The 72,089-nt window shown below is 37.1% G+C and overlaps 1 protein-coding gene and 1 pseudogene across 2 annotated transcripts; one reads left to right on the forward strand and one right to left on the reverse strand.

Moving 5' to 3' along the window:
* Window positions 1–12,353: 12,353 nt before the first annotated feature.
* Window positions 12,354–52,211, reverse strand: ETNK1 (ethanolamine kinase 1; the record flags this gene model as incomplete). Its single annotated transcript, XM_084255817.1, has 8 exons — window positions 12,354–12,426; window positions 12,754–12,827; window positions 17,921–18,081; window positions 21,006–21,089; window positions 30,149–30,291; window positions 33,343–33,483; window positions 39,695–39,954; window positions 52,056–52,211. 8 exons carry the CDS (start codon window positions 52,209–52,211, stop codon window positions 12,354–12,356), a joined length of 1,092 nt encoding a protein of 363 aa, XP_084111943.1.
* An 11,609-nt stretch (window positions 52,212–63,820) lies between these two features.
* Window positions 63,821–66,962, forward strand: LOC311185379 (ras suppressor protein 1-like; annotated as a pseudogene). Its single transcript has 3 exons — window positions 63,821–63,914; window positions 65,876–66,351; window positions 66,821–66,962. The product of its transcript is annotated as a ras suppressor protein 1-like (transcript).
* Window positions 66,963–72,089: the final 5,127 nt, after the last annotated feature.

Below are 72,089 nucleotides of genomic sequence, written 5' to 3' on the forward strand. Positions count from 1 at the left end.
ACACACTAAAACCCTGAGTGATGGAAGAGGAAACTGAAGGTCAGGGTGTTTAGTTTTGTGTGTCAAGATGACTGGGTCCAGGGATGCCAGATAGTTGGTTAAACATTATTACTGGAAGGGTGTTTCGAAGAGATTAACATTTGAATTGGAGTGAGTAAAGCAGATAAGCCTACCCAGTGTGGGTGGGCATCATCCGGTCTCCTTGGGGCTGAATAGAAAGCAAGGCAGGCAAGATTTGCTCTCTGCCTGACTGCTGGAGCTGAACCATAGATTGTCTGCTCTTGGTGCTCCTGGTTGTCAGTCCAGGCTGCAATCTTCATCATTGACTGTCCTGGGACCCCAGATTGCCAACAGTAGGTCTTAAGACTTTGCAACCTTCATAATCATGTGAATTACTATCTTTTATATGTATGTAGAGAGAGAGAGATATAGAAAGGGAGCTAGAGATAGATAGATATATTGACTCTGTTTCTCTGGAGAACTCTAATACTAAAGTGAAGAACTGGAAATAGCAAGAGACACTGACTTTTCCAGAATTTTGGCTACAAAATTAGAGAAAGGTGCAGGTGAAGAAGTTGAGTCTTCTTTTCTTTGTTATAAAGGTAAGATGAAACTTTACTATTCTTAGGAGGAAAGCTGTTAAAGGGGAAACATTAAACAGAAAGAACACACAGGAGGCAGGCACTGGTGTTGCGTAAAATAAAGTGCCCCAGACGGAGTCTACTTCTGGAGTTGCAGACCAGTAGATGATGAGGATGCATAACATTTTGGTAGTTTGGAAGATATCATGTGGTGAGCTTTTCATTCAATTCTTTGTGAAATGTGAGGGAAGATCAGCTAGGGGGTGTGTAGAAGGGTGAAATAGTGGTTTTAGGAGCTTGACCTAGTTCTTGAAAAGCCACAGCCCATAATGTCTTCTTGGAAAAGATGCATAGTCCAAGGTACTGTTCTCTGGGACCAAGACATGGAGACAGAGTTGGGAGAACGAAGGATCATTGCCAACTGTGCTAGTCTCTGTTGTTGGCTGATTTGACATTCAGAGGCAGCAGATCCTACTTGGTACAGTTACACCCCAACTTAGTCTCTACCACTGCTCATGTGCTCTAACTTCCTTCATGTGTGCTAGAGCAGCTAGTGATAAACCCTCGCTAGTGTCAACAGCCTATTTTGTTTAGTGCCTCTTCCCTGATAAGAGTCTCTCTGGGGCGTGTTCACATAGGATAGAAAGAGCTTTACACTCTAGCCCTCTCCATATATCCATCCACAGGTCTCTGTCTCAGACCTGTCACCAATCTTGCAGTCCTTTTTCTTTCCATCTCTGACCAGCCTTATCTGGTGTGGTACAGTGTAGCGGCCTTCCACATGAAGTGAATGTGCTGTGGACCACCAAGAGCTCTGTCCCCCAGAAATACTTTCCTTTAGCACTGTCTTTCAAAACCACACTGAGGGGAGCAGTAATCCAGTCGCTGTCCATATCCAGCTATCTTCCAGACCAAGAACGGACCTGATTAAAGTCTCTGCCAGATCAATGGGGTGCTCCAAGGTAAAGGCACCCTCTGGAGGAGAACCATATAGGAAGTTGCTAAGTCCTTGACCCATCATGGGATGGGGGCTACCCTGAATGGAGTGTGGTGTCAGTTTGAATGATGAGGCACAGCTTGAGGGAGCTGTCAGTTTATCACACTGCACAAAAGCAACTTCTTTCTTGAAGGGAGATCTGAGCAGCACTTTTGCAAATCTGCCACAGATACTGATTAAGTTCAAATACTTACCTTGTCAGGATAAATAAAAATGAGCATGGTTTGTAAATTAAGGTCACACACAATAAGAAAACAGACTATATAACTTTTAACTCAGCAACAGCAGATTTTATATATACAAATGAAAGTGAAACTAAAATTAGAAAGTAAAAAGAAATAATACAATAGATAATATGAAATACTGAGAGAACTTAAATATTTAAAATTGAAAGTAAATGCTTTAACTCACCAACAAAAAGACAAGAGACTCAGAATTAAAGGGTACACAATATGTTTAAGAACATTTGTCAGAGCTAAGAAATAGAAAAAAATAGAACATAAGCTATGGGAAAAAAAGATTTATCAGCATATAGGATTATGAAACAAAATAAAACTAGGAAAACTGTAGTAACAGACTGACACAATATATGTTTTCTTTATGAGACAGGTGGTGATAGATACAGCTGTACAGATGTTACTCATTGATAAAAGGAACAATAAGACAATCCAGAGAGCAATATGACACTTCTTGGTCCAAATCAATATATACTCTATGACCAACAAGTCTTTTCTTTGGACATATCCCCGTGAATTGTTTCTCACGTCCATTAGCAGATATATTATGAGAAGTTTCATCTTGTTGCTGGTGGCAGAGTTGCAGGGAGCCCATGTCCATCACTAAGAGATAGGGCAGGTGAAAAGTGCTGTGTCCTATGAAGTATTTACGCAACGATGGAAACACTATCTTAAAGGTACATATTCATACAGCAACAGAAATTAATCTATTTTTTAAGATTTTTTATTTATTTATACAAGAACTGGGGTACAGGCCAGAGGCGCGGGGTGTGTATGTGTGTGAGAGAGAGGATTCATCAGTGACAGGGCAGGGAGCAGAACAGGTAGACTGACTGAAATACACTTCTGAGGGGAGCAGTGGGCAAGGAGAGGTCTGCCACGCCATGTGGGTTTCTCCCTGACCAGCCGGGAATCGAACCCGCGCTGCAGAGGCTGCGGACAGCTTCACAGCGTGGCGCTCAACCCCAGAAATTAGTCTTTATAATACTTGTGGGGGGGGGGGATGTGAGAATAAGGATGACACCAATACAGTATTAGTCATCTTAAGTAAAAATAAATGGCCAGAAATCTATTCATATTGTAAATCTACAAATAAAAAGGTTCACAATAAAAGGAGCAAGTGACTAGGAGTGGAAGATGTAGATAAAAAAGGGAATCAGCAAATGAAAGACCAAACTAAAGGGGCTTTTCTAGGACCAACGGTGACGCCATTGCTGCAACACATCAGTGTGATTAATTAAACCCTCTGCTCTGGAAGCCAACTGCTCTTGAAGCAGACTACCTCGGAGGCTTTGAAGGTACATCAACTAGCAAAGTCATGTCACCCAGCAGGGCCACCCAGGGGCAAGAGTGGATGAGGTGCATAGTTGGATCTTCCCAAGCCTAAGAACTGACTGGCCCTTACTGGGAGGAAAACGGAGGGGCTCAGCTATTGAAGCTCCTTGGCCGGAGGGTTGGAGGAGTCTGAGGAGTCGAGGCTAGTTAATAATGACAGGCCACGGGAGGAATGTGTGGACAGAAAAGTGTAGCCGAGGACTGGCATAACAAAGTTCTCAGGTGATGAACTGGCACAGACCATGACTATGCAGATAGGATGTTGACAGGAAATGGCAAGGAAGAGCATGAACTTTGAATGTCCAGCCTGACGTTCTTTGCACAGTCCGTTCTTAAGCACAGTCAAGTTGTCTGTGGTGAGAGCAGAAGTGGGATGAAGATGATGATCGCATGTGTGTTGGATACTGAAGACTTTCATGAGTAAGGAGACGTAACTAGGATAAGAAGAAATGACATTAAGGACAAGCTGGGGGTGGCCCAGGCGTGTTTTGTGAACCTCACGGAAGGCAAGTGTGTATTGGAAAGCAGTACCCCTGGGGAGCTAAAATAGCCACAGTGCCCTAAGCCCTGCACACAGGCGTGAAGGAAAGAGCAGCCTTTGCTCTAGGGACTAAGTGTTATTCTCAAGAGAAAGCTGTTCTCAGTTAAGGTGAGGAAGAAAAGTACCTTGTAAAAATAGTTAATGTTTGTGTGAGCTCATTCCTTAAACCTCACCCAACACACACACACACACACACACACACACACACACATCCTAAGATAGTCCACAGTCCTACCATCTTAGCCTGGCCTGTCTTAACAAAATAGTAGATTGGGTGACATAATAGAAAAAAATTTTTTTCACCATTTTGGCGCCTAGAAGTCTATGACCCAGGTAACAGTTAGGCTTCCATGAGAATTCTTCCTGGCTTGTGCTCACGTGGCCTTTCCTCTGTGTCCGTGTGCCCAAAGAGTGCAAATGAGCCCTCTGGTGTCTCTTTTTATAAAGACATTAATCCTGTGGGATCAAGGTCCCATCTTTACGAATTCATTTAACCTTGAATACTTCCTTGGAGGGCTATCTCCAAATCTAAATAGCCATACTAGAGGACAGGACTTCAACTATGACTTCTGGGGATAACACACTCAGTCCATAACACACTCAGTCCATAACACCAGACAAAAACTAGATGGCTATGGCCCCTACTTTGGAATAGTTCAGATATAAAAGACTAGGAAAAGTAAACTCAATCTGAACGCTCAAAGACAAAGTGCCTCCCTGTGGAAATCACTGTTCAGATGAGATGTAGCTGTACAGGAGGTACCGCTAATGTGCCTTCTGGGGAATTTTAAATAGGGAGGTCAGGACAACAAAGGAAAAGAAGTGGTGTGCCAGAGTGACAATAAAATCAGAGTCCCAAATTTCATATGAAATATTTTCAAGTGTATGGTTACTATAATCCAGCATTTTAGATCTAAAAGAGACTATAGTCTTTAAGAATATTCTTTATTCTTTAAGCTGAGCATTTTAAAAATGAGCATATGAAGTCCACAACACCCACAGTCACTGAGTGGGAGTTCTTGCCACCCAGCTGGGGGTCTCTCAACAACAGGACACTTTACTTCTAAGTTTCTGGCTATATCCACAGATCCTGAGTTGACAAGGAACAAGAACAGAAACTAAACTCCATTCAATCTTTACAGAGACTGGTACCATTAGCAAGTAACCCCCACTTGGCTTAAATTTTTTTATTGCAAAAGAAAAATGAGCTGATGTCAATACAGTATCAGGTGGCAAAGATAATGTGCTCCTCCAACCAAGGGAAGAATCTCCCTGGCAAATGTGGCCAAGTGGTTACATTTTCCTGTTAATTTTCCTTTTTAAAATGTTTCAAAGCTGGAAATCAAAACTCTTTTTTAGCAGGATTGCTTTAGGTTCTTGTTAAGGATGTCACCAAGACAGCCATTTACAAGGCACCTACACAGCCTTCTGCTTCCATGTAATGAAGAAAAAAAAAAAAAACTTGCAAGAAGCACAATGAAATTTTACATTTTTCCCCAAGTGTTACAAAACTGGGGGGAAAAAAGAACGGTTTGAGTTAGATTCTTAAAATGTGGTGAAATTAAAATGGCAATCCTTTATTTTTTTTTTTAAAGATTTATTTATTTATTCATACAAGCAGTGGGTATAGTCAGAAGCGCGGGTGGGCGAGAGAACTCACCAGAGCCAGAGCGGGGAGCAGAACAGGCAGAAGGACCGAAGTACACTGCTGAGGGGAGCAGCGGGCGGCAGGAGAGGTCTGCACGCCATGTGGGACCCTCTCCGTTGGCCGGGGATCTAACCGGCGCTGGAGAGGCTGCGGGCAGCTTCGCAACCCAGCGCTCAACCGCTGCGCCACCAGGGGAGGCCCGGCAATCCTTTATTAACTAATTACTAAATAGTGTTTTTATGAGACTACTTTTTCAACTACTAAGATTCACAATATAGGGGCCTCCCTGGTGGCACAAGGGGTTGACGCAACCTATGAAGCTATCGGCAGCTACCGCAGCACAAGTTCCATCCCCAGCCAGGAAGGTGACCCACATGGCGCAGCAGACCTCTCCTGACCCACCCGCTGCTCCCCTCAGCAGTGTATTTCATAGAGTCTGCCTGTTAGGTTCCCCACACCTGGTCAATCTTTTCACCCCGCCCCCCACACCTCTGGCCTGTTGTACCCCAGTTCTTGTATGCATAAATAAATAAATCTTTTTAAAAAAAGATTCACAATATAAACAGTTTAGAAAACCAGCTAGAAACTGCAGTTAGGGACTAGAATATTTGATTCATGATTTTGGTTGAATATATATAGTAAAAATACTTGGCATGTCAAAGAATAGTTTTAGATTGATTCCTCTTTTGTGACATTCTGGTTGGATTAAGGAGGTCAGAGGAGATAGTCTAATGCAAATGCCAAATCTTTAGAAAAAACTAGATCGTTACCTATATAATGAATTATTGATGGCCACTTTAAAACCTAAAGTTCTGATATGTTAATAATGCTTGGCTTGGGTTTCACTGCCATGTAGACAATATAATAAGAAAAACAATTACAAATTTCCATTGAAATTCATCCACAGAGAAAAAAAACCTTTTACTACTTGTGTCAATGTCATGGCCACAACGTTTTTGAAATAGTCTGAGTGGGGCTTGAAAAGCTGCTGTGAGGCTAGATGATACTAAAACCACTGAATTTTGGTCACCTCTAAAAAGTCAATGTCATTTAACAAAGCCATCTAAGTTAATAAGTTAATTTGGGCTCAACTAAATACTTTAAAAATAAACCCCACATGAGAATATAACCAAAAAAACAAAACAAAACAAAAAAGAGTGAAGTTCACCTTCTCCAAAGGTAACCCTCCCGTATCCGATTCTCTCAAAAAAGTTGGGATAGTCATTTCCCAGGTTTAGCTCTTTCCAAGATCAAATATTGTCTTTTTATTTTATTTGCCTGATTATAGCCATTTTCTAACTATTCAGATATAGAGTGAAGTCCCACTACTTACTGCTACTCTGTAAGGTATTTATAATGATGTAAGGTATTTGTAATTATGAAACCACTTTGAAAAGTTTTGTTTTCTACAAAAGAAAAACTACACAAAATGAGTTGAAGTAACAAGATTCATGAATACACGGCAGTTAGAACCCGACTTTATTGTTACAGCCAATTTTTATTTACAGAATATAAATCTCTTCAAAAAGATACATTCCTTCATTTAATCAATGGTGAAAGGCCTTATTAAACAGAAATACAGCCTAAACATCACACATTTAAACAGAAATATAAACAGCATCATTAAATTTATGAACATATAAGCAAAAATGTATTTTTACTTAAGCAGTTACATGAATGAGGCTGTTTTCAATTTTCTTCACTGGCAACCCCATTCTACCCACTAAGCAATTTTTACTTAAATTAACAGTAGTAAAATGTAGAAATTATAAACATGAAAATATGCAAGAAAAACAGGAAGTATCTTCATTACCAAACAGATTAACAAGTTCTCAGACACTCAGATACTTTCTGAGGCCTATCAAAACACCTACATCAAAGATGCATTCATCTGAGAGGTATCAATACATTTTCAGTGCTGAGACAGTGTGTAGCACTTACAGTATATACAAGAGCAGCATAATACTCTGTTTCACATTTGATAAACACAAATTTAAGCTTTATGCCACAATTTTCCAATTCAACATACAGTTAACGCAATGACAAATACTCATTTTGCTTTTTTCTCCAGAAACTGAATAAGAAAATTGTTTAAGAACATGGAGCAATGCCATGTCTTCTTCCTTATATTAATAGTATATTGTGAAATGCAAATACTTCATATCATGGAAACTTGCCCATCTGTACAAAGGCTCCTAAATACAGTACAGTTAGTTTCCTTTGCCGAATCGACCAATTTATAGTAATTTTAGAGTTTACATAAGTAAAAGGAAATTTCTTCAGATTATTGGACAATTATGTGTGTCACTACCTAAATGGAAGTAGCAAACACCACAATCATGGCAAATAAATGTTCTCATCTCCTCCAATGCTGTTGGGGGGTTCTTTTCCAGATCGTTAGAATGAGTTTATGTGGATGTCACTGGGTCTCAAACTTCATTTTGAGTTCCTTTATTAAAGTTCCTTTATTAAGAGTTTTGAAATTTAATAGGACAATTTAAATCAGTCAGCTAGTCCAAATCCAGTATGTATTGTTTTCTTATAAATACCTATTAAGTGTTTTTGTTATGATTAATGATACCTATATATCATTAATGGAGAAGATATAAATAAAAATGTCTGTTTAGTGACTAAGAACATTTTACAGAGCAAGTTTTTCATAACTTGTTATGCTATAGAATTCATACTGAACACAGATTTTATTTTAACCTGCTATTTGATAACATCAGTAGCATAGTAAGTGAATTCAGTATAGAAAAAAAGTGAAAGCAGATTTCAGGACAGAAACCTACCTAAAAACTTGAATTTAAGATGCATCAAATACAAAAAGGTATTTTCTATAAGCACTATCATTTTTCTCCATTCAAGTAGTTGAAATGTTCTGTGCATTTCAAATAATGATCCAAAAATGAACATTTTTAGGTTAAGAACTGTGTTCAGAAAAAACCTAATTATATAATTTCAGTTTTCTACTAATGCAAACCCAAGCATTTTCTTTCAGATCAACACATTTACAGACGAAGTTTCAAAGATGGGAAAAAATTTATTTAAAGTAACTGATACACTTTCCTATCCAAAGACATCAAACCCAACACAAAACTAACCACACAAGTGGTATGTAAGAGAGAGAAAAAAAGGTGGCTCAATACAACATCTTTCTTTTAAAAAAGATTGCCTTAATATGCAACTAACTTTCCAAAGGACATTCTAAAATCTAATGAACTAAAGAAAAATCAGAGCAAATCAATTTTGAAATAAAGATAAAGCGGCTTTACCACATTTTTATAATATTCCTTTATGCATAATAATTACTACCACTTGCCTTTTGTATAAAGTAGTGCAAGTTGCTGCCAATAACAAAACTCTCCTTCTAGCATAAAGCACTGTTGACTTTGTCTATCAATTGAATGAGTGATTAATAAAGAGCTTAAGTCTATATCACTTTGGAATGCAGTATAAAATGCTTATTAGAAGCAATTTAAAGCAGAAATGCAAACTGACAGTATTCTCATTATGAAAGAATTAAGAAATGGTACAGTAGGCTTTGTGTAATATTAAAAAAAAAGTCTATATAATTGTAAAAGTAGAGGTATTTAACGACTTGAGCTTTTTAGGGAGAACTTTTTCTTTAAATTTGAAGCCTTAACATTTATTAAGTTAAAGTAAATATTTTTAGTTCAGTAAAAATGGAAATACGAGTCATTAAAAGATTACTTATGCTTTTTGTCTTTTACAATCCCATAGTGAACAACTTTAGGGAAACCTACTGAGATATGCTTAAGTTACAAGCATATCTAAGTATAAGCTAAAAGCTATTATTTTTCATATTCTTTGAAAATATGAGACTTAGATTCACATTGAGGTCTATAAAATTTCAAGGGTTATTTTTGTAGAAAAAGGTTTAACAACCTTGAAAATAGCAAAGGATTAATACTTCAGAAGTTTGTGATCAGTGTATTTTTCATTTGCTTTAGCTGGGAATAATGACTCAAGAAACGGAGCTCTAACAGTGTATTAATTTACTGCTTGCAAGAAATACCTTCACAAAAACTAATGACCAACGAAAGAATGGAGAAAAGTCATATTAGGCACTGAGAGGCTAAATAAATTAGTGACATTAACAAAACCAGATAAGCCCTATTTCCAGTTCCTCTTGTTATCCCACTGTGCAGCCAGGTATGTTGGCTATTTCCAGTCTAAAGCCAAAGAGCTGGATTGCTTTATTACAGAAAAAGTTCTACAAAAGGGAACAGAATGCAAACAATACACGATCTCATATGCAAGATACATTTCACACTAATTTACAAATTTTTATTTACACTGTTTTATATACATTCCAGGCAGACCTAGTTGATGAGTTTTGTGCTCATAATGATCTCAAATGATCATGTGAACAATATAAATTACTACCACATCTCTTTGACTTCCAGAAAATGGTGGTAGCATGGGTAAGAGGGGGGTAAATCAAATGTTACTGGCAGGTAAGATCATACATGAGTAAGGAATAAAGAGAAAAAAAAAAAGTTATGGGATTTTGCTTGTTAAAGCATCCAGGCCACTATGGTCTATTGACTAACAGTGAGTACACATGAATGCCACTTCTCTAACAACCATTTTCATATTTACAAAATGAGTTTACTCCCAACCAGTTGAGTTATTAGGTAAGGCATTCAATTTCCTTAGCTTAACATAAAAGGCGACAGACAGCAAGCCACAGCACTATTTTAGAGGGATGTTTTTCCTTCAGAATCCCTTAAATGGTCAATTAAAAAGGAAGCATCAGTCTGCAGCGTGATCCCAAAAACCTACACAGGAAGCAGAGCATCGCAGCCTCCAACATCTAGCCAAAGAGTGGGAGAAATATCTTAAATTTCTTATTTTGTTCCCAAGATCCACTGCATCCTCCTACGGCTGAGAGAAAGCCTTTACTAACCCTTTTACATGCCCCTTTACCTGAATCTCTCTAATCTCTCTGGAACTCTTACAACTGTATCACAGCTAGCAGCAAGCAGTCTACCAGCAATGGCTCAGTGAATTGCTATTCAAAATAGTTTGAATAGGGAGTAAAGTAGAAAAATGATCTTTTCTCCTCTCTAGTTCTCCACGATATACACTGTTTCACTTTAGAAGTCAGAGAGCAAAACAAAAAAGAAAGGAAAAGAAGAAGGAATATTACATTTCTTCATCGCTCTAAGAAAATTTTCCAAACACAGACGAAAATTCCACTAAGACCAGTTTTTTCAAGTTCACTCTAACATTATATAAAAAGTTATAATGTTTAATTGGTTCCATTCATTTAGGCAATAATGTAAAATCCTACTGCTCTACAGTACTATGGTTTATAAAGACAGAAATGAGTATCTGTAACACTGGGGAGGTAGAACACAAATCCCAGTCTTAGTCTAACACTATTACAGACACAGACAGATTTTAATATTTATGTAACTAGAATTTACCATTTAAAATGGCCTTTAAGTGTTTCTACCTACTTTATTAGCTTTAAACATCTTGAAATAATCCAAGTATTTTAAAGCACTTATCTGAGAATTAAGTCATTTGGAATAATACATCAGGCTCCCCAGAAGAGTTCAGAGGATAAATTTGTAGTTGCATATTTGGAATATGCAGATCCATTAAGCCAACTTTGTACATGGGCACTTATGTGACCAAAGTGCAAAGCTTGTCAGACTAATTTTCTAAGTAAAGTTCACCATCACTGCTCAGCTCCATATAGCAGTTTTCAAAATTTGAAGCCTACTTATCTATCCCAAAGATCTAAACTCCCTTCCATATAATTGCCCCACACTCACACCTAAATAAAATTAAAATTCAAGGTAAGGCAAAATCAAAAGAAACCAAAACAGAAGCCCTCCTACATATTTCTGCTTAATTCACATTTTTTGTATCAGATTTTAAATGTACAAGATCAATGCCCTAAATGTTCCTTATTTCTTTTAACCACATCAACATATTTCTCTGACTCTACGTGTGTCAAGTAATCAGTTGTTATTCTAAAGATATGAAACCTAACTAAACCATGAAACCAAAACAAAAGGAATGAATCTGGAGAGGTAAGGAATTTGTCTAAATGACATTCTCTTGTTCCCAAGTATGATAAACATCTTTGCTTCAAAAATCAGCAATTTATCTACTAGCTACCATTTAATAACACATGAAACACAGAAAATCTCAACAAATGAAACAAAATTTTTAGTTAGGAACAATTTGATGTAATGAAAATTTTAAATCAAACTAGTAACTTAAAGGACCATATTTAGTATATGAAAATATTATTTAATGCAAATGTTGGTAACATGAAATCATATCTATTCCAGGATTATATGGTAAATATTAATATTTATATGCCAGACTATGTAGGGAGGGGGATTTTAATTCTAAGTATATTCCCTAAAAAGAAACCTTTTCAATACTCAGTTCAAAAAGATGTACCACTAGCATAAATGGTGAACGTATTTCACCCTCCTAAACAGGTATTTTTCTATGAATATCCTAAGTTATCTATACCAGTGCCTGGCATTTCAAGAGTAAATGATTCATTTTACTTACAGTGCATGAAAATAAAAAGGTTACACTGTATCTAGAATTTTACTAAAATTAATCTTATTAAAGTGAAACAAACTTTCTCTGCAATATTCTCATTGTTTACACTCAACAGACTAATGAAAACAGATGAACGCATTCACAGGAACATGTTAAATTCATAATAAATAATTCACATATAACACAGATTAAATTATCAAAGAAAGGATTAAACTGGCATCCTTATACCTTTTTGCAGATTTAACAAATTTCTAATCCACCACATACTGATAGCTGTAGGTATATTCTTGACATCATTCAGCCTATTTAAAAAATAGATTGTTTAGAGGCATAATTCGTAAAGCAAGATAACCAAATTAAATAACAGAATTTTAACAAATATTGGCTTTTTGGATTTCTTAAGAAAAGATTTACAAGCATTGTTCAGCTACTTGAGAATAATTAAATCTCTTCTTTACTCAGGCACTTTTAATGCAGTAACCTCAGGCTTCATTTTAAAGTATTGGTTAAAACGAACAATTGCATACCTAGTGAGAAAGAGAGTAACAACAGAATTAGTCAAAGCTGAAAAACTTAATCCTTCATTTATTTCCACTCACCCTCTAAGCTGAATTTTTTTAAGTTTAAGGTTTCAAAGGACATATTTTTAGTTTATTGCACCACCTACTGGACACTTTTCTAACACTTAGAGCTTTTAACAGATTATATCAAATTTCTTCACAGACCAATTAGTAAATGTATCCAACTTTTATTATATTTGACTGAAAATAGTAACTTCAGTGTCCCCTGAGTTCTAAATCTTAACCCAAAGAAAGTACAGACAAATGTAACAAATAAGGTAAAATTAAACTTACCCAAGGAAATCAAACTCAATAGTGGAGTATTTGGCTTGAATCAAAGCCCACAATCCCCAAAAGAAATGAGAAGCCTAAGAAGGGAAGAACAATCAAGAATTATGATAGCGCATGACTTTATAAAACAAATATCGAATTGTACATATTTATTTCCTTTTTCATTAATTCCATGCACTGCACTTGATGCTTTTATTAATATATCTGAAGAGGGCCTCCTTTCACACAGGGGTGTTTAACACAGACTTTAACACAGGGGTGAAAGTCTCAGCGCTATCAAGCCATTGCCAGCCACTGCCCAGCCAGGGAGCTAACCCACATGGCACAGCAGACCTCTCCTGTCTCACCAGCCGCTCCCCTCAGCAGTGTATTTCAGTCAGTCTGCCTGTTCTGCTCCCCACTCTGTCTCTGATGAATCCTCTTACCCCCCATACGTCTGACCTACACCCCAGTTCTTATATGCATAAAGAAGTAAAAATAAATCTTAAATAAAAAATCTGAAGATACATGTAGTTATACTTACTGTAACTGAAGTTAGTTATGATCTAAATGACTATAGATCACACCAAAAGAGTTAATAAATGCTAACTGCTTATAAAGTAGAGCAATTCCTGAAACCTGTTTTGTGCAGGCAGAGTTCAGCAACATTGATAAATTTTGGTTTTGTATTTTTAATAATCAAAGCCGTCACAGGCTTTCCTACATATTATCAACATCCTGTTTCTTGATATAAAAATATAGGCAAGAAGGAAAATCCAAATCTTAAAAAAGGTAAAAAATGCTCAAGTAGTGACAAACCTCTGAAAACCATTTTTGTGGACCCAATTCTGTAACAGGACTTTCTTATGTCCGAGAAAAAATGGGTCTTAACGACTTAAAGGGATAAAGATGAATGTTAGGAGCTGCAAAAGAATTGTGTGTCTGCACATGATAATCTATTTTCAGTTACACATATAATGTTTTGAGATTTAGATCCATTAATAAGACTTTACTTCCCAAGCAAACGTTTAACAAGAAATATTATAACTAGGAAAAATATCTTAGTATCTTCAAGACAAGGCTTTTGGGTCAACTCAATTTACCATAATGACAACAACAAAAGGTCTCTAAAAAAAAAAAAAAAATGACTCGCCCCCTGCAGCTTCTGCTGCGCTGGTTCAATCCCCAGCTGCTCCCCGGCCACCAGAGGAGGGTCCCACATGGCGCACAGACCTCTCCTGCGGCCCGCTGCTCCCCTCAGCAGTGTACTTCGGTCCTTCTGCCTGCTCTGCTCCCCGCTCTGGCTCTGGTGAATTCTCTCACCCTCCCGCACTTCTCACCTTCCAAGTGCTTATATAAATAAAATATAAATAAATAAATCTTTAAAAAAAAAAAAAAAGACTCAACTTCTGTGATCTTGGGTTAAAAAAAAAAAAAATGCTAGGTAAACCAAAACAGTATACAAGAATTTCTTATCTGAATTAGGAGTTTTGGGAGTTCAAGTATGGGCTATGCCACTAATTCCCTTCACATCTTTTAATGACTCACTTTTTTTAGTGTTATACACTTAAAAGATGAGACTAGTCACCAAAATACCTTGATAATATATGTGTGGGCTGTCTTCTTCATACAAGTGACCACAGAAGTGCCACAGAAGAAAACTGTATTTAAGACATGTGCATAAGAAACAAGAGGAGAAACTACCAGAGGATGTACGCAAAAAGGTGTTAACAGGCAGAAAGGAGTAACCTGTGCAAAACAGGCTGACACTTGGAGTGCACAGAAAACAATATGATCTGCTGGAGCAGAAGTGAGAAATAAGACAGAATTTATAGACACTATCATTTGCATTTCATTCTGCAGGTCACAGGGCGCCATAAAGTAGGAAAGTGACACAACCAGATTCACAAATTAGATTCCAGTTATTACAGAGATCATTTTTAAAATGTATGAATTAAAGACATTAAAAATCTGGCAGCAGAGACCAGGAAAGGTGAGAGATTAAGGTCTTAATCAAAGAGTCATAAAATTAAGGAGTAGAGGTTGGAATTAAAAGAATTTTAGGAACCAAGAGTAAGAGAATTTAAAAATAGGAAATAAACATGAGAATGAAGAAGGGGAACACAGAAAATTCTGGTTTCAAAATATACCAACAAAATGCATAGTGCTTTAATCAAATCAATACAACAGGATAAAAAATAAATTATGTGATAATTGGCAGGATGCACAAAATAAAATTCAAGTTTGGACATAATGTGATCAAAGACTAATGGGATCCCAGAGTCAGTACTGATCTGGGGCTCAACACAGAGAAGAAACTCAACTTGAAATCTTTAACAGAAAAATACCAGGTAAACTTATAAGCTAAAAAGAAACTATAAAAAGTCTTAAAAGTAAGGTACATCAGGAGTGGTTGGTAATGTTAGTGACTAGGACTGGTGAAGCCAAGTGTGAGAGTTCAGCTAAATGTATTCCATCCTTTCTTATGAAGATAGCAATAACGTAAGAAAGTAACCCACACCTCAGAAGAAAAAGGACAAGAAAAATACAAAACAGACATGAGCAGAATTTAGATAAAGTAAAAGGAATTCAAGTCCAACTTAGCCTGATAATATAGTCTAATAGTTTCTAATGTAATAGTATCAGAATCTTAAAGTATAAAAAACTTAACATTTAGTAATAATGTGAAAATGAATTTGTAAATTCTGAGGGACATAATAAGTGAGGAAAAAGTTACTTCCAAGTTTTATGTCTATTCTTTATCCTTTTTCTGTATGCTGTCCATTTCACTGCTATTTTAATCAAGTTAAATATCTTTCTTTTACAGATCAGGTTAGTAAGTTTCCTCCTAATTCTAATTTGCTAAAAAATTTAAACAGGATGGCTGTTAAATTTCATTATAGTTATTTTGTACACTTTATTTGCCCTCCTAAACTGTACTTTGAAGAAATGTACTATGTTTAATTCCAGCTTGAATTCTCCAATCTAACTGACTAGTGTAACACTAAGTTTCTGATATCTCATTAATATTTTTAAACAATTTGGTGATCAAGTCACAATTGTGTTTTTCAATACATATACAACCACAGTATCCCAAAACAAAGGTATTAAACAGCAAAAATTTTCTAGGGAGCCCAAGTTAGCTCTTGAATAGTAAATAATGGGATTGTTGTCTAAGAATTTATAAGCTAAGTGAACATTATGTGGAAACTAATCAATTCAATGCATTGAAAATAATTTAATTTCTTAAATGGGTATATGGAAAACTCACAAACTCGCAAATTGAAACAACCATAATATTCCTCACATTAATGCAGGAGTTGGCTAAACAGAAGCATTAGGTTGATTCTGAACTTTATTAATGACCTCATGGGGAAAAATACCTCCATTCTCTGCTTAAAGATTATGCTTAAGAAGAATAAATAGAAACAGCAGGCATCTTAGGACCAGCTGGAGAGCATGCCACTAATTTAACCAACAGTTCTACTGAAAATAGGTATCAGAACAGCAGGTTAAGTCACATTTTAGCCTACCCTCCTACTTGAGATGTGCTCTGAATGGCCCTGGAGAAATAATGCTCTTAAGATTATGGAAAAAGTATACCTATCAGCCACTAATGCAGTCTTTTTGTCAGGACTGTATAGCAAATATTACTCATGTCCACTGAATTACAGAATTAAAACTAAAAAGAAATAGTTAAAATAACTTCAACCTGGCATTTAACCTTAGCTGAAAGCTTATTTTCAAGAGGTAAATTCAATGCATTTTAAAAAATTAATAAATAAATGAACCTAGAGTAAATAGGTCTTAAAAATGAGGTATTGAAAGGTCAGAGACACTGAAAGTAACTTTATCAAAAGAAGGTTAAGAAGACAAAATACTGGGCCTTCCTCCTGGTGCAAGGTTAAGTCTTAGCACTATGAAGGTATAGTCAGCCACTGCAGCACAAGTTCGATACCTGGCCAGGGAGTTAACACACACAGAGAAGCAAACCTCGCCTGTCTTGTCTGCTGCTCCCCTCAGCAGTGTATTTCAGTCAATCCACCTGTTCTGCTCCTCACTCTGTCTCTGGTGAATTCTCTCAGCCACCCATCCCTACCCCCATACCTTTGGTCTACATCCCAGCTCTTGTATGCATAAATAAATAAATCTTTTAAAAAAAAAAGACAAAAATACTGGGTAATCATGAAAACATAATTCTAGTGATTCTTCCAATGTATTTTTAACGGGTTAACATTAAGATCTGGTGATTAGGGCCTCCCTGGTGGCAAAGGGGTTAAGACACAACCTATGAAGCTTCCTGCAGCCACTGCAGCACGAGTTAGATCGCTGGCCAGGGAATAACCCACATGGCACAGCAGACCTCTCCTGACTCTCCCGCTGCTCCCCTCAGCAGTGTATTTCAGTAGATCCACCTATTCTGTTCCCTAATCTGTCTCTGGTGAATCCTCTCAAACCCCCACACCCCCCCACACACACACCTCTGGCCTGCATCCCTGTTCTTGTATGCATAAATAAATCTTTTTTTAAACAAAAAAGATCTGGCGATTAAATCTTGTGGAAAATCTCATTTCCAATAAATCTGTCACTGATTATATTTTTCTTAATGTAAAGACAACAGATATTAAAAACAACTGCTTCACACATTAATCCTAACTTGAATTAGAATCCATTCACTGAACAATTACTGAACACCATGTGGCCATCACTGTTGTGGAGATTGGGGATGGAATAATCAATGAAACAAAACCTTTGTACTCAAAAGTATAATAATATAATAGGGGAATTACAGAGCCTCCCTGGTGGCACAAGGGGTTAAGACGCAACCTATGAAGCTATCTGCAGCCACTGCAGCACAAGTTTGATCCCCGGCCAGGGAGCTACCCACATGGTGTAGCAGACCTCTCCTGTCTCGCCCACTGCTCCCCTCAGCAGTGTATTTCAGTCAATCTGCCTGTTCTGCTCCCCACTCTGTCTCTGGTGAATCCTCTCACCCCTCTGGCCTATACCCCAGCTCTTGTACACATAAATAAATAAATCTTTAAAGGAAAAAAAATAGGGGATTTATAAACAATCATGTTTTTTCATTATCTTGAAAAAGAATTCACAAAATTCAAAACGGGAAAGTTTTAAAAGATGATGAAAATTTAGAAACTTGTAAAATTATATTAAAGATTTACTATCAACTTACCAATGCAAACTGGTTGACTTGAATGAAGAGTACTTCTACCTCCTTTTCAGAAACTTCATTTCCAAAGCCCTTATATTCTTTGTAAGCTTCAAGGTAAGAACGCAGCCACTGGCCCTGTAGCACTCTATCTGGATAGAGACTGTAGTCTACATCACTCACACCTAGAGTGGGAAAATGCATCAAAGATTTAAAAAACACACACTCTTCTGCCAACTTTAATACAGCTTACCACCTACCTATTTTTTCAAAAAAAAAATAAATAAATAAAATAAAATGTTTCTATTTTGGGCTGAAATACTGGATGTTAAGTAAATAACATTTATTAAACCAATAAACCAATCATAATATATTCCAACTTAAAAACTACTCTAAAATACTGCTGATAACCATAATCAATTTTCATTGCTTCAATTTAAATGTGACGCTTGAGCCATCACCATCAGAAGTTCCAAATCTTCTTTTTAATAAGCATCTAGGAGTTTCTGACACACTGATGTATAGAGCATTTCCTAGAACTGTGGCTCTAAAGCTTTTCTGACACTATTCAATGGCATGCAGTGTATTTTATGCCGAAACCTCATACACAGAATTGGTAATAAGTCTCACAAAATAATCTTTACCCCCAATACACCTTCCAACTCTGATAAATTCTTTTTCATTCCTTGCTTTAAAATAATTACCCAATAAACTTGATTTAATAGCATACAGCTTGAGAATTTAACCCAAAGGATAAGTTTATATTATTTTGCCCACCATTTAGGGTTCTTCACAAGTTGACACAAGCCTATTTCTCTGGTGTTATAAACCTCTATCCTACATAAATTTTATACCCTGCAAAAAGAAGTATACTCACCTTGAAGTTTTCTTACCCCATCCTGCAGTGCCCTCCCTTCTCTTTAATCTGCACATCTAAATTCTACCTGACTTAAGTTTTAGCTCAATTTTTTCTCCACAAAGTCAAATTAAGATCACTGGAGCTTCTGGGCCTCCCCGGTGGTGCAGCGGTTGAGCGCTGGGTTGCGAAGCTGCCCACGGCCTCTGCAGCGCTGGTTCAATCCCCGGCTGCTCCCTGGCCACCGGAGGAGGGTCCCACATGGCGCGCAGACCTCTCCTGCCGCCCGCTGCTCCCCTCAGCAGTGTACTTCGGTCCTTCTGCCTGCTCTGCTCCCTGCTCTGGCTCTGGTGAATTCTCTCACCCTCCCGTGCTTCTGACTGTACCCAGTGCTTGTATAAATAAATAAAAATAAATCTTTAAAAAAAAAAAAAAAAAGATCACTGGAGCTTCTTCCTCTTTCATACCAAAAGCAGTGACAATCCAGGGTGCCTCCCTGGTGGTGCAGGGGTTAAAGACACAGTGCTATCAAACTATCACCAGTCACTGCAGCATGAGTTCAATCCCCTATTATAAGCCAGGGAGCTAACCCACATGGTGCAGCAGACCTCTCCTATCTCGCCCACTGCTTCCCTCAGCAGGGTATTTCTGTAGATCTGCCTGTTCTCTGTTCCCCAGTCTCTGGTGAATCCCCTCACACCCCCACCCCCCGACCCCACACCTCTGACTTACATCTCAGTTCTTGCATGCATGCATAAATAAATCTTTGGGGGAAAAAAGCAGTTAACAATCCAGATTACTACTATGGTAATAACTCATTACATGTTTAGCTGCTTTCCCTTCCTAGTAATATGTGAAAATCTGTATAGCACATATATGGGGACATGGTATGTTTATGATAAATTTTGTGAAGGGAAATAACCGGAAATACATAAATTAAAATCTTTCCTAAGTTTTTCCCCCCAAATCTAGTAATCCAAAATATTTAAAAATGCATGAATCTATACAAATACAAATTCAGCAATGAAAAATTCCTACTAGGTATAACTCATCCAGAGAATTTCTAACCTTTACTTTAGAGCATATCATGTTTCTAAATATAATCAACAGATGGATTTTTAATTTAATTCTACTTATGTTATATAAAACTAAAACTTTTATAATTTGATAGTGATATTAGATTCATTTTCAAGGACAAAAGTAACCAGCTTTTCTTTCCTTTTTTTTTTTAAATGGACCATCTTTTTTTTTTTTTAAAAAAAGACTTATTTATTTATACAAAAACCGGGGTACAGGCCAGATGTGCGGGAGGGTGTGAGGATTCACCAGAGACAGAGCAGGGAGTAGAACAGGCAGATCTACCAAAATACACTTCTGAGGGGAGCAGTGGGCGAGACAGGAGAGGTCTGCTGCGCCATGTGGGATTCTCACTCACCGGCTGGGATCGAACCCGCGCTGCAGAGGCTGCAGACAGCTTTACAGTGAGGCGCTCAACTGCCTGCGCCACCAGGGAGGCCCCTAAGCTTTTCAATTATTAATAGCCAAAGGGAGAGTGGGGGAATTCTTGAATTTTTCTAATTTAACTCAAAGCCCAAGTTACACAATGGAAACAGCAAAGGCTTTTAAATAATAACAAATGGTTTCAAATCTTAGTTCTCTTTAGTTTTCTGGGTCCTTTGTGAGCTACTGTCCTCCTCTGTAAAATGGAAATATGACCTGCCCTACATCACAGTTATAGGGGAAGAAAATGAATTAAGATTTATAAACTACCTAGTACTGTGTCAAGTCTTAATAGAAGCTACAATCATTATTTTGCCTTAAGAAACTAAGAATAAAGTCATCTCTTTCCTACAGTAATTTTTTTAAAGTTTAAAAAAAAAACTTCAAATGGTTAAGTTTTAAAATAATGAGCCCAGCGGTTGAGCGCTGGACTACGAAGCTGCCCACAGCCTCTGCAGTGCCAGTTCGATCCCCGGCCGCCGGCAAGGGTACCACATGGCACGCAGACCTCTTCTGTCTTGCCCACTGCTCCCCTCAGCAGTGTATTTCGTTGGTCTGCCTGTTCTGTCCCCCGCTCTGTCTCTGGTGAATACTGTCACCCTCCTGCACTTCTGACTGTACCCAGTGCTTGTATAAATAAATAAATAAATCTTTAAAAAATAATAAAAATAAAAATAATGATCTTTTTTAAAGAAAAAAGCAATTCTAAAAGTATTTCAAAGTCATATATGCTATTCTGCCCCTACATCTTACCTGCAAATTCATTGAAATGATTTCCAATATCATATGCCAGGTAGTTGTATCCAGAATATTCATAATCAATGAACTGTACATCACCTATGTGAGACACAAAAACAAAGACATAAGAAATCATATATAAGATTAGAAAATCCCTATGCTATTTGTAAATAGCTTCCAATATTTCGTCTCATTGTACGTGCTTGGTTACATGCACTTCTGAGACAATGCAGGGTAAGGCTGTGAATTTTATGGCAATGAGCTTTACAAAATTCAAATTATGTATCTTGGTCAACAGCTTCTTTGTGAACACTAATGTCAACTATATTAAAAGTCAAAAAATAGTCATTCTCCAACTTCAAACAAAAATAAAATATGTTTTTCACCACATGGGGGCATCAGTTACTTAAAATTTCAAGTTTAATTAGAAGTGAAAACTCACCCTTGGAAACTGTTAACAAAAAATTAATCTATGATACTTCAACAAAGAACTGACAACCTAATCTACATATGGAAATCAAACGTAAACTTTGAAAGCCTTTAATTCTGTGAACTCTACAGTTATCTGTAACAATATATGCCCATCAACTTAATAATACCCCTAATTTAAGAGTCTGCTACACTTCCCTGGCATGCTATGCCACTAAAGTTTCCAGTAGCAGACCTAAGCAGCACTTAGGCAGTGGTTTTATCTTTTAAAAAGAGCAAGGTATATTTATTTTTAAGCATTTGAAATTTTTTTATATAAGCTATTCTAAACTACTGTTAATATATATATACATGTTTCAGTACAATTCTCTGAAGACAATGCTGTTCAAGGGACATACTACTGTTAGGAACTCTTCATTTTTGAATACTGAGTATTAGAGTGCATTTGGCTCCACAAAGAGAGCTCCTAGTACTTTAAAAAGAGAAAAGAGAGAAAGAAAGATGAGACAGTTAGAAATGTTTTAAAAAAATTTTAAGTGGGTCACTGTCAACACCAGGGATCACAAACTCAAAGGCTTACAGAGGCAAGCAGTAAAATGGATACAAAGCAGAGATGGCTGTAAGAATTGCTTCTAAGCTGCTTATATTGAGAAAATGCATAGCATATGCTTAATTACATCATGTTTTAAACATGAAGCTGAGGTAAAAAAACAAACTCCTGGTCTATACACATGGCATTTCCTAAATAAAAGAGCTTTTGGACTATAATGTCTTGATATAGATTACATGTTTAATTTGGGGATGGATGTAGACCATATTCAAACTGAGAAAAAAATGCAGTATGTAACAAATGCAATGATGTGATGGCAAATGGAGTATTTTACATAAAAGCAAAAAAATTTTAATGAACTTTCACTTAATAATTGTTCTAAACTTCTATAAAAATATTCAAGTCTAGAGTAAAATAAAAATCATCAAAACCCAGTTATCAAAATCTGTATGCATGTTGACATAATAAATGTAAGGTTTTAAAATACTGCTACTATAATTAAAATTACAATTCAACCACCACACCACAAGTATTATATACTCAAATTCACAAAAATCTATCCCACAGAAAGTCTAAAGTTAACCCCAAATCACATTATTAAACTGTAGAGTGGGAAGACAAAATACATTTCAACCAAATTATTAAAGCACAGAATGGGAAATCAGACATGTTTTAAATAAAATGTTTTTTCTACGTACTGTTTGAAGTGAGAGTGAAGACCACCTCATGATAAACACTTTGCAGTCATGAAAACAAAATTTCATTCCCAAAAAGTGTTTAATGACCAGGGAAATTGTGTTATATGAAAAAAGACACAAAATAATAAATACAGTGATCCAATTTAACATATTTTCAGAGGGTGAAAAAATATATATATACATATATAACACATGGGGAAGGGGGGAAAGATGAGTAGAAATAAACTAAAACAAAATGTTTCAATTGGTTTCATTACAGGTGATAGACAAGTGCCCTTTTTTCCTTATATTCTTATATAAGGAATATAGCCTTAGATTTTTAAAATTCTTTACAATAAATATTACTTTTAGGAGGAAAAAAAGAGTTAAAAAGATGAATCCTCTAAATACAACTGTCAAGAGATAAGAGACTAATAAGCATGATGATGTGGGACATACCTATCCACCTGGCCTTCCTTTAAGAAATCAGGATTCAGACGTCTTACCAAACTGCACAACTGAGCCAACCAAACAATTTTAATATATTATTTTAAAAATTGCAGCTGTTGATTGCTATAGCTCTTTAAGCACAAATTCTTGTAGAGCTCATATTAACTGTTACATGCCAATAAAAATACACAGCCCAGTCCTGAAGCGTACTTTTGCCACATTAACAAAAGCTTCGATTCCAATTTTCAAAATTATATTTAGAATTTGGCAAATATAGTTAAAATGGCAGGTAAAACATGCCTGCTTGCATAATAAACACAATTTAAATAAAGCATAGGTTATTTTAACAAAAGTTAAAATGTTTCAGTATAAAAATTTTAGCAAGGCTTTTTGTAGTAGCATTAATTCATTAAAACTAGCCTTTATCTTTAAATGCTATGTTGAGTTTATAAATAATGAAATTTAAAAAAACAAGAAAATGAAGCTAACAAGATACAGATGAGGCTGTTACCAGGCTCCGTGCATGTGAACAAGTGATGCGATAAACCTCCAGTCAGTGCGTTTAAGAAGCACGGGGTGCGCCGCCACATGGCAGCAACAATGGCATACCTAATCTGTAGCAGATGAAGAAAATTTGGCAAACTCACATTTTACAAGACACAAAGCTTAAAAGGAAAAAATTAAAAAAAAAATCTGCATTAACTATTCTTTGTCAAAACTATTGCAAACAAAGTGGAACTCAACCTTAAATTTAATCTTTTGCAACAAAGTAAAATTAAAGAGGCCTACTCTTAATCAGGTGCCAGAAAAATCAAATTACTGTAAATGTTTTCCTACCAACAGAAAATATACTGACCTTTTTTACTTCTACAAATTTAATTTCTGATTTCTAAAATTCCCAATTATTGGGGAGGAACAAACACATTACCTACCATTAATAATCAATAGTTCACATAAGCATGACTCTGTCATAAATTCTTTAAGACATAAGTTTCTAATTGGAGTTTCATGAGTGGGAAGAGAGTAAGAATAATTCCTAAAATTTCCTAAGGAGAGTACTCTAAATTTTCTAGATCATCAAGGGATCTCTGACCTCTAAAAAAGTAGAAGAAACACTGCTTTAAGAGCTAAGACTCCATATTATTAATCTTTAGGTAATTAGCACTATGACATAAGGGTAAGTCATAAGATTAATGAATAAGACTATAATTTGAATTTTCAAAAGCTAATTTTTATTACTATATTTCTTGCATACCTTCACAATAATGGAATCCACACTTCACTAACAAAAAAAAAAATGTTCAAATCTGAACTGAAAATAGTCTTTGAATTTTTTAAGTACTTTATTAAATTAATAATTTTTATTATTGCTTTATTGTAACTAAGGGTGTATAATACACATGACATTTTTATTTGGATTCCTTTATTTTGTTGTTGTTGAGAAAGGGATAAAAATAAAAAGCAATATAACTAATATGACAATCTAAAAATCTCTCCAACTCTCTCTACTTGTTTCATAGTGTTAAGGCAGAAAGAGAAGAGACAGAAAATGTATCCATGACTACATTAATGTTAGCAAATACTTTCTCTTATACAGAAAAAGGGTACATTCTGCTCTGGGAAACTTTCCCTTCATCCCTCTCTCAGCATCCACCTTCACCACAGTACTACTCATCATTCTAGGCACATCTGCTTGTAAATCTTTCTCCTCCACTACATGGCGTATAGCTTTCTGGAAGGGCAATAGGACACTTTATCTCATCGTGCAGTCCACAGAGAAATCCCTGCCATGCAGCAAGTCTTCAAAGCTGACAGAATAAATGGAATTTCTGTACAGAATATTGATATACAATGATAACTCCTATGTCTGGGGCAGGGGTGTGTGAAATGCTAAAGAAAAAGTGGCATTTCTGACATTCATAGCCACATATATGAACATAGAATAGGACTGAATGTATGAGTTAGAAAAACGAAAAACTAAATTACTATTTTAAGTAACTGTTCCTGGCAGTTCAGGTTTTTACAGTACAACGTAAGGTTTTTATTAACTGAGGGATATTTTATGTTAGATTATCCTTCATAAAAACATCCTGGAAAATACATGTACAATACAAAAATTTGTATTTTCTTACATTTAAAAAAAAAAAACCAAAAGACTCTTAAATAATTAGAATATCAGTAAAACAACCACAATTTCAATAATGCCTTTTCATGGATAGAGTGGGTAAGATTTAAAGCCAATTATTTATATTATTTAAAGAAAAATTTGATTTATTCTAGAATTCCCAGAAAAAGCACTCTCAAATACCACTCATTTATATTTTCCTAATAGCTGTAAATCATGTAGTATGTATTAATAGCTGTAAAACAGTTTACTGAATTATGCTGACAGAGAAAATAACGATTGCCATTACTGAAATTTAATATTATATATCAGATCTTTATATGAAACTTTATGAAGAAATGGGGGCAAGGGAGAGAAACAAAACAGCCACTAATAAACATCTGGACAGCATCAAGACATAAAACAACAAACTCAAAAGCTTTAGCAATTACTGTTAATATGTCAGCAGTAAAAGAACTAGTTGAATTTAAAATACTAGATTTGAAGTCAGTCAATAAGCAATAGTACAATTTGTTCTTTATTATTAATTTAAAAGATGACTGGCAATTCTTATTACAGTTGTGGAACAAAAGCCACGGCTTTGATTTCCTTATTATATAACAAAGTCTATCATATCATTAAGCATTCTTTTCTTACCTTTTTAAGATGTCATTTCACTGAAGGCAAGGAATGGGCCGCTGTTTACCAACCACCTAATTCCTGGCACTGACTAACTTTTCAAAAATCTTGACAGCTACCATCAACTTCAGAAAGGAAGCTCACTCTTCTGCCATATTCCTGAGGCCTGTCAACTGACATGGTGAGAACAGGTAGAAGCAGTATTTCTTCCTGCAATGCCTACCAGTTCCTGTAGCAGTCACATAAAGCCCATAAACTACAAGGAATTCATAGTTTTCATGTGTATGTGTGTATGGATATATATACACACATCCACATATATATATCCATACACACACACATATACACAAATACATTTTTATATTTCTAGTTAAAGTAGAATATGTTAAGCTGCATTTAAAGACAAAGTGAACTGTCAAACCTATGAGCCATGATTCCTCTAGTTATAGGACAGTTACTCTGCTGACTTACAGCAACCATCTTCAGAATTAGATAAATTTGGAAAAAAATGCATCCTATAAACATAATACAGGTGTTGGCAAACCATTTACCCTCAGGACAAATGCAGCCCCATTGTCTGTTTTTGTAAATGAAGTTTTGCTAGAACACAAACACACATTAATTTATATATTACCTATGGTTGTGTTTGTGCTACAACAGAGAATATATATATGATATAGAGAGTCTTTAATATGACTATCGAGTCCCTTACGGAAAAAGTTTGCCAACCCCTATCCTGGTATAATAGGTGCAATATAAACTGTTAAGTTCCTTGTCTTCTACACTTTAAATGCATTGTTTAAATTCTTGTCAGACCATCATAAGTAGATATTATCTTTACGTTACAAATTAACCAAACTAAAGTTCTTCATTATCAACAGTATAAATCTGTTAGACACGCAGATTCCTAGACTCACTTAGAAAAACTCTTGTTCAGCTGGTCTTGCATTGGGCCATAAACTTGTATTTTCCCCCAAGAATCCTGGGTGATTTTTGTGCTGATATTCAAGCCGTTAACATAAACAACTTAATACAGAGATAAAATGGCTTGTCGAACACTACTTCCTTCCAAATGTGATTAAGGGGGCATCTGGACCCAAATGTTTCTGGTTCAAAGAGTACACTGTACTCTTTCTGACTTCTCATGATTGTAAATAGGCTTCAATCTATATGCTTTCAAGAGCTGTATTTTTACTATGTTACAATATATAAAATCTAAGTTATTGTGATTGAAAAATCACATGTGGAAACCTCAAGATGATCCAGCATATATACATACAGTCATAAAATTTTATTTTATTTTTTTTTTTATAGAGGCATGTTTTATTTATTTATTTATTTGTTTGTTTGTTTTGTTTATACATGCACTGGGTACAGTCAGAAGCGCGGGAGGGTGAGAGAATTCACCAGAGCCAGAGCGGGGAGCAGAGCAGGCAGAAGGACCGAAGTACACTGCTGAGGGGAGCAGCGGGCGGCAGGAGAGGTCTGCGCGCCATGTGGGACCCTCCTCCGGTGGCCGGGGAGCAGCCGGGGATCAAACCGGCGCCGCAGAGGCCGCGGGCAGCTTCGCAACCCAGCGCTCAACCGCTGCGCCACCGGGGAGGCCCCTACAGTCATAAAATTTTAAATCTGCACTTGAGAAATTACAGATCTGACAGATATACTACAGAGAGATACTGAGCTTGATGGTGCCAAGGCCTGTCCACCAGCTTTCATCTCATAATTTTTATAGATTTATATCTCATAGATTGGTATAAAAAGGTGAAATCCTGAGATCAAATCACAAGAAATACTCAAAAAGTGGTAACAAATCAAACACTTCTGTGTATATAATATGAAGCTCTATGTAGAAATTCTTCTAATCCCACAAGACTCAACTTGGCTTTTAGATGCTATTAACAAGGTAACTAACCTGTTAAGAAGGTAAATATCACCTTGCAGTCCATATTTCTAAAGTTAATTATCCTTCTCAGAATTGTTACCATTAGTAAAGCAGTAATGCCAGTCTTAAACATTTTTTTGCTTGCTAAATTTATAGAATTTCCTTTTTTTTTTTAAGTAGGAGACATAGTATCTTTTTCATATAAACAAAGACAAATATGTCATACAGTTACATTACTTCAAAACCATTAACTCCTAATTTAAAATAGAATGGACAAATGATCAACAAAATGGACTTCTTGCTATACTTTTGAGGGTTTTAGATTTTTGCTTGAATAGCACTCTAGCTATATTTCTTCATGCTTATATATCAACTAATCACATAAGAATTCATTTTTTAATAGGTGTCACAGGGTATAAATTAGAAGCCCTAACAGACACAATAAAAACATTGTTTAGGAAAAAAAAAAGAGAATGTCACTATAGGTAACACATAAACATAACCACAAAGATAAGAAAAGAAGAAATGGTACATAATAGACTTCTATAAAAGTGGGCAAACCTTAAAAAAATATATGAAAATAATATACATGGTAAGTGAAATGTGTTCTTCTGTGTCGGACAGAAAAATTAGATGTGAAAGTATGAATGAGGTAACATTTGGTAAAACAAACTAAAGACAACCTTTCAACTCTGAAAGCCAAATTGAAGCATAAAGATTTTATTTGAAAATATGAGGTTTTCATATCGCTGATCAAGTTTAGATAGGCAATTGGTTAAATAAAAAAGTAAAAATGCATTTCTTATTAATACCTAAAACAAAGTAATCTGATTTTTTTGGTCCCTTTTGAGCTTTATAAACAAGTTTGCTCTGTGAAATGAATATGCAAAAAAAACTTAGAAAATAAAAATATGGAAGTCAAAATTATATTTCAAAGGAAACAACAGATTCTCTTTGATTAGCTTGCAGTTAAAAATAAAGCTGAGTGTCCACTTCAAATGTAAGATGAAGCCCCTCACTTGAAATTCTATTATATAAATGTTTATTAGGTCTTGCACTGAACTTAATATTAAAAGCTAATACATTGCTTTAGTGCATAACTAATACTTTTGTCTCACAAATGGCATTGAGATTTGGTTACTAGTATATAATAAAGAACATATATATTGTAATAATTATACATAATAAATAGATAATAAAAAATTAAAGGACACTGTCAAGTACTTAGTTTTACGGTACACCTGAAAATCTTTTAAATGATTCCACACAAAGATTTAAGACATTCAAAATTAAGATGGCATATCAGTATATTTTTAAAAATAAAATCTCTGATCCACATTAAACTATCAGATATAAAAGGTACTCAAATGTTGTTTTGAATATATGTTTCATTCTACCACCCTTGACAGTGTTCTTTGTTTGGTTTTCTTCAAGTTAAGGTAGTTACAAATATCAACAACATTTGCATTAGTATAGTGTCAACTTAAAATCTAAGAAGGATCACAAATAATGTAATATAATGATGATCAATTAGTTAGAATTCTTTGGCTTTAGTTATCTTCACAACAGCACACTTTTGATTCAAAATAATCTTCCAGCTATAAGTAATCTCTTCAAGACTGGTTTCCTATAATATGCAACATTTTCATAGTTTTCAAATAGACATTTGAATTAATACTAATCCTTCAGCCAAAATTGTATTTTCATATTTCAATTTAGTATTGAAGGGTACCTATCATTTAGCAACCAAACCCCAAACCACTTTATCCAATAATATAATACAACCAAGTGTTTTTTAACTATGAAAAGAAAATTTGAATACAGCAAGATATAAACAATCACCAAAAAAATTCATGAAAAATATCACTGTCTACCTAAAAAAATGTTAACACTATTTATTAGAGCTTCTTGATTATTACTCTAGTAGATATAAATTTCACCAACTACAAATAACATTTCCTCCAGCTGGGCTCTCTTCTTAGCATCACAGTATCTAACATATCAACATAATAAACAGGTAATTTTGTTTCTAAAACTGTTGTCCTGCCCAAGATTGAGAAAATTTCTGTTTATGAAGCAGTGAAATGTCGGTTTTGTCAATAACCCCCATTACAAGCATGTGCATTTTCAAACCATGAATTACCAAAAAGATTTTACAGTTAAGTTTATAGTCACTTTATTAGTTTTCATTTAAAACTCGACCAGGAACAACAAATTATCCTAAGAAACCAAACTAAAAATCATTTTATATAAAGAATATATTCCTCATTTAGCACAGTTACCATCACTTTATAACCCAAAAGAAAACCTTAGGAGACTTCATGCATGTTTTTAATCTTCCATTTGAATTAAACTTATTGATACAAAGATCAAAGGACCATTAAGAACAGAAATCAACTTTACTTACTGGTAAAGTCAAATACCTACCTTGTTTCTCATTGTAGATTATATTCTTACACAATAGGTCATTATGGCAAAGCACAACAGGTGAGCCCAGGTTGGAAAGACTCTCCTTCATCCAAGTCATCTCTTCCTGAAGAATCTGAGAGCTTGGGATATCACTTAGAAACCTTTTAGTTTTAAAAGAAGAGTTATAGCTTGTTGTATTAATGACATTTTTCTTAGTTTGACTAAAGATTAAAATCTATTTTTAATAAGTTTGTTAAGCTTAATTGCACATACTCATTAACTAAAACAACAGGCCAATTATTCCAAAAAGAGTGAATAACCTTAACCATGAGCTTGAACACAGTTAAAAGGAAACTGAGCAACAGATAAAATGTAGGGTGAAAAAGAAAAAAATCTATCACTGTAAATTCGAAGAGGTAATAATATAAACATTTACCAAGCACTATTCCAAATGTGTTTGGTATTTTCTATCATTTTCTACTCATCTCCCCTTTATATGTAGAAAAACCAACACAGAGTTTAACAAAAAGAGTGTTTAAGTACATTTTAAAATTGCAACAATACATAAAAGAACTGAAATATTGGGCGTCCCTGATGGCACAGGGGTTAAGTCTCAGTGCTATCAAGTTATCACCAGTCACTGCAGCATGAGTTCAATACCTGGCCAGGGAGCTAAACCCACATGACACAGCAGACCTTTCCTGTCTCCCTCGCTATCCCCCTCAGCAGTGTATTTCAGTAGATCTATTTCAAGCTTGGAAAGGAAAAGGTGAATGCTGTATAAATCAGCTAATCTCTCAGTGAAATTCACTTTCAAAGTCAAAAGATATTTCTACTACTGGTAATTCATTATTACATGATCACATAATCATGACAGACATATCATATAACATTAGTATTATCCATTATACAATCTGCCTGGAAGTGGTGAGGCTGCAAAGGGTGGGAGGTACTACGAAGCAGGACTAGAGATCACAGCTTTTCATTCTACACTTTTCTGTATTTATGTTATATTTGTATTAATTTGATTAAAATCAACTCAACTAAAAATAGGCTGCTAATTTCTTCAGTAGCATCAGGCTCAAAAATTGCTGTTGTCACTTTCTCTTCTTAAAAACATTAACCCAGGTTCTCATTTTTCTCTGTGGTCTCTCAAATTAAACTTTGTTTTTCAACTTTACAATATAATAAAGATACTGTACTACTAAATTTAATAAATTGTTTCTATTCAGGTGGTTGCTACCTGTATTTTCCTAACCACTGCATTCTTTTCTAAACTGAGCTTCCAAAAGTACTCCTTACTAGTTCTTTTCAAAATGGTGTTAACTGTTCAAGAATCTATTAAAAAGGTAGAGTTGAATGGAAATAGTATGAGTCAAGGATTATGAACATGGCAATTACAATCTTCTTATAAAACAAATAGGAATGTGGGCCTCCCTGGTGAGGAAGGGGTCAAGTTTCAGTACTATCAAGGTATTGCCAGCCACCCCCTGGCCAGGAGCTAACCCACAGGGGGTAGCAGAAACTCCTTCTAGCCCACTGCTCTTCTTAGCAGTGTATTTCAGGGGATATGCCTGTCCTGCTCCCCATTCTCTGGTAAATTCTCTCACCCCTGCACCTCTGGCCTGTAACCCAGTTCTTTTATGCATAAATAAATAAAAATCCTTAAAAAACAAATAGGAATGATAGAAAGTAAGAAAAATACTTGTTTCTAATGTTCTAGTTGAATATCTTCTATTGGGTAGAGTGCTTTTGCCCTGTTATTATAGTAAATCTCCAGCTTTTCCAAAGTATCACTAATCTCAAGAATTTAAAGTATACCTTGGATAATCTAGGAAATGTAACTAAATAACATTCTTTGAGTAATAATTATCATTTTAATATAGCAGCTGACATTTATTTAGCACTCATTCTACATCTAAGCACTGCTCTAAGCACTTTGTATATACAAACTCAATCCTCACAAAAACCCTAAAAGGTAAATATACTATTCTTAATTATTTCAGTTTTACAAATGAGGAAACAAGTTATTGCCCAAGGTTACAAAGCAGAACTAAATTTGATCTCAGGCATTCTACCTTCAGAATCCTCTGCCCTTAACCATAACTTCACGTTACCCTAAAAAGTCAAGAAATGCGTGCATTCTCTACTGCTACCTATGTCATTATTTTTAAGTGGTTTTCCCAAAATCTTTCAATAAACAGCTAAAATAAGATTTGTCATTTCCTGAATATCTAGCAGACTAGACACACTTCCAAAAATTTGCCTATTTCAGTTAAGGGGTGTAATATACCTATCAAATTTAAGGTCTGATAAATTACCTGAAATAAAAACATACACAGACCAAAACAAACTAATCTTTGAAATAATCAAACTAAACAGAACAGTCCAGCTTTTCCCCAAATATTTATTAAAAACTGTTTAAAAATAAGAAAAATGTATAGGTCCCTGTTTGTCTATGCTGTTCTTAAAGACTTTCTGAAAACAAAACCTGAAATATTCAAGTTAATACAAAGCCTGAAATATTCAAGTAAGCTTTAGAAACAAAGAACGAAATAAAATTTCCAATTGTGTACTAGTACTAATCACAGTACATAAAAATGTCAATATAAATTAATAATAAATGGTAATTTACAAAGTTTTTATACAGAAAATTATTAAATACCTTAGTCAGTGTGAACCTGAGGAGCCAGTATTAAAAGTTAACACCCCAATGAATGAGTCTTCAACCTCTTTACTGGACTTAGTCACAGTGAACCAGACAACCCAAAATCTTTTACTCCAATATTAATAGACTGCACCAATGTAAAACTCTAGGTCTACATTTATACCAAAGTAAAGCTTAAAAATAGTCTAAAATAAAAAGAAATATTTTTAAAGGTCCCCGCTGCCAACTCATACTATGCAAAAATGTATCTATTCATAGTAATCTTACATTTACTTTTTAAAAAATGTTTTTTATCTGTTTCTTGTCCCTTCACCTCTACTCGACCCCCAACCTCCACTTTTGCAGGGTTGTGTTTTTTTGGGTTACTTTTAGCTGTTGTTGCTGGCTGGGAAAGAGAGGAAGCTATTTCTGTAGAGAGTGAATTAATGCTTATTTTAATTAAGTACAAAGAGATTTCATACCCAGAAACCCAATAGTTATCTTTGAAGTCTATTATCTAACAAAGCAATGTAAAACATAATTTCAAATGTTCAAATAATTTTACCTTTTATTGGTGGCTTCATCTGTAAATCCTGTGGGAATAAGAGAGAAATATTTTCCCATCTTCAGCCATAGGTTAGATTTGGGAATCCAGCCATTATGTGCATGGATAGCATGAATTTTAGCAAGCTGACGTGCTATTAGCCTATTTGAAACAAAATGATGAGAAAAAAATTAAGCATTATAAAATTCATTTATTTTATAACATATTTCATTTTTCCTTATGTAAGATTCAAAATTATTCTGCAAGTAAACACTCAGAAAGCAAACAAGTATTCAAAAGCATGAGTAGAAAGAAAGGTGGCCTATTTTGATCATACAATGTTTGGGACCAGCAATGTGGCAGGAGTTAGATGTTGGCCAGGAAGCTACCCACATGGCACAGCAGACCTCTCCCTTCTCACCCACTGCACCTCTCCGCTCCTCTCAGCAGTGTATTTCAGTAGATCTACCTTTTTTGCTCCCCACCCTGTCTCTGGTGAATCATCTCACCAACCAGCACCTCTGGCCTACACCCCAGTTCTTATATGCATAAATAAATTTTAAAAAACATTTTAAATTAATAAGATAAAATGGTCATAAAAATGTAATTCCTGGGCATCCCTGGTGGCGCAGGGGTTAAAGTCTCAGCACTATAAGCTATAGCCAGCCAGTGCAGCATGAATTCGATCCCCAGCCAAGGAGCTTACCCACGGAGTGCAGCAGACCTCTCCCTTTTCACCCACTGCTCCTCTAAGCATGGTATTTCAATAGATTCACCTGTTCTGCTCCTCACTCTGTCTCTGGTGAATTCTCTCACCCACCACACCTCTGGCCTACACCCCAGTTCTTGTATGCATACATAAATAAAATAAATATTTAAAAAATATAATTCTTGGGCATCCCTGGTGGCGCAAGGGGTTAAGACACAACCTATGAAGTTATCGGCAGCCACTGCAGCACAAGTTCGAACCCCGTCCAGGGAGCTACCCACATGGCACAGCAGACAGTAGAGGTCTGGCACAGCAGACAGTAGAGGTCTTGCCCACTTCTCCCCTCAGCAGTGTATTTCAGTCAATATGCCTGTTCCATACCCCACTCTGTCTCTGGTGAAACCTCTCACCTCCAGCATCTCTGGCCCATACCCCAGTTCTTGAATGCATCAATAAATAATCTTTAAAAAAAAATGTAATTCTTAAAAAAGACTAGATTAGAGTACTTCAATTGTTTTTCTAATAGTAAATTCCATATACAAAAAAAACTATAAAACTCTTCACTAAGGCAAATTAGCATTATTTAATAAATCATTGTTTTTTATATATAAGATAATAAAAAAATTAAAGATTTCTGATTCTCACTACCATAGAATGGTGCTTCTACCAAATCTCAGTAGGAAAGATTTTACTGCACTAATATTAAGACAAATGTTTGAAAATCTCAAGGTTTCAGGGAACTTCCTCAAATATCCACTAATACTAATTGCTCCCCCTCTTAAAAGCTTCTAATAAATTAAGAGCATTGTAATAGGAAGTTTCTGAAACTGAAAAACAGAGACTCCTACCATCCCAATAGGTTCATTTTTACTACACCCTTTGAGTTTTCACATAAGCAAATCATTGCCTGATTGTAGCTACAGTTCAGCTGTAAGGCTGCTTTTTTTCCTCTTAGCCCTGCATCAGCCATTTTGCATGCTTTAGACATGCTTTTATCATTTTGCAAGATAATACTTATCTGTGTTGATGTACCTTAGTTGTATCTAAGAGTTGTCATTACAGAACACAGCATCATCTCTTTCTTGACTATGTACTTACTACCTTTGATTTCCAAAAGAGAACATTATCAACTTTACTTATAATCCACAAATACCAGTACCACAGTAATACCCTCAACATTGGAAGTCGGTGATTTCTGGTTATGCTTTTTGATAAATGTGCAATAGTTCAATTAAACTGCAATTTCCACATTTATGTCTGTTGCTGTCAGGATTCCCAGAGCAAGAGGTGGTTTTTGAGAAACACCTGATGAGAAAATTCCTAATAAAATTTTAAAAATTATTCTGAAGGTGGGCCTCCCCGGTGGCGCAGTGGTTGAGCGCTGGGTTGCAAAGCTGCCAACAGCCTCTGCAGCGCCAGTTCAATCTCCAGCCACCGGGTAAGGGTCCCACATGGCGTGCAGACCTCTCCTGCTGCGCCTGCTGCTCCCCTCAGCAGTGTATTTCATCAGTCTGCCTGCTCTGCTCCCCCAGCTCTGGCTCTGGCGAATTCTCTCACCCTCCTGCGCTTCTGACTGTACCCAGTGCTTGCATAAATAAATAAATAAATCTTTTAAAAAAATTATTCTGAAGGTCTGAGCAATACATGATTACTACAAAAAATAGTTCAAATAAAAAAAGACCATGAGGGCCTAGGAGCTAACCCACAAGGCGCAACAGACCTCTCCTGTCTAGCTGGATGCTCCCTTCAGCAGTGGATTTCAGTAGATCCTCCTAGTCTGCTCCCCACTCTGTCTCTGGTAAATCCTCTTACCACCCGCCCACCATACACCCCAGTTCTTGTATGCATAAATAAAAAAAACAAATCTTTAAAAAAAAAGACCTTGATGAATTTCCCCTAAATTGACTTACTTAATTAGCAAGTAACTTGGTGCAAGTGGTCTTCCTATCCATTCCCTCAGCCTCATCTATACTCTGCCTCATCCTTTAAAGTCCAGGTCAAAGGTGATCTGTGTAACACGGCCTAATTTCCTAATATACACAGTAAACTTACTTTTTCTGAAAACCTTTTCTGTTCTCCTGTGTAACTTTATTTATCTCACTTTCCCCCCCAAGATTACTGTCTGTCACAGACTATAACTTACTAGTAGTACAGCAGGAACTAATTATTTTTCCTCTTAGACTAAAACAGATATTCCAATGTCTTTTATATTCAACGTAAAAAAAAAAAAAAGTAAATACTCTTTATCATAACCATAACACAGGCAAACAACTTTGTCTAAATAAGCCAAAGCAAGAGAGTTCTGTGATCTCTAATCAATATTTACTGAAATTGTAATTAATTGGTCCAGACTGAGAGACCTATTTCTCTCGATCTCTGTGAACAATAATGAAGATTTATAAATAAAGGGATGACTTAGTAATAATGGCTCAAAATGTGACATCTAAACTAACCTCAAATTGGTAGGAAGCACTTATTAATAAATCAAAGATCTTTTTTCACCATAAATATAAAAAATTCTTTTTTTTTAAAGAAGAAAAGCTAACTAAGCACAGCATCCTAAATTTACACCCTTAATCTCAAGGGCTCCATAACCATCATTTGTTCAGTTGCATACCTGATTTTTCACTGTACAAATTGAAAACAATAAAACCACATTCCTTCTTAAAGTTATATATAATTCAGCTTTTATTAGTTCAAAAGTGCCTTTCCTCAATTGGCTTTTCTTTTCGTATTTTCTGTTTTTAGTCATTAGCAAAAAACTGCTAAGCACTTAAATATGCTGTAAGAGAATTACAACATAATCTTAACTAAATAGCAAAATAAGGTAAATAGCAAGTACTCTTAAGGCCTACTAATCATATCCTATGACAGAGTTCCTTACAGTTATCTTCTGTTTCCTTTCTCAAACTCCATTCTTCTGCTTTTTTTCAAATTGTGGGTCAGCACAATATATCACTTATTACAAGCCAATTGTCATAGAACTGAATGCACTGCTATTTGATTTCTAACAGTATACATTCTAACTTTCTATGTTATAGGCCTACATTAGTACCACAGACACACACTCAAGACACTTCTAAATAAGCAGATCTAATTAAGTACCAAAAAAGACAAAAGATCAAGAGCAGTTTTAGGTTTACAGCAAATTTAGGGGAAGGTTCAGAGGTTTCCCATACAGAGGAAGTGAATGCCCCTACCAAAGTAGTACGTTTGTTATGAGAAACCCACATTGACACATGACTATCACCCAAAGTCCATAGTTTACATTAGTGTTGTACATTCTGTGGGTCTGAGCAAAATCATGTCATATGTACCATTCAAATCATACAGACATTTTCATTTCCCTAAAAATGCTCTGATGTATTCATTTCTCTCTTCCTCCTAACCCTGGGCAATCACTGACCTTTTTACTATCTCCATAGTATTGTTTTTTCCTTGTTATAACTGATTTAACATTATCATGTTTGTGACTGTATCAAATACCAAAGCAAGCTTTGACAAAACTTCAGTGTTCTTGGAAAAAAACTTTAATTATGCGATCTTTCTACTTGAAATTACTTGAAAATATCAATTATGAGCTTTCCCTAAACCAAAAATTCTACATTAAACTTAATGATAATTTTGCCAGCAGCTCAACTGAAATTTTGTAGTATTAAGACAACTGAGAATTATGAATGTGAAATATATTTTAAGTATAGACTTTACGAAAGACAGTTAAGACTGCTATACCAGTAAAAGTGGCATTAGCTTTAAGCAATTTTTTTTCTTAAACCTTATGGATACCAACTCCTAAAACTAGTCTTTTCCTCCCACTACAGCTATTAGGAAGTGTATATGATGCTTTTCTAATACCTTATAGAATATATTTTTGTATCTGATTCTAACTCTAGCTTTCCCTTTGGCCTAAAATTATGCATTTATTTATTTTTAATCCTAGCATAGACCTCTCTCTCAACCTCTGTGAATGATATTGAAGATTTATAAATAAAGAGAAAAATATATATATGCAAGGCTAAACACCACAAAAAATTTGACATCAACGAGCAGACACAAACAGGATCCTTCAACACATTCTAAGCAGTTTACTTAAAAAAAGAAAAAAGAAAGAATCTATCTGGTAGTTGGAATGTAAGATTTCCATATATCTCTATGATACTGGTCCATTCCACTCCTTACCACGTGTTAACTAATTCTTAAAATATGATCAAGGACCCTGGAGACCCAAGACACTTTCAGGTGGTTTATAAGGTTAAAAAATTGTTTCATATCCTGTTCCATACCTCATTCATTATCATTCTCTCACAAATATATAAGTTTTTGAGAAGCCACATGAAGATATGTGATAATATCATTACACTGACAGCTTGCAAAAATATTCTCTTCTTAAAAAATGTGTTTTAATTTCTAACATAGTAAATATTGTATACTCACATAAATGAGAAGGTCCTCAACAGCCTTTAAGAGTAAAGGGGTCTTGAGACCAAAGTATTTGAGAAGTTCTGGTTTAAACTAAGAATGAACTTTCTGTTTTCAAATCAAATCTACCCATTTGCAAGAGTTTTTAAGATAATTTTAAAAGATAGCATTACCGAAAATTAATCAAGCATAAACAAGGTATTTTTCCTGTAAAAAATGTAATACACTTGAATTAAATAAAAGGAAGCATAACAGAATTAACAGAACCTTAGTAAGAAAGAACTATAAATATAAGCAACTAATAACAAAACTTGGAAATAAGAACTGTATAACATTTTGATTCAGGTACTACTTTAAAAAATTAAAGGGGGGCCTCTCCGGTGGCACAGCAGTTGAACGCTGGGTTGCAAAGCTGCCCGCAGCCTCTGCAGCTCCAGTTCGATCGATCCCCCCCACCCTCCCTAACCCCCCCACCCCCTCGGCCACCAGAGGAGGGTCCCACATGGCACGCAGACCTCTCCTGCTGCCCACTGCTCCCCTCAGCAGTGTACTTCGGTCCTTCTGCCTGTTCTGCTCCCCGCTCTGGCTCTGGTGAATTCTCTCACCCTCCCGTGCTTCTGACTGTACCCAGTGCTTGTATAAATAAATCTTTAAAATAAATAAAAAAATGAATGAATGAATGAATGAATAAATAAATAAATAAATAAATAAAGGGAAGCCCCAATCCCATGCAAAAGGATAATCCAAAACCTCTTGAACTCCATTCTTTTGCAAAGAGTCACAAATCAAAATATCACATAGAAATTTCTTTTCCTGGGCCTCCCCTGGTGGCATAGGCAGTTGAGCGCAGCGCTGTGAAGCTGTCTGCAGCCTCTACAGCATGGGCAGGGAGAGTCCCACATGGCGCGGCAGACCTCTCCTGTCTTGCCCGCTGCTCCCCTCAACAGTGTATTTCAGTCAGTCTGACTGTTCTGTTCCCTGCTCTGTCTCTGGTGAATCCTCTCACTCTCCCGCACCTCTGGCCTATACCCCGGTTCTTGTATGCATGAATAAATAAATCTTTACCAAAAAAAAAAAAAAAAAAAAAGGAATTTCTTTTTCCTTTAGAAAACCAACACAAAACAAAATACTAACTAAAAAACATTTCTAAGTTAACCAAGTAAATGTTCAAAGAAAGGACCATTCTAAAAATATTTCTTCAGTGCACTTAAAAAAGAAAAATTATTTAGAAAAACAGATACATACTTGAAAATAGCAGGGTTGCAGACATGCTTTGTATCCAATGCTTCTCCCTGTATAAATTCATAGCACAGTCCATTGTTGAAGGTGCAGTAGAGCTGAGGTGCACAGCCATGAGCCTGCAACACTCGGAAACTCTTCACTTCCTCATCTCGGTCCACTAACAATTCAGTTTTATTGCCATAAATTCGCACCAGGACTACATCCTCCATTGCATTACCAACATAACAGCCAATAAGTTTATTTGTGATTCCATCTGTGAAAAGCTGCCAAAAAGAAAAAATTGGAGGGTGGGGAGGAGAGCAGTTACAATTATATACTTCTATGATACAGAATAACCAGATAGTAAGTAAATACTAATTAAAATAATGTAGATTTTTAGATGAAAAAACTTTTCAATATAATGTTGCCTCACATGTCTATACTTTTAATTATTGATTTAAGCAAAAAGGAAGGGTACTATTTATTACTCTATTACATGTCTTCCTTGTTAAAGACAAGAGTTAAATATATTTTTCTTGGTATCTATTGCCTTGTACTACAATCATTGCAAATGTTCCTAAGTGTATATACAAACATGATTTCTTCTATGTCTTATATATATGAAGTATCTGAAGGTAGAGACTTTCTCTTCCTAGTATTATATATGACATAGTTTAAATATACAAATATAATCTACTCTAATTTACATTATGATAAATGCCCAAGTTATTTAAAAAACCCTGAATTTAAATGTTAATTCTAAAAGTCACATAACATAATATGCATTAAATTGGGTTATAAAATTTAAACTAGAATACTACAGCCAAAAAAGGAAGTAAAACCTTAGAGGAAAACAAATATAGAGATTTAGAGTATATTTCCTGAAAAGGCCTTTTGGGAGTTTACAAGATCTTTAAAAATCAAGTATTTCAGTCATCTTTCAGATCTGAGCATAAATGGTATACTTAAAAAGCATGCAGATAATGAGCATCATTAGTTCTGTAAGTTTCTATTCAAAAACTCACTTTCTACTATATTGGCACTAGAAGTAAATTTTCTGTTAATCCAATTATATTTCAGAGCTTTTGGAAGCTCAGAGATGAATAAAGAAATGAGAAAAAGGTGAAAGCAAGAGCTAAGAACCTTGTTTCCAAGACAACTGGGAAAAAAAAGAGGATAAATGATAAATTTTAAATGTGTATACATTGACCTAATGCCTGAGAATGAGGGTAAATTGTTCTATTTCGGTAGAACTGTTATAACAATAAATGACATCTGAAAAGCCTTTAGATCTTCAGATGAAAATCTGAGAATATTAAATTAATCTAATAAGTTTTTACATGTCTCTCAAGACTTGACTGTTGTCTTTATTTACCCAATATGGGTAAATTGCATGAGCTAATATGAAGACTTATTTTGGTTTGGTTTTTTTATTGCTTTATCAATAGTTTACAATACTGTTTAAGTTTTAGGTATAAGCTTTTTGCTTGACTTCTCTATAGACTGCATTGTGATCACCACTAAATCCCAATTTCCACCCACCATCATATAATTGACCTCCTTCCCAGCCCTGTCTCCCTCTGGTATCATTCTGTTGTCAGAATCTAGAGGATTTTTTCCCCCTTACCTTTGTTTATCTTCCACATAAGTGAAACGAGTGACTTACTTCACTCATCATAACCCCTTCAAAGTCCATGCATGTTGTTACAAAGGCAAGATCTCATCTTTTTTTTATAGCTGAGTAGTATTATTCCACTGTGTACACAATATCCTCTTTATCCCCACTACTCTGGCAATGGGCATTAAGGTTATTTCCATAGCCTGGCTATTGTAAATAATGTTGCAGTGAACATAGGAGTGCCGGTATATTTTCGTATTGCTGTTTACTGAGGAAGTATAAACCTATTCTCCTATATCACATGCTGTGTTGTAGACCAATACTACCTCAATTTTTAAAAAAAAGGAAGCTCCATTTAAAAATAAAAACAAAAGACAAGAAATTGCTGTTTACATATTCTTAGACTAATACCCAGAAGTGGAATAGCTGAATTTTGAATTATGATTTATAAAATCATATGGTAATTCTTGCTGAAAAATCTAATTACTAGTTTCCATAATGGCTGCACTAATCTACATTCCCACCAATACAGAAAGTGTCCCTTTTTTACCACATCCTAGTCAACATTTGTTTATCTGTTTGAAATAGGTCATTCTCACAGGTACACAATAACTTTATTATTATTAGGGAAGTACAAACAAAAGATTTATTTTGAATATTTATGATTTTTAGGTATGCTTTTCTAAATAGTTGGCTGCTTTCCACCTAGATTTTAAAAAGATTATATGTAGGAAGGCACTGACCAAAAAAACACCACTTAATAAACTAAATGCCAATCGTCACTTTATTAATGTGGTGAAAAGCATGCTGTTGTTACAATGCCGTATCAATACACACGCTATTCCCTAACTTCTTCCTAAGACATACAGAGATCAAACATTTCCATTACTGTGATAAAGACTGTGAAACTAACATCCTGAAATGCTTATAATTAGTAACACTCTACATTCCTCAAATGCCAAGACTCGTAATCTTTGTTTTCTACATCCTCATAACAAATAGTAGGTACGTAATTCTTACACTAGAAATCAAATACCATTCATGCGTTCTTGATGTAGTTTATAACAAATGCATTCTCTCATCCTTGCCTATAATAATTTAGTTCCATAGTTGTGCATACTACATTGTACATTTACATGTACATACAGAAACATAGAGCTGAAGATATATATAGAGAAAAGGGTTAGAGATGTGTAAGATTACTAAGCACTTATTATTGAGGCTACATAGACATCTATAAGGATGACACAAGATCACAACCCCGGTGACACTAACCACAATGAATTGATAATCATCATAAACCCCTAGTGTAAAAAAATCATTTACTAATAATATAACTTCATACCTATAAAAATATTTTTTTGTATAAAGGTAACATATTCAACAAAATATTAGGTAATTTAAATCTGCTTTCTTGGGCCTCCCCCGTGGCGCAGCGGTTGAGCACTGGGTTGCGAAGCCGCCCGCAGCCTCTGCAGCGCCGGTTCGATCCCCGGCTGCTCCCCGGCCACTAGAGGAGGGTCCCACATGGCGCGCAGACCTCTCCTGCCGCCCACTGCTCCCCTCAGCAGTGTACTTCAGTCCTTCTGCCTGCTCTGCTCCCCACTCTGGCTCTGGTGAATTCTCTTCACCCTCCCATGCTTCTGACTGTACCCAGTGCTTGTATAAATCAATCAATCAATCTTGTATAAATAAATAAATCTTTTTAAAAAAAACTTAAAAAAAAATAAATAGATCTGTTTTCTTGTTTCTAAGTACTTTGTACTTTTCTTTTGGCTTACATGGCTTTACATTTCTTTTTTCCACAATGAACAAGTTTACTTGTGAAAAAACTACATTCGTGATAAAGAAATAAGGAGCATAACAGCAAGGAGCTAACACAGCACATGAAGCAAAGCCTTAAGATTCTGCTGAACATAGTTTCACAGACCACCACTAGATGAGGCCACTCTGTGACCACTGGGATGGCAAAAAAAAAAACCAAACAAACAAACAAAACACTCTGCAATCATGTCTGCTTATAGACAAAATTGTCATTTTTCCAAGCCACAAAAATGATCAAATGCCCCTAATCTGCCTAACATTAGTAAGTGCTGTTCCTTTTCCACTGACAGCTTTGACCCTGCTTCATTCCTCTACCCTGCAGGTAAGATAAAGATACTGACAGGCACAGACTAGCAGCCCCCCTTACTTCCTGGCAGCTCTCAACCCAGAGGAAAATTTTATTTCCTTGAACCTTCCCCCAAATCAGCAGACAAACCCAAACTCCACATAAAGCTTTTCTCACAACCACTCACTGAGACCTCCACCATTCCCCATGGTGTAAGTTCTCCCTTACATCAGAAAATAACAAACCCAACCTCATCACCTACAGTTATGTTCCTGATGGTCTCTCAATGGGGAACAATGATTAAAGATACATAAATAATGCTTTTTGCCCTCAGATGGTTCACACCTCATATTGAAGCCTACAAATAATTCAATGTGGTAGGTATGTATACTGTGCTAGATACATAAAATTCCACCTCAACATAAGGTGGACAAAACTAATACAAATCTCATGGAGCACCTTTTCATGGCTTTATTAAGGACATATATTCATATTTTTAGACAAAATCAACTGACTTAAAGAGACTAATTTTCTTCTTTATACAATTCAGAATCCTTAAAATTCATTTTTTAAATAATTAAGTCAATTTTAACATGATTATTTTGCAGTTATCAAATGCAAACATGGAAAGATATTTATGAAAGACCATGTGGAAAAAAAAAGATACAAAACTGTACATATGGTATGACTACAACTATGTAAAATATGTATGGGTAAAGTAGAAGGCAAGAAAAAAAGTTGTTTTTTAAATATAATATGGAGAGGAAATGGGTTTTTTTCTTGCTACTCAATGTCTAATAATATGATATACATCTTTTTAGTGAAACAATTATTTCACATTCTTACAGTCCCTTGTAAAAGAAAATTTGTGTACCTGGTATATTATTTTCTCAGAGTAGTACTGACTTACAGAAATTCTGATTCAAAATATTCATTCTTGGGCCTCCCTGGTGGTGCAAGGGGTTAAGCTCTCCGCAGCCACTGCAGCACGAGTTCCATCCCCAGCCAGGGAGCTACCCACATGGTGCAGCAGACCTCTCCTGATTCACCTGCTGCTCCCCTCAGCAGTGTATTTCAATCAGTCTACCTGTTCTGTTCCCCACTCTGTTTCTGGTGAATCCTCTCACCGTTCCCCCCTACACCTTTTGCCTGTACCCCAGTTCTTGTATGCATAAATAAATATTTTAAAAAAAATTGTTCTTGTTTATGTAATTTTTTAAAGATTTTTATTTATTTATGCATACAAGAACTGGGGTACAGGCCAGAGGTGCGGGGGCGGCTGAGTGGATTCACCAGAGGCAGAGTGGGGAGCAGAACAGGCAGACTGACTGAAATACACTGCTCAGGGGAACAGTGGGGAGACAAGAGAGGTCTGCTGCGCCATGTGGGTCAGCAACCTGGCCAGGGATCGAACTTGTGCTTCAGTGGCAGAGGATAGCTTCATAGTGCTGACACTTAACCTCTTGCTACTGTGATTGTCACTAGAGGGAAGCAGAGGTTAGGACTAAGAAGGGAAACAGAGTTACTCTGGACTGCTGGTCACCTTTCTTTCCCAGTGTTGGGGCTATACAGCATTCGTTTTGAAACAATTTATGTCTCTTGCTTGCTCTGTGTGTTTGCTATATCTCACAATTTTCAAGACTGATATAAATTTATTTATAGCCCATGTGATATAGAAAGTAAAATAACTCCTCATAAGACAAAAATCTCAGAAACATAATCTTAAACATAGGTCCTCTATTACTTTCGCATCTTTGTTACAAAACAAAAAACCCTTAAGCTCTCCTTCTTCCATCAACCCCAACTAATGAACAAGGCCTGCACATTAAGTTTCTAAAACGTCAAATTTGTCCCTTATTTTCATTCTCCAAGGCCACAGTACTAATTTGGGCTGCAATACCTCTTGTCTGGACTAACATCATTATCTCTCCAAAGTTTCTCAAAGATTTTTTAATGCAATACACAGAAATGTATTCATAATCTAATTCAGTACACAGATATGTTTATATAAAATGAAAACAACCTCCACAGAACAATACTTACCTTATTACTTTCCGGGCTCTCTGATCTATCACATCTTATCTTACACCTCATCTTCTTAAACTGTTGTGGTTTCAACCCACTGTATTGATTTAGCATCCTATCAAAGTGTGGTTACCCCAGTTTCAAACCCATGTCCTAAGTGATCATTCACCAATTCAAACATTTCCCTCAACTAATACTGCCTGCTTGTATGTAAGCCTGCCACCTAAAAAATAAGTGACATAACTCACCTAGTGAAAAACATTCACGTTTCCCATTATGTCCCATATAACAAAATATCACCTTCTTAAAAAGGTACAAACGCTTATCTATTCACTCCCTTTTTCAAAAATCACTCCCACTTCCTTTCTTATTCATGCTCTATTCTACCCAAAATACTGATAGTCTAGCTTTTTCAAAGTAGTCTTCTCTGCCCAGAAATGCTTCCTCATTCCATCTGATCAGGTCTTTCCTTCCATGCTGCCCTTAAATATACCCTCCTCTATGAAGCCCCTCTGCCTACCTTCTACAATTAGTTGTTCAAAGGAACAGTGATGGAAATTAGCATTGAACCTTATACAAAAAAATAAAATACATGTCAGAATCACTGAAGATCAAAGCTTATGATTCTTTGAGAATAATTTTTCAACTGACAAATAGGCAGGCTGGAGGGAGGAGGGGTTGGAGATCAGAAATAAACACACAAAAGTCCTAAAACATGCTATGAATAATTTTATATATTTCATTTAATTCTCATTCTATCTTCCAGGGTAGAGAGTAATTCCATTTTATGGAGATCTTAAAACTTGCCAAGGGTTAGAAATGGCTGGGTCAGTATTCAAAAACCATAAGGTGAAGTGGTTCTCTTAGTACAAATCCCACAGTTGTTAATACCTGAAAATGAATGAGCACATTAGGTTCCTGACTTTATAGTCACATCCTAATAAGATACATGGGAGCCTATCAAACATTATATATATCTTTGATAATAAATATATTTTAGGCGCTATCACCTAAAATTACTTACTTGAATATTCTATTACAAACACTGAAAACAAGTGAGAAGGAATATAGAAAAATGGATCTAACCATTGATATTGAAAGCTATGCTGAATGAAAATGATAACCCCACATGTATCTGTGAGACTCAAGATCCCTAAATCATATCCTTCCAAAACACTTAAAATATATTACTTAAATTTATCTTAAAATTTTCTTTCTTGGGGCCTCCCTGGAGGCACAGGGGTTAAGTCTCAGCACTATAAAGCCATTGCCAGCCACTGCCTGCATGAGTCCAATCCCCAGCCAGGGAACTAATCCACATGGTACAGCAGACCTCTCCTATCTCACCCACTGCTCCCCTCAGTAGTGTATTTCAGTCAATCTACCTATTCTGCTCCCCACTCTGTCTCTGATGAATCTAATCAACCCCTCTCCCGCACCTCTGGCCTGCATCCCAGTTCTTGTATGCATAAATAACTAAATCAGGGGCCTCCTTGGTGGTGCAAGGGATTGAGCACAGCATTGTGAAGCTATCCACACCCTCTGCAGCTCAAGTTCGATCCCAGGCCTGCCAAAGAGCTACCCACATGGCACAGTGGACCTCTCCTGTCTTGCCTGCTGCTCCCCTCAGCAATGTATTTGGGTCAGTCTGCCTGTTCTGTTACACACTCTGCCTCTGGTGAATCCTCTCAGCCCCGGTGCCCCTGGCCTGTACCCCAGTTCTTGTGTGCATGAATAAATTAAAATAAATAATAGGGCCTCTCTGGTGGCACAAGGGGTTAAGCACAGCACTGTGAAGCCATCTGCAGCATAAATAAATCAATCTTTAAAAATAAATAAATAAATGAAATAAATCTTGTTTTAAAAAGTTTTTTTTTTTTTTTTAAAGAACTATTCCTTTATTTTAGGATTTTTATTTATTTTGCATAGAAGAACTGGGGTGTAGGCCAGTGGTGCAGGGGTGGGAGGGGAGTGGGGGAGTTAAGAGTATCCACCAGAGACAAAGTGGGAAGCAAAACAGGTGGATCCACTGAAACACACTGCTAAGGGGAGTAGCAGGAGAGACTAGAGAGGTCTGCTGCACCATGTGGGTTAGTTCCCTGGCTGGCGATAGAACTCAAAAACTTCTATCACTTAAAGGACCGAACTCATTTTTTAAATTAAGGAAGTTATTAAATTAGAACACTAAAGAGAACACAAGTTAGAGTAACTATCTGGGTTTCAGGACACTTATAATAAAATATCAAATGTTAAAATAAAAGGGGTTATACATTTTTAATAGGTTATCTTGGTTCCTGCCTTCAACAATGTTAAAGAGGAGGAATTTGAAATGTGAAAACTGTTACTTTTCACAAAGATTGGCTTCCAAGATAGTGCAGACTGGAGATTCTAAAAGCCAGAAGTGATGTTTTTTGATTTGGGCATCCAATTCAGAGTAGGTGCTCAGGAGCAGCAATAATTATCATGTAAGACAGTGTTTCTTTCTTTCTGAGAACAGCCCTTTGATGTAGGAACAACTGGATCCACTGATCAGCCCAGGATACTGATGCTTAGGAATTAATAGCCAGGGTAATAAACTTAACAAAACACAGTGCCTGGACTCAAAACCCGCACTATGTTCAAATCCAATGCTCTTGACAAGCATAATTTATTACTTAAGGAAAAATTAATACAAGTTAATATAAGGTACTTTATAGCAAATGAACTCATTGAGATTATCTATTCTAATAAGAATAGCTAAGGTAGGGGCCTCCCCGGTGGCGCAGGGGTTTAAGTCTCAGCACTATCAAGCTATCACCAGCTTCTGCAGAGTGAGTTCAATCCCCAGCCCGGGAGCTAACCCACAAGGCGCAACAGACCTCTCCTCTCTGGCCTGCTGCTCCCCTCAGCACTGTATTTCAGTAGATCTGCCTGTTCTGCCCCCCATTCTGTCTCCCTATTCACCCCAGTTCTTGATTGCATAAAGAAGTCTTTTTTTAAAAAAAGGATGTTAGCAAAAAAAAAAAAAATTAGCTTTAAAATGGCACTTAGTAATTATGATCTTATTATCCTACCTATCAAACCTTTGCCATCTAACTATAGTCCAAGTTAAAGAAAAATTCACATGGTGACAGGTAAGGTAATGTAAAGGTCCAACTCTGCAGAGGGGAAGATTTGGACACAACATCCTCAAATATGCCAAGCACTGATTCCATCAAGTCTTTCAAAAGGAAAACAATTTTAAGAGTCCTGAGAACTATTCTGTTGGGCATAGCAATATTACTGGATTCTTAATTCCTTTACAGAGCGATCAACCAAAGAAAAATAGCTAAGTTGAAAATCCAGATCTTTAAATAGAACATGGAGGCAGTTGTTATTAAAGGAAAACTGAAGTGAATCCCTTTTAAAAATTAATGTCACTTGTGGAGAATGTAATGCAAAGTTATCTTTCAGGAAACTTAAACCAAGGGTTTTTTAAATGGGCTAAGGTTTTTATTCTTAAATTAGTTTTACAGAGAAATGGCTCCCCTTGCCTTAATCATAATACACAAACATAAACTTCTTGGTAAAAGAATAATTCATAAAGTAGGTTCTCACTCTAAATCTGCATTTACAAACTGCAAATTCAAATCCACTAACAGAAATGCCAATATACATTTCACTAAAATATATATTAACAGTATACATCTGCCCCACTAGATTACTGTTGAAAGAATATTATGTCCTCTCACCCTCCCGCACATCTGGCCTGTGCCCCGTTCTTGTATGCGTGAATAAATCTTCTTTTAAAAAAAAAAAATATTATGTCAAAGTACTTCATAAACAGTCAAGTATTATTACATGAAAAGCACGGTAACTGGTATTAATTTAGGTATTTGCCTATTTTATGAAATTACATTCCAAAAAGCTCACCTCCATCCCCCCATAATTTAATTCCTTTATTCATGAACATATAGAAAAACCAAACAATTACATTTGTTAAAACCCTATCTAAATGAGGCACATTACTCCATATTTACATAAATTTTAAGCAAAGATGGTCCTGTATCATTTTGACTGTATCACAGTCTTTTTTGTTCATTTCTAGATTTTCCAATATGTTCTAGATAGTTCAGATGGCAGAGTAACTACCAGGTAACATAAGCATTACTAGAGCAAGCTTATGAGGTATGTGTAAAGCATATTTTAAATTACATGAAAAACTGAGGAAAAAAATCTTCCCCAAAAATGAGCTACATTACTGATATCCAATTGTTTTAATCTATTAACTATATAATACATATATCTCCTCTGAAATGTGAAGTATGAATTTTACCTTTATACATAAAGGAAAACAAATCTCAAAAGAAAATATTCCCATTGAGATTTACTAGAGAAATCCATATGCATCACAAAAGCAGAGTTTGTAATGACCTGGAATATGAGAGTGAGATCTACTAAGTTCAAAGATGAATAACCATTAATTCAACTTAGTAGTTGTCTTAGCTTCTGGGCATGTATTTCTAACTAATACATCCTTAGGACAAAATAAATTGTAATATTTACCTTGATTTACAAATAAATTTATTATATATTTGGATTATGAGTTCAAATCCTACAACGCTAGACAGAATATTTGATTCCAAGTAATTTCCAGCAATCAAAAAGTTTAATGTTATCACATTTTGTCCTTTTTTATCTATATCCTGACTTTACTGAGTTTCACAAAAAAAAAAAAAAAAAAAAAAAAAGCCTACCTACTTTGATTGTTTGGGATATTAAATGATAAAAAACAAAATCACCTAGCCCAAAACCCGGTAAACAGCACCTCAGGTCAGCTATCATTACTGTCTACCAATGTATCAACTGAAACTCTAGTTTCCAACTTTATTTTTTTTAAAGCTTTATGTATTTATGCATACAAGAGCTGGGGTACAGGCCAGAGATGGCAGGGTTGAGGGGATTCACCAGAGACAGAGTGGGGAACAGAATAGGCAGAATGACTGAAATACACTGCCGAGGGGAGCAGTGGGCGAGTCAGGAGAGGTCTGCTGCGCCATGTGGGTAGCTCCCTGGCCGGCCGGGGATCCAGGGGCCGGGGATCCAACTCGTGCAGTGGCTATGGATTGCTTCATAGGTTGTGTCTTAACCCCTTGCGCCACCAGGGAGGCCCTACCCTCCAACTTTAAAGCTGCTTAAAAAGTAGCATAGTTAGCCAGAACTGAATTATCAGAAGTAACACTGCCTTTAATTAGTATCTGTTTAACTTAAAATTGTTAGCCAGACTACAAATGACTTTAATAAGTATAAGGATATTCTATAATAAGCAACAAATTAGTTAATGAATTATAAACTAAGTCTGGAGTTTCAATTAATTTAATTTTCCTTAAATAAGAAATATACATATATATTTTTAATTACACATGGAAAATCACTTTGGCTTCACTATGGATTCAGTAGGTAGGAATCCTATCACAAAACTATGATCAAACAACTTTTTTCCCAAAACATACCGGGCGTCTTAATGTGCTCAAATTTCCTCTAGACAAAAAGTGAAACTAACACTCCAGAAAGTCCAGTGTCAAGAAGAGATCTAGGTCCTGGGGCACTGTTCATATTTTATTCATCTATGTACAGAATATTCAGCTATGTTTATGTATAGGTGGCTACTTGAGTAAATATTCTGAACACTGTTAAGTCACTAACATTGCTAAATAAACTAAAATTAGTCAACAAAATAAGGTAGATGATTTGGCCACTTCAAGTGAATGTTCTGATGTTAGTGTTCAGATTTGAGGCAAATCCCAAACATCCCAGCCTTTAAAATTATTGGCTTTGTTTTGTTTTAGCAACAGAAAAAGGGTTCACTTTCCCATAGTTTCTGAAACTCCAGAAGTTAAAAACAAACTAATCAAAATATCATGTATTCTAAATCATAACTTATTAGAAATTATTTATTAGAAAACAACTAGATTCTTAAGTACTATTTCAGTGAATACAGTGACTCAAAAAAAAATATGTTTGAGCCACTGGTCACACTATCATCAAATATTGTTAATTTTATTAATACGACTTATAAGAATATTCTGAATATTCTGTGCACTGCTACCTAAGAACCCCATCTAGCAATGCATCGGGTGCTCTCGCCAATCCCACGATTGGAGACGATACAACGCAGGGTGAGGTATCAATGGGAGCAAATCGGTAGGCAGGGGAGGAAAGAGGGGAGGGAAGGAAAGAGGAAGATCAGAGAGGATTAATTACTGCATTACTTGTGGAAGGGAAGGAGGCGGCTCCGGCCGAGCCGGCGGAGCCCCGCGCCCGGGGAGTGGGAAAAGTGGGTCCTGCGGTTAGAAAGGACCAAGGGGTGGGAGGAGGGGCAACTCTGAACAGGAATCTTCCCAACGTGGAAACGGGTGCGTCACTAACGCAGCGGCTTTGGGAAAGAGAAAATCTTCCCTAGGCTCAAGCTCAATTAGCAATTGTGGAGGAAGGGGGAGTGACCTTCGGAGGCGTGACGGAGGAAACCCAGGGTCACCCCCCGAAGGACGGGGAGAGCAGGCGTCCCCGCAGGTCCGGCGGGCCACGGCGGGTGGGGGAGGGGAGGGAGGGCCGGCGACCGGGCCGGGGGCCGCGTCCGGACCCGGCGACCCCGGGCGGCGGGTGGGCGTTACCTGCAGGGTCACCTCCTGGGGGTCCCAGTGCGGCCGCAGGTGTTGCAGGAGGCTCAGGGCCCCCTCCCGGCAGCGCTGCTCTTCTTGATCCTGCACCGTGACGTCCAGCTTGGGCACCTCCGGGGAGCCGGGCGGGACGTGGATGTAGTTGGCCATGGCCCAGGCGACGGCGGAGACTACCACCACGACGACGGCGACGGCGACCACGAGAGCTGCGGGCGCCGACAGGCTGGTGGCTCCTTCCGTCCCGGGGCGCCCTCGCGGGAGGGCTGGGGGCGCTTAGACTGACGGGCGAGCGGCGGGAGACCGGCGGGAGGCGGCGCGGGCGCCGACCCGGGGCTGGGCAGCAGCTGAACTGAGCCGGGGCCGTTCGCAGGGACGAAGCCTCTCGTCTGCGCTCCCCCGCCGGCGGCCGCAGAGCACGCCGGGACTGGCCTGACGCTCGCGTCACGCTGGGGCGGGGCCTCCGCCGGCGTCACGAGCGCGGACGGCTTCAGCGCCGGCACAATGGGGCGGCCGTCGAGCTGGTTCCCGGGCCCGCTGGCCCGCTCGGCGCGGCGTCCCGCTGCTTCCCCGCCTCTGCCGACCCCCGGGCCTCCCCCTCCGGGCCCCTCCCTCGGGCTCCTGAGTCCTGCGGAGCCCGGAAAGGCCTTGAAGCTTCAGCTCACCCGATCCGCAGGGCCCCGGGATCGAGGTTTGAATGAGAGCAAAGTTTTTCTGGGAAGCGAGGCGCGGCCTGAAATACACCCGGGATCGCCGTCTGAACTTGGGCAGAGTCTAGACGAACTGGATTCACCGCGTCGCCTTGATCGCGGAGCTACTCCGTGCTGCGGACCACATCGCGGGTTGGGCGGGCGACTGATGCCCCATTAGCACCCCAGTGACGTCGTCATGGTGTTTTGGATAAACTTAGCTGAGATACCTGGTGGAGACAGTACCGACTGCATAAGTTATTTTTAAGGTCAGGTGTTTGCCCACACTAAGAGTTACAGAGAGCCAGGTAAAGGAAGGAATATAGTCTTGAAGCTCAGCACTAGCATGGTTCTGCCTGTTTTAGGATATCCCTAAATGGGCCTTGAAACTGCTGCCTTCAAGCTTTAGTGTGTGTTTTAAAGCAGCTGTTTCCCCTGTTAAGGGATTACTGGAAGCTGAGTTAGTCACAAGTAATTTATTAGAACCCCCTAATTTTCTTTATGATTGAGAAAATGAGCTGAGATTTGACCTCTTAATCTGTCTTCCTTACAGCACTCACTACAGGGTGAATACATTTGTGAATGATAAATTAAGTCACTGAGGGATTCAGGTTAACATTGAAAATGCTTTATTACCTTATTATCATGACTTTTCATTCTGATTATTCCGAAAGAACCCACTTACCTTCGTAAATCACAAATAGTTCGCCGTGAGTTATCAGTTAACTAAAGAGAGGAAAAAGAAAATAGTTTTATAATACAACGAGAAAACTGAACATTTTCCAGATTTAGCCTTTTTTAAAATGTATTATCAAAAAAAGCTAGATTATGCATTCCTTCCAATTTAGGGTAGACATATTTTTCACATTTTAGATAGTATCTCGTGCCTTCATATAAATTTTATATTTTTTTACTAAAGAGTTCACACTTGAGAACTTAGATATATTTTTGAATTGTGATAGGATTTAATATCAAATGATAAAAAGTTATTTCAGGAACTGTACAATTTGTAATTTTAAAGACGTGTCCACTAGTAATTAGGAAGGGGAAAAAACAACCACTAGGTACCTAAGAATAAAACTAAAAAAGGGTGTATAATTCATTTAAAAGAAAAATGAACCATAGCCTCATACCAAAAAGTGCTATAAAGACCTCAGTTTTCAATGAATCAATAAATAGAATCCAATTAAAACCAAAATCTCAAGGTTTTCATAAAACTTGTTAAAGTGACATTAAAGTTAAAGATGCAAACTATGAAGCTACCCCCAGCCACTGCAGCATGAGTTCCATCCCCAACCAGGGAGCAACCCATATGGCACAGCAGACCTCTCCTGACTGGCCCGCTGCTCCCCTCAGTGTATTGCAGTGTATTTCAGTTATTTCGCCTGTTCTGTTCCCCACTCTGAGTCTGATGAAGCCTCTCGCCCCCCCCCCCACTTCAGGCCTGTACCCCAGTTCTTGTATGCATAAATAAGTAAATCTTTTAAAAAAAATAAAGTTCTTATCAAAACATAAGGTCCAAGGCAAATTGCTATGATTTTTTTGTGAGCTGAGGGAGGGTCGGAGAACAAGTTGGGAGAACCCATGCCACAGGATGGGTTTATTATATAATGATTTAGGAATGAGCAAACAGACTAGAACAAGAATTTCCAGAAAAGACCAACACATATTCAAGAATAGTATATATGACAAAGGTAGCATTAAGTATTAAGGAAGGATGGGTGACTCAATACATGGTATTAAAGCCATATAGGAACATTTTTATCCTTTGTGTAAAAAATGAATTCTAGGAGATTAAAAACCTAAATTTTAAAAAGCAAAGCTTTAAAAATATCTAAGAAATACCAGTTATCAATTTGATCTATCGATTTTATGCAATTCCAATCCTAATGCCAGCAAATTAGTTTGTGAATATTGACAAAATGATTCCAAAGTTCATATAGAGATGCAAAAGAAGCAGAATAACTAATGATTCTGAGGAACCACAAAATCAGAAGGCACCACCCAACTATGAGGTTTATTACAACTACAGTAATCAAGACTATGTGATATTGGTAAAAGAATAGAGAAATGGAACATGTGCACATATGAAAGAGCAAAAATGTAAATTAAAACAAAAATAAGACCAATTAAAAAATTGGCAAAGAATAGAGACAGATATCTCATCAAGAAGAGATAGAGAGCAAGCAAGCATATGAAAACATGTTCAACATCATGTCATGAGATAATTGCAACTTAAAACAACAATGAGCCTATTAGAATGGCTAAAATCCCAAATATAGCACCTAATGCTGACAAAGATTTGGAGAAATAGGAATAGTCATCACTGGTGAGATGCAAAATGGGATAGCCACTTTGGAAGATAGTCTGGCAAATTCTTATAGAATTAAACAATCTATGACCTAGTGATCTTGCTCCTTGATATTTACCCAAATGAACTGAAAACTTACACCCACATGAAAATCTGCACACAAATGTTTTTAGCACCTTTATTCAAAATTGCCAAATCTGAAAAGGCAGCCAATCTGAAAAGGCTGTATATGCTGTATGATTGCAACGCCACGGCCCTCTGCAAAAGCCAAAACTATTGAGACAGTACAAAGATCAGTGCTTTCCAGGGGTTTGGGCAGCAGGAAGGAAGGAAGAATAGGTGGGGCACAGGGGAGTTTTAAACTATTTAAAGTATGATAATACTGTTACGGTCCATACAGAATATTAGGGATTTGTCAAAACTCATAAGAATTGCACAACACAAAAAAGTGAACCCTAATGTAAACTATGAACTTTAGTTGACAGTTCATTGGTTTTGGCCACCAGCATACTGCCTTGCTATAGTTAGTGCAAATAAATGAATGAAGAAAAGTATAATATAGGATCAGAACCCTATGATTACAAATTAAGGATGGATTTGCTAAACAAGATTTATAAAGCACTCATCATGAAGGCAAGGACTTAAAAATTTGAAAATACTAACATTTAAAACTTCATGAAATTAAATGAAAAAGTATAAATAAAAAGATAACAAAGATATATGTGATTAAACAAGAATTCAGAATACCACCAAATAATAAGAAAACCAAATGGAAAATGGACAAAGGCGATCAGCTCAAAAGAGGAAATCCAAACAGATAATAAACTTGTGAAAATATGCTCCTCTAACCAAGATAAAAAAAAAATAGTCTCCATCAGTTTGGAACTTTTTTTAAATTTTGACAATGTCATGTGTACACTATCAGGAGGAAGGTAAACTTGCTTGAAGAAAAACAACTTGGAAAAATAATTTTATAGAGGCATTCTTTCCCATCTACCAACTTTAGTTCCAGGTAAATGCAAAATGTCCCTCAAATGTACATGAAAAAGTGTTAGAACAATGCACACTACAGTATCATTTGCAATAACTGGCAACAACCTAGCTGTCTGTCAATGGAGAAATGATTGGATGAATGGATAGATTGATCGATCAAAGGATCTATAGGTAGGTAGGCAGACATACATGCATACATACTCAGGAATATCCTACAAGAGAAGGAAGATGGAATTTATGCATCTACTTATGTACATTCTCAGATGAGAGAAGTCAGAAATCAAGCAGTAGCTCTGAGGACCAAACAGCACCTCTGGTTACACTGCAAACAGTTGACATCTCTTTTTTTTCTGCACCTATTTTTATCTCTATTCTACTTCTACTTGTCTGTTTTTGCTTCCTTGTGATTTCTGCCTACTAGTTTCTCTTCCTGGGTCTCCCTATCAGTCATATATTACTCAAAAGTTGTTCCCAAGGAGACCTTTCCATTCCTTCCTTTACCACAACAACCAGTTTTATTTTTAAAATATCACTTGTCACTACGTTAATCGTCTTGAAATTGATGTACTTACTTTTTTATTGTCTCTCTTTGACTACCATGTTAGACCCAAGAGAGCAAAGCTGTGATTTGTCTTGTGTCTTGCCACTTTTCCACTGCCTAGAACAATTCCTAGAAAATAAAAAGTAAATAATTGCTAGAGTAAATAATTGCTAGAGTCCTCCCTAGAATCCCAGTCATTTTCCTATTGAGGGGAGCTAGATTGTTGCTAATTTTTAGCTATTATGAACAATAGTGCAGTGTACAGTCTTGTATACACTTTCTTGTGTGTATGTGTGGATTTTCCATACCAGGAATTGAAATTGGTAGGGGGTAAAGAATGCCCACCTAGTTAGCTCCTGAAACTCTTGCCAGTTTCCCATAAGAACAGCCCTCAGACAGGAGTGGTATTCACAGATCACCAGAGAGTTCTCTGATTAAGCTGAGAAAAACACACATCAAGCAAGGACCGCTTCCTAGGCAGCTGGCCAGCCCATAAATTATCTTTGGCTTCGGAACAAAGCCTTAACTACAGGATGTCAGTAAAATTGTCCAGCACCTTGCAACACATGTCTAGAGGATATGAGATAGGTCTGAAGATATCATTATACAGTGTTCAACACATTTTAGTTCTCTTCCTGTACTTAAGCATGACACTGTAGCCTCCAGCACTGGGAATGACCTGCCTCCCATATCTGCTTCTTGAAAGCCCACTCATTCTTCAGAGCTTAACTCCCCAACAGTCATCTTCATGGAGTCTATCTGGATTTTCCCGGTGCAAATTTACTTCTCCCTTTTATGCATTGTTAGAATGCGTAACAAATTCTGCCTCATACCACCCACATTGTGGATTTAAGTCATAAAGATTGTGCCACATATAAAAGACTAATAAAACTGTTTATAACTTGTTAAATAATGAGCATTTTATATAAGGGAATGAAAGGATCCCTGAATATAAACCCAGAGGCTCTGGTCATAAATGTTTTAATTACAATGGAATTAACGTTCATTACCAGAGTAACAACATAAAGAATTTGCAGAAGATAATATTCTGTGAGATTATGTGGGTACACCTAGTAGCTAGATCATCCAGCAAATCAAAAGCATCATTTAAGGTGAAATCACTCTTGCACATCAGTTTGCTAGTGTCACTGTAGAGTGAACTGAAATTCAAAAATGCAAAACATCTGTGATAGATGATATTCAAGGACATGAATGATGTGTCTGTGCTGTCCTCATCCCCTCTGAGCCCCTCCAAAAAATAAAACAAAGAGTCTCTAAGTACTTCAATTTTCAGAGATTCTGCCTAAGGACAAGGCTGCGGATCCAAATTTAAGGTAGCCCAAAGGAGCTGTCTGTAAAAGGACAGCAGTGAGTAAGTAAAACATCTAACAAAGACTATGCTGCTTACACATATCCCGAGTCAGTTCAACGAATTTAATGGATATTTAACTCTATAAAATGTGTCTACTGGTGCTTATTCTAGCTTGTCTCCTTTTCATATCCCTTGAATCAACTTATAACACTAATTCAAGCAATAGATTAACTCCTTGAGAGCAAGAATTCAACTCTTTTCCTCTTTATATCCTTTATGCTCTCAAGATAGTGTCTTGCAAATTACAATTATGGATTTAATTGAGCAGAGAAACATATCAAATTATAACCATTTAAAATATGTAAGGAGGAAAAAACTAAAATTCTTATGTGAGTAATAGAAGAGGCTGCACGTTGCCATATGTTAAATCATAACATAAAGCCGCATATTGTTAGATGGCACAGGAAGAAACTGATCAACATAAGAAACATCCTATTATATATGGGCATGTGCATGTAACAAAATAACATTTTAAATCAGTGGTGTAAAGCAGATTTATTGAAAATAATGTGATAAAATATTTTTCACAGAATTTGATAAAGCTGAGTTAGTAGTCATTATTATTTAATTGGTATTAATAAAAATCTCACAATTTCTAATCAAAATTTCATCTTAGTTATATATAAATCAATAGCAAAAATATCAGATTCAGTGCTTTTCTTTTTTTTTAATCTGTTTTTGCCCAGGGCTTAGTTAGTGATTGGCATTCAGTAGGCACTTACTAATTATTTGAATGCTAAAATGAGTGACATGTTGAAAATGTTCTACGTAATACTTTATTTTTTTAAAGATTTATTTATTTATGCATACAAGAGCTGGGGTACAGGCCAGAGATGCAGGGGGTGAGAGGATTCACCAGAGACAGCGTGGGGATCAGAACAGGCAGACTTACTGAAATACACTGCTGAGGGGAGCAGCAGGTGAGACAGGAGAGGTCTGGGTTGCTCCCTGGCAGGCCAGGGATCAAACTCCGTGTTGCAGAGGCTGCAGGTTGCTTCATAGTGCAGTTCTTAACCCCTTGCACCACCAGGAAGGCGCCTGCATAATACTTTAAAACAATGTTTCAGACTCCTAAAGTAACCTGAGGTGAATGTATGTTTTTTCACTATCATTGCCACTTTTCTTCAAACACAATTATTTTAACACTAATTCAATTCCTAAGTGAAATGTTTAGTAGCTCTATTCTTATGCCTACTTTGTCCTCCATAAGATGTCTTTGAAACATTAAAATGTGGAAGGATTTCAGAGCAATTGTGTGCGCTGTGGGCTAATGTTCACTATTTGTGTGCTAAAGCATATCAAAAACACACATAAAGCCAGGATCACTTGCTCCAGCTACACCTTCTACTCTTGCTCCAAAGGATGAAATGTTGCCTTCTTGCCCTCTAAGTACAGTTATAGAGCCAAAAGGATTTGAGCTTTGTAGCTTAAATATGAGCTTAGATTGTCTTGCTCTAAAATTTGAACAATTATTTTGATCTCTTTAACCTCAGTTTCCTCACCTGCAAAACAATGATAGGGAGATGCTGAGAAGATTTAAATAGATGATTGCCAAAACTTCCTCATAATGCCTTATTATCTGACTATTAGCCTTTTATCTGGAGTAAGCCAAATGCTACATAATAGCCATTATTAAATGAGGTGGTGCTATTATTATTAGATATTAGATACGAGAAGGCAAAAAAAACCAGTTTTAACTTAATTCAGGTGAATTGTTTCAAGGCTTAAACCTTAGTTCAGTAAAGGGACTTCAAAATCCAGAACTGAGCTATGGCTCTGGAGTACACCTAACCTAAGGTGCTTCTCTCTTCTCTTTTGAGATAGATTAATCAGTCTAGAGGAGAGTAGTCCACAGGCAGGGTAAGGAGACTATCAAGGACCTACTTTCTCTGGTTCTTTGTAATCCACTCCATCTGCTCATGTTACTCTCCCTTTCTTCCCATTGTCTATTTTAGAGCTGCCCTGCGTAACATGACCTTGAAAGAAGGCACAAAAGCAAAGAATGAGAGTGACATCCTGACTGGTGGCTCAGTGACAATGTCTACAAGACATCCTAAGATGAGCTGCTACTGAATAGAAACATATACTTACTGGTGAAGTGATGAATTTCCAGTGTTTTATCATCAAAACTGTGTTTCTCATGTTTAAAATATTCCAGGGAGGAGATGTGGGGGAGGGGGAAGCAGAGCCTCATAAAATCAATCTCGCAGTTCTTTCAAGACTGCTAAGCTAAAACGGAACAACAAATGTAATTAGTATTCTTATGTGCCACCAATAAATACTTGGGGCAGGGGCCGAGGGGGAGGATCATATTCAAATTGCAGTGAAAAGAATAAACTACCTAGAAATAAAGATGTATGAGAACTTTTTCCTTGATACATCTTCATTTTTTTAACTATAAAATGGGAACATGCATGTACAAATAATATCTTATATTTGTTTATACTCAGCAATAATTATCAATAACCTTAGCTCCATATGATTCAGTTAAAATAATTTAATGCAAAATAACTAAATAGTCAAACCACATTCCCAATAACTTTAATATTCACACTTGGATCCACATTTAGCAATTTTTAATCTTTACACATCTTTAAAAGTTTTGACTGTTAAGGCATTTTTCAAAAATTTCTGCTTTTCTTCTGATGTATTTTCAGTTAAGCACATTGCTTTGAGCTATTCAAAATAGTGAAATTTAAAAGTAATATAGTTACTCAAAACATAAGTAATTTGTGATGTGCCCATGTAGCATAAATTTGTGCATTCAATTAACATTCACTTACAAATTGTATTTACTGTATTGAGAAAATGTATGTGATGTGTTTTTAGGTTTAAAAATGCGGAGAGAGAGAGAGATCAGGAGAATGGACATCATTACTCTAACAGAAACCATTTTTTTTCTTGTCTTTTTTTTCTGATTATCAGCTTGTAAGCATAGGAAAGCATTTTGCCTATTTCAAGTAGATTATGTGCTTTTTTTGCTTTTGAGTTGTAGAGTTCCTCATATACTTTGAGTATTTACCCCTTTTTTTGAAATATGGTTTGCAAATATTTTCTCCCTTTCCATAGGATGTATTTTCACTCTGTTAATTGCTTCCTGAAAAGAGGTTTTTTAGTTTGATGTAGTCCCACTAGATATTTTTGTTTTCATTGCCTATGTTTTTGGTGCAATTCCTGACAAATGACTGCTAAGACTAATGTTCTGAAGCTTTCTTTCTAAGCTTTCTTTTAGGAATTTTATCATCTCAGGTCTCATGTTTGTCTTTAATTAATTTTGAGTTGATTTTTGTGTATGGTGTAAAATAAATGTCCACTTTCATGCTTTTCATGTGGTTATGCAGTTTTCCCAACCCCCTTGTTAATAAGTCTATCCTTTCCCCATTGCATAGTCTTGGCACTCCTGCCAAAGATCATTTTAACATACATGTGTGGGGTTATTTCTGGTCTATATGTCTTTTCTATTCCATTGGTCTCGATATACATGTTTTATGCCCTCACCATACTCTTTTGATTATTGTTGCTTTGTCATTTATTTGGCAGTCAGGAAGTATAAGGATTTCAGCTTTATTCTTTTTCAAATCTGTTTGACTACACAGGGTCTACACGGTCTTTTATGGTTCCATATGAATTTTAGTGGCTATGGAATTGTGGTAACTAAGATTTTTTAATGTGTACTCTGTGCCAGACTAAGTTCTAAATGTTTATTTATTTTAACTTAATTCATCTCACAAAATATATAAGGTACATTGGTTACTTCCATTTTACAACTGAGGAAATTGACACAGAAAGGTGGGCAAAATAACTTGCAAAAAAAGAGGCAGAGCCAGCAATTATCCTGATTATCCTGATTCCAATCAAATAGCTGGACTAGTGTAGCAAGCTTTTGAATCAGCTTTAGGGCTTACTTTAATGGTAAAACTGGACAAGTTTAATGACCACTTACACTTAGTTATCTCATTGTAAAGTGAGAATGATATTTTTAACTACCTCATCAGATTACTAGCTAGATTAATGGCAACATGTAAATCACTTGCCACAGTGACACATAACACCTGCTAACTATATGTTTGCTACTGTTAATAACATCAGTCAAACTGGACAGTTATTCCTAATGGGGAACCTTGAAATACTTAGAAGCAACTGAGATTTTGCATGAATAAAAAGAAAAGAGTTGTTACCTAAGACCAAGACCATGTTCATACCTGTAAAAATACACAATAAATCCAAAAGAACTCCATTTTTTTCTTGTGCTATGGTTTCACCAATATAACATGGTGTTGGACACAAATAATAAATGTTTCTTGGAATGAAAATTGTTGTAAAGTCATAAAGAGGCCACCACTTGCTTCAAATTGTGAAAGTTGATTTTGAATCCACATGAGTTATATATCACTAGAAGTCTTGATTGATAATAGTAGATAATGAAAAGTTAATGAGCTCCTTGACTCCCTGTAAGCAAATAGTAGAGTCCAAGGTCTATATTTCATTAGAGTTGTGCTAAAAAAAAAAATCTGCCGTACATATCTGAGAAGATGTCTAATAAAAAAAACCCAGAACTTCCTTCCCAAATCAAATATCTCACACCACAAACCAGCTAACAACGGGAGTGGGATGAGCAGAAGTGGGTTACACTAGGCTGAGTTTAAAATACCTCAGTCTGACTGGAAATATTGGGAACTCACAGAGATGTCATTAAGAGATGAGCTGGGGATTTGAGAGAAGGGCTGTTGAAAAATATGTTTTATACTTATACCCTACTGAAAAGTTATTAAACTTGTTAGGTATATTTTTATGGCAAATGGACTTTGGAAATCTTTTAGAGCCCTTAAAGATTTATAAGAACCCATAAGACATTTCAGAAGAAAATATAATATGTATATTAATCACCTGATATTAACACAGGTAACAAATAACACATTAAAATGTTACCTTATTTGTTTCACTTAGTTAGTATTATGCTAGAAATATTCCTGAATTGTGATTAGTAATTTGTAACAAAAACAGTCAAACACTGATACACACACACAAAGGTAAACTGTGTGAGATGATAGATGCGTTGACTAACATTATTGTGATAATCATTTCACAATATATATGTATAGCAAATCATCACTTTGTACACCTTAAACTTAAATAATGTTATATGTCAATTATATCTGAGGATGAAAAGAAAATGTTTTGAAACTATCAGTAGATAGAGATGATGGTTACATAACACTGTGAATGTACTAAATACCTCTGAATCGTTCACTATAAAATGATTACATGATTTTATGTCTGTCAATTTCATGATACTAAAAAAGGAAGGGAAAAAAAGACCAGTACAAATGTCATCTCTAGTGAAGTTATAAATAATAAATCTCCATATATTATAATCTGGTCATGTTTCTTTTTTATCTAACTGAATGTGTGTTAAGGTTAGGAAATTCATCTTAATTGTTTTTGTATCCCCTTCATAGCACAATGCCTGACCTGAAATGTAACAAGACTTAAGAGATGACTAAGCTAATGAACAAATTAAGTAAGTCACATGTATTTCTCATTATTGAAAAGTTAAAGTTAAGTTTTCGATAAGTAGCACATTTGGAAAAATGATTGATGTTCCTGAGCATGAAATCCTTGAATGTGTTAGGTATTAAGACCTTTTTTCATGTGGTTACAGGAGATTTACCTAACAGAGCTGATAATTGATTTTATTGCTCATCAAACTGCTGACACTAACATAACTGTTAAAATTATGAAAAACATCTAAATCCTGTTGGCTTGTTAAAGACCAGTCTGTTTACTGTAGGCAGGGATGAATTCATTTCTGTGAAGTCAATGAACAGTTCTGAGAGATCTACATTTCCCAGTAACATGATCGTGAGCAGGAGGGTAGAATATGACCCAAGGCTTGCAATTCTACACCAGTGTTTTACTTCTTCAAGTAACTCATTAACTATTTGTATTGGTAATGTAAAGTGCATGATGATTCTGAAATAACTAAGTAGACTGATAAACTAATAAACATTTTTGGAAATGGGGGACTCTTCATGCTTTTATGCTGTCAAACTGCTCTGCTGATGGTAATTTGTCTTACCTTTACTGAAAGGGTCTCTCAAATTTTTCCGTTGTGCATAATTATTACAGCTTCCCATGGACTGCAGTTTAGGGTTGTAAAACCTCCATTTGAACTTTGTTTTGTGATTCATTTAACAATGGAACTTCCAACTTGGCGCATACTCAAATATGTGCATGGAAATATTCTTCAAGGAAATAAACCATGATGAATTTTTGAAAGTTGATTAAAAAAAACAAATTCAGTTATTGTTTTGTTCAGATTCTTACATGTAACAGTATAAACAGCATTGTGGGGAGCAGAAAACTTTTCCTTTTTTCCCAGTTCTTTGGCTGGTCTAATAATCAAGTTGACATAAAACATATTAACAAGAGTAAAGCATTTAATGTTCTACCTTCAGAAGTCTCACAAAGACATGACAGGCTTCCCCTTTCATGTCAGGCAAAGGCCTCTACACCCTCCTGAGCTAAAGAGAAAGGGGTAGGGGTGTGGAGTCTCAAAGGGGAGGAAGACAAATCATAGGAAATTGACAAGAACAGATACTTAGTAAACAAATGTTTGCTTTACCATGCACTTAAGTCTTCTGGTAATAAAATGTTACCTCTAGGTAATACCTCTGCTTCTGGTATAGGTATAGACCATTTCCCTAAATAATTTTAATCAATTAAGAGAGAGATTGAAAAAAAAAAAAAAAAACTCCTGCCCCCTTCCTCAGCTGCTGCTAAGGTGCTTGTTCCTTCCCGAAAAGCTAAGGTCGAGTTGGAGTGAGGCCCTCACTTCTACCAGCAACTCTGCTCACACCCCCAGCCCTGGCTCAGCATGGCCTCCACTCAATGCACCCCTTCAGCTACTCAGTCCTCATTCTGTATGATCACAAGTTCACAGTCCCAGAGGATAAGATCAATGCCCTCGTTAAAACAGTCACTGTAAACATCGGCCCTTTTTAACCAACTTGTTTGCAAAGGCCAAGGCTGATATTAACATCCCAAGCCTCTGCTACCATGTAGGGGCTGGAGGCCTGCCCCCTGCACTGCTGCTGCACTAGCTGAGAAGAAGACAGTGCAAGCAAAGAAAGAAGGATCTGGGGAGTCTGATGATGACTTGGGCTTTGGTCTTTCTGAATATATCTCTTTTGTACATATTCAACAAGAAGCTAGACTCTGAAACAACCACAGAACAGCAGCAGAAACCTCTTCTGCAGTCTACTCGACCTCAGTTCAAAATAATCCACAAGCCAAACTGGCATAATTTGGGGTGACACATTCTGCTCCCCCACAGAAAACCTTTTAGAATGTCACTAATGTAATATTGGTATCATATCTCAGTTTTGCAGGTCTGGCTACAGGTACCTTCATATCTGTTGTCTTATGTAAAGTGTCCCATTGAAGATTAAAATTTCCTCAAATAAAGATGAAGGGTGTCCCTGGTGGTGCAAGGGGTTAAGTCTCAGCACTATGAAGCTATCAGCAGTCAGACCTCTCCTATCCCACCAGTTGCTCCCCTCAGCAGTGTATTTCAGTAGATCGGCCTGTTCTGCCCCCAACTCTGTCTCTGGTGAATCCTCTTACTCCCTGCACCTCTGGCCTATACCCCAGTTTTTCCATGTATAAATAAATAAAAATAAGTCTTAAAAAAAATAAAGATGAAGTATTTCAATCTAGTACGCTGCTTTCCTATTTGGGGAAGGGTGGGAGTGGGTGGGGCGGGCTGCAGCTGGTGGCACCTAGTACACCTGCGCTGAGTGCTAGGCCAGGGCCAGCACCTGAGCCAGCGCAAATCCGGTTCCCAAGTGGGTTCTGACGAAGCCTGACGTTCTCACTCCAACCTGCTGGGTGCTGCCCCCGCTATCATAGCTAAGTATCTGAAAAAGTTGGTGGAGGTGAGCCAGGAAAAGAACCAGCAGGAAATGGACATGAGTGACAAGGCAGCTCCAACGTGCTATTGTCACCGGCTTGTTCTATTTGTCCTACGTCATGCAACTGGTCCTTAGCCACAACAAGCTGACAACTGTGCCAGCAAACATCACAGAATTGAAGAATTTGGAAGTGCTTAACTTTTTAAATAACAGATGGAGGATCTGCCTACACAGATTTAACAGTTTTCGGAAACTCAAACACCTGAGCCTTGACGTGAACAGATCAAACACCTTGCCTGGTGGATTTGGCTCCCTATCAGCTCTGGAGGTCCTTGACTTAAAACAACTTGCATGAAAATTGTCTTTCTGGAAACTTCTACCTTACCACCCTGCGTGCATGCTAAGTGACAATGATTTTGAAATCCTATCGCCAGATATTGGTTAACCCACTAAGTTGCCGATACTCAGTGTAGGGTAAAGAAAATGTCAGGCTTTTCTGCCCTTCCGCCATCAGGATAGATGATGGATCCTTGTCCTGAATGCATGCCTGATGGCGGGCACCTGGAGTAGGGTGTGGGCATAGGTAGATGGGATTCAGCTGAGCTAAGACTGTGCTTTTAAGGGTGGCGTCACGCGGGACGCCAGCAGCAGCAGTAGAAGCCGAAGCCGAAGCCGAAGCCGAAGCCAAAGCCAAAGCCAAAAGAGAAGCCGAGAAGCAGCAGAACGAACGCTAGAGAATCCAGATAGAGTGAAGACTTGCTGGGGGCTGGGAGGCCTGCCAGCCTGCCAGCCCCCCAGCACCCCTGCCTGCCATATGCCTGGTGAACCCCAATAAAAGACCTGCAAAAAACCACTGAGGACTCTGACTCCTCCTTTACCCGGTCTGCATGGGATCCCAGAAAACCTGCACTGTGCCCAGTCCTGCCTTTACACTCAGCCTCAGGAATAACGACTTGGTCTCACTGCCTAAGGAAATCGAGGAGCTTACTCAGCTTAAGGAACTCCACATTCAGGGGAACCACCTGACAGTGCTGCCCCCAGAACTCAAAGAACTGATTCTGGTTCTTGAGAAGCTCCTGCTTTAAGCCTTCAGGGAATGTTGCCATAAGGACCCTGCTATGATTAAGGCATCTGGCACAAGAGCAGTGACCAGCAGGGAGAGGTGGAAGGAGGTCTTCTTGAGAGGAGCCAGGGAGCAGGAGAGGAAGGAGGCAGGGGCCCCCGCAGGGGTAGCCAGGAGGCATCTGGGCACCGATATGTGTGTTTGCATCATTTACAGGTTAAATATTTTCAGGTCTTATTTGTATTATTTTAGTGTTTCTGTGTTGATCCTCTAAGAAGCCAAAAGGATGTAGGAGGAAAGGCAAGTTTTTGTTGAGCACGAAACGGCCCATGGAGTGTCTAATACCTTTTCGCAACAGCCCCAGCAGACTGGGAGTGTTCTCCCTTTAATGAGACCTGATGGGTTTACTCACCTGCTGAGGTCACAGACGCTGCACTGGAGCGTAGGACTTACGCCAGTCTGTGAGCACTACACCAAGGTAAACAAAGGCTGGGCCATTTGCCCCTTTTGTTTTATTCCCTTCCTAGAACAAAGTAAAATATGAATTAATCTTTATAAAGAAATAACATTTTATTTTTTTAAAAAAAGGCTCTGGGTTAAACATGAATGAAGACACATACCACCTAAGAAAAAATGGTTGCCAAATGCAGAAATATGTTCACTAAATAGAGTGGCAAGTGTCATGCCACTTATACAAAATTGAATTTGTCAACTGACTGTCAACATTTTTAAAGTTACCTTTAAATTAGATAAGAGATACATGCTTTTTATAGAAGGTATCAAAATTTACCTAACAGTTTCATGGAATTCATCTTATTTATATAATGTAGCCAGGGAGAGTTCTTTGAACAATTTTTAAAGATGGAGGAACCAGGGAGTATCAGGAGATTGTGACTTACTGGGAGTTATAGTATTGACATGACTTGTTTTTGACAGAATCAGGTTTTTAGTTCAGCTCTCTTTTACTTCAAAAATAAGTATTCTTTCCAATAATGATGTATCCATAAATTTATCAACACTAAGCCAGTGTAAGGCAGGACTGGGCACAGTGCAGGTTTTCTGATCCCATGCAGACCAGGTAAAGGAGGAGTCAGAGTCCTCAGTGGTTTTGCAGGTCTTTTATTGGGGTTCAGCGGGTATATGGCAGGCAGGGGTGCTGGCTGGGGGGCTGGGAGGCTGGCAGACCTCCCAGCCCCCAACAAGTCTTCACTCTATCTGGGCTCTCTGGCGTTCTCTGCTTCTGCTTTGGCTTCTCCTTCAGGTTCTGCTGCTGCTGCTAATGGAGTCCCCCCGTGACGCCGCCCTTAAAAGCAGTCTTAGCTCAGCTGAATCCCATCTACCTATGCCCACACCCTATTCCAGGTGCCCGCCATCAGGCATGCATTCAGGACAAGGATCCATCATCTATCCTGATGGCGGAAGGGCAGAAAAGCCTGATATTTTCTTTACCCTACAGCCAGTAAAAAGATATCATTTATCATTAGGTGACTGCAATAATTCCAAACACATGCTTTAAATTACTTCTTTGAAATTTTTGAATTTTGACTTGCATTATTTTACATGCTTATACATTTTTGGCGGGGTAAATATTACTTTTGTTGGGGCCTCCCTGGTGGTGCAAGGGGTTAAGTTGCAGCACTATGAAGCTATCTGAAGCCACTGCAGCACAAGTTTGAGCCCTGGCCAGGATGCTAACCTACATGGTGCAGCAGACCTCTCCTGTCTCGCCCGCTGCTCCCTTCAGCAGTGTTTTCATTCTGTCGGCTTGTTCTGCTCCCCACTCTGTCTCTGGTGAATCCTCTCACCACTGCCCTCATAATAAGAATCTTTGAAAGAAAAAAACTAAACAAATATTTGAAAATAGGAAAACAGATAATGTCACTAATACCCAAATTTGCTAGAATGCAAGCTTTGGTGTTACACTTGAGCTTAACATCCTTGCGAAAGGCAAGCAAGGCACCCTATTCTATCACCTGGGCTTCAGCAAGAGTGCTGAAAAGTAATAACAAAACAAAATTTTTAAAAAGATGTATTTCAGAAGTAGTACTAAATGAAAACCCAGAAATTTATGTCTACCTTGTTCATCTTTTGTTTCCTGGCAAAAAGAACTAATTATTTTATGCTTTAAGAGAAATTAAACTGAGCTTCAATTACATAATTTTTCCTTTTGATACAAAATTATGTTTTCCACACATAGATGAATATCTCTATCAAGGAAGGTAAGAGCTCCACCCAACACAGTTCATTAAAATAAAGACAAAAGAATAATACTCTTGATGTGGATGTGAATGCCCATAACCAGAAAATCTAGGCTGAGCTAACATGCTACTTTATTTTTTTTTTAAAGATTTATTTATGCATGTAAGAACCGGGGTACAGGCCAAAGGTGTGGGGGATGAAAGGATTCACTAGAGACAGAGTGGGGAACAGAACAGGCAGATGGACTAAAATACACTGTTGAGGGGAGCAGTGGGTGAGTCAGGAGAGGTCTGCTGAGCCATGGGGGTAGCTCCCTGGCCGGGGATGGAACTTGTGATAGGGTGGCTGCAGACATCTTGGAAGGTTGTATCTTACCCCCTTGCACCACCAGGGAGGCCCCCCTAAAGTGCTACTGTAGTTACTAATGTACAACTACCATTCTATGCTAGCCAGTGCACTGCACACTTTATGAACATCATTCATTTTCACAAACACTACTAAAGGGAAGCATAATGAGGTGTACATAGTTCTCTTTAAAGAAAAGAAAACTTTTTACTAAACTTAGCAATATGTTTTAGCAAATGAGTCTAAATCTGAAGATTTTCAACACAAGGGATTATTATTTTAAAATGGAGTGTTACAAATGAAATATAATGTCACATATGAAAATCTGATGAAATATTATATGGCACAAAGGAAACATGGACACCAAGGCTAACAAGAAACAGGTTTAATGCACCAGTGCTGACTCAGCAGATTCATATCCCAAAGCTGAGCCCCTTCTCTAAGAAGTCAGGGGTTTATATACACTGTCAGTTTCTACAAGGTTCCGGGTGGGTTTGCTTTGGCACCTATACATGGTCAAATATGTCGTGGCTACAAACTGAGAGGTAAGTTGTGCAGCTGCGTACCAAGGATGAGTGAAGGGTCAGTAGTCATGGGACCCCCACCCCCCCATTCTGCCTCATGGCAGCACATGATCTAAGATTCATATCAGGGACTAAGTTGCATACCAGGAACTGAGAAAAAGGTTGTTATTAAGGTCCCCTGGCTACTTATCCCAGGTTACCATGCTTCAGTATGATCTGAAAGAGAGTGAAGAATTGCCCAGAGAATAGTGAGCAGGCACTGAATCATTTCCAAATACTGTTGTTTGTGGGGAGGCTAAAGGCACTGAGGCTCCTTAGCACACAGAAGAGAATACTTAGACAGCTGTCTTTGGAGGGATGAAGGGCATTTTATACAGTACAGATTAGATTTTATTTTTGCATCGCTTCAAAGCACAGAAAAGGTCAATGAAATGGTACAGGGATATTTTGTGATTTCCTTTCTTGTTACTAAAAGTACTCAAGATTAACATTATCAGAGTAGAGAGGTCTTTGTTCTTCTTAGATATATTCCAAAATAAAAAACAGCTGTACTGAAAAATGAGAGGCAAGAAAAGAAGGAAAGAGGGAGGGAGGAAGGGGAGAGAAGGGGAAGATTGAAGAAAGGGAAGGAAGAAGGATGGATGTGAGGGATGATCTATCCAAGATACTTTAAGAGGTAAATGCAAAGTGATTTAAGATAATGATCACGGGCTTCCCCGGTGGTGGCGCAGCAGGTTAACGGCAGCGCTGTGAAGCTGTCCGCAGCTTCTGCAGCACGGCTTCGATTCCTCCAGGAGATACCCACATGGCACAGCAGACCTCTCCTTGTCTCGCCCGCTGCTCCCCTCAGCAGTGTTTTCAGTCCATCTGCCTGTTCTGTTCCCTGCTCTGTGTCTTGTGAATCCTCTCACCTTCCTACGCCTCTGGCCTGTACCCCAGCTCTTGTATAAATAAATAAATCTTAAAAAAAAAATCACTATTTTCTTTCCTTTTTTTACTTCTACCTCCTACTCCAGTAGTCATGTATTTTCTTATGAGAACAGCAAACTGTGTCCAATCTATGATTTGTCAAGCATATAAAAAATAAGAAAAATAATCACACAAAAACACTAAAAAAAACCCCACCCATATCTTGATGAAGCTATTCTCACATATCGCATATGAAGTATTTGCATATATTTCTGGTGGCAGAAATTTTTAAGCAAAAAATAAATCTGAAAATGTAAAACATTTAAAAACTTCATCCTATAATTCTACTTCTGTGCCTCTCTCTATCCTAGCAAGATAATATTAAAACTGTGAGTACAAATACATTCATCACAGTGGTTTTTGAATAGCAGAAAGTTGGAAATAATATATTGATAAATCAAATTATATCAATAGAGCTACATTGGCCACAATGCATTCATTGAGTAGCACTTTATGCTGTTATGTTTCAAGTTGTAAGTATTCATGTGGAAAAATATTTGTTGATAACTCTCAAAACATAATTCAAAGAGCCATAATATCTCCCCTTTTCTCAATTATTTTCCTTTCTCTTCACTCCTTTTTTGTCACTTACTTTATACATTAAATTTTTCCCACTCCTTTCCAATCTGGAATTCTGCATCTCAAAAGTCCATTAATCCAGTCTGGCTGAGTGACCTTTTCTCTATAGGAAAAGGGTGGTCGGCTGGACAGAGAAAAACCAAAGTTAACATTCCCTTTCTTGGTAGAGGGAGGGGTCATTTCGACTTTAAGAATTTTTTATCCTGGGACCTCCCTGGTAGTGCAAGGGGTTAAGATGCAACCTACAGGGCCTCCCCGGTGGCGCAGCGGTTGAGTGCTGGGTTGCGAAGCTGCCCGCGGCCTCTGCAAACGCCGGTTCGATCCCCGGCTGCTCCCCGGCCACCAGAGGAGGGTCCCACATGGCGCGCAGACCTCTCCTGCCGCCCGCTGCTCCCCTCAGCAGTGTACTTCGGTCCTTCTGCCTGCTCTGCTGCCCGCTCTGGCTCTGGTGAATTCTCTCATCCTCCTGCGCTTCTGACTGTACCCAGTGCATGTATAAACAAACAAACAAACAAACAAATAAATAAATAAAC

This window comes from Talpa europaea (assembly GCF_964194135.1).
Source record: "Talpa europaea genome assembly, chromosome: 15".
NCBI classification, from domain to species: domain Eukaryota; kingdom Metazoa; phylum Chordata; class Mammalia; order Eulipotyphla; family Talpidae; genus Talpa; species Talpa europaea.